This window comes from Micromys minutus (assembly GCF_963924665.1).
Source record: "Micromys minutus genome assembly, chromosome: 23".
Classification (NCBI taxonomy): domain Eukaryota; kingdom Metazoa; phylum Chordata; class Mammalia; order Rodentia; family Muridae; genus Micromys; species Micromys minutus.
In genome coordinates, this window is record NC_137958.1 from 44,098,496 (window position 1) to 44,170,584 (window position 72,089).

Consider the following 72,089-nt stretch of genomic DNA (forward strand, 5'->3'; position numbering starts at 1 on the left):
GAGCTGGTAAAAATTAAAAATTATAATTTTAAAAGTACTGCCAAATTACAGAAATATGGAGATGAATAAGACTCTGCTGTCTATTACAAACTTACAAAAGTAATGTCAACATTCTGCCTAGATGTTTTGTTTTGTTTTGTTTTTGATTTTGCAAATTATCCACCACCAAAAGGATTCAAGATTCTTATAGCAGTGGTTGATAAAATTGCAAAATGAATGAAATACAATGTGTACACACATATACTCAAACATATATACACACATACAACACATACACGTACATATACACCCATATATCCATGTAAACATATATATGCATATACACATATATATAAATTTAAATACATATATGCATACATATACAGACATCACGCATATATATGTACATATACACACATACCAAGGCATATACAAGCCACACCCACACACACTCACACACACACATACAAACCAATGATGCTAGTAGGAAGGAACACAGCATTCACAAAAGATAATTTCTTACTTACACTGTTGCTTAAATGCTTAAAAGACGTTATTAATAACAAAAGCCTCAAAATGTGAACAAAAACAGAATATTGCTCCTATTGGATTAGATATAGAGAAATATATATCTGTAAGTCCAAAAACTATATGAAAAATGAAAGAAAAGAACTAATAAAGAGAAATGCAAAGGGCAATAGTACTTAAAAATCTGTTGTACTTGAAGGGGCAGGGTATTGGGTAAAATAGTATCTTCTGGATGAGACAGGAATGTTGCACTCAAAAGCTCATTAGCTGTGGTTGGCAGCACAAGATCAACCCAGGTAATGTTTTAGCATAAAATGGCAAGGGGCTAATGAGTCCCAACCCCTAACTGAGTAACTATGATTATGTTGTATCTTGTATGAGGAGTATTGGCTCCTCATATGTACAGCATGCTCAAGTGGAACACAGCACTTTCCGAAGTATATTAATATGACCAATAAACAACTGTTTATAATTACTATAAACAAAAATATATAAAATTCTAAAAAGATATCTATATAGAAAAATGTGCACATTTTGACAGATTGTGTATTTATTAGTAAGGAGTAGTTGTAAAACATGAAATTAATTTTAAGTACATTGCACTCTACCATGCAAAACTAAAATCCTATCTAATAAAGATAATAGAGTCCTTTAAGGAGGAAACAAATAACTCACTGAAGGAAATACAGAAAAACACAGGCAAACAGGTGAATGAATTGCATAGATTGGTCCAAGACCTAAATGTAAAAGTAAAAACAATAAAGAAATTACAAATGGAGACAAACCTGGAAATTGAAAACCTAAGAAAGAGATCAGGACCTACATATGTGTCACCAACAGAATACAAGAGATGGAAGAGATTATCTCAGGTGTAGAAGATACCTTAGAAAAGATTGACACAACTATCAAAAAAATTTAAAACATAAAAATCTCCTAACCCAAATTATCCAGAAAATTCAGGAAACAATGAAAGGACCAAATCTAAGACTACTTGGAATAAAAGAGAATGAAGATTCCCAGCTCAAAGAACCTGAAAATGTCTTCAACAAAATCATAGATGAAAACTTCCCTAACTTAAAGAAAAAGATGGCAATAAAGGTGCAAGACTCCTATAGAACACCAAATGAATAAGACCAAAAAAAGAAAATCCTCTTATCACATAATCATCAAAACACTAAATGAATAGAACAAAGAAAGAATATTGAAAGCTGAACAAGAAAATGTCCAAGTAACATATAATAGTAGACCTATCCGAATTAAGCTAGACTTCTCAACAGAGATTATGAAAGCTAAAAGAGCCTGGTCAAAGGTTATGCAGATTCTAAGAGAAGACATTGCCAGTTCAGGCTACTATACCCACCTAAACTCTCAGTCAACATAGATGGATAAACCAAAATTTTCTAGGAGAAAACCTATACTGAAACTGTATCTATCTACCAATCCAGTTCTATAGAAGATCTTAGAAGGAAAACTCCAACACAAGGAAGTTACCTAAAACAAAGAAATGACAATATGTTAAGCATCTCACACAATAAAAAAAAAAGCCAAAATGAGAAAAATACAAGCATATAAAGCCACCCGCAAAAACAAATATAACAGGAACCAACATTAATCTGTTTTTAATATCTCTCAATATAAATGGACTCAACTCACCTATAAAAGACGTCAGCTAACAGACTTGATAAGCAAACGGTATTCACCATTTTGCTGCACACAAGAAACACACCTCAACAACAAAGATAAAATTTATCTTAGAGTAAAAAGATGGACAAAGCTCTTCCAAGCAAATGGTCCCAAGAAACAAGCTGGAGTTTTATCCTAATATGCAATAAAATAGACTTTCAACTGAAACTTATCAAGTGTGATGAGGAAGGACTGTTCATATTCATAAAAGAGAAAATCTAGCAACAAAAGTCTCAATTCTGCATATCTATGCCCCAAATTCAAGAGCACCCACATTCATTTAAAAAAAAACTGAACATATTCAAAACTAAAGCTCAAAACACATATTGAGCCCCACACAATAATAGTGGGAGAAATATAGATATGTGTATTTACAGATGGTATGATAGTAAACATAAGGCACCTCAAAATATTCTGCCAAAGAACTTCTCCAGCTGTTAAACAACTTCAGCAAAGTGGCTGTTTATAAAATTAACTCAAATAAATGAGTAAACTTCCTTTATACAACTGAGAAACAGGCTAAGAAAAAATTAGGGAAACAACTCGTTCACTATAGCCACAAATAATATAAAATATCATGGGGTACCACTAAGCAAAAAAGAAAAAAAAAGAAAGAAAGAAAAGATAAAGAAAGATCTGTATGACAATAAATTCAAGCCTCTCAAAAAATAAATTGAAGATCTCAGAAAATGGAGAGACCTCCCATACTCAATCCCTGGATTTACATTTAGTTGTGATAAGCTACATCAACAACTCCCAGCTAGAAACTGTTTTACATTACTGACCTTTTTGCTGATGAAAAAAAAAAAAAAAGCAAACTTTTATTTTATTTTGCGGCACACTGTTAATTAGAGGAACACAGTACATGGTCTCATTATCAGTTCTGAAATCAATCACGAAAAAGCAATAAAAGCTAAGTATACTTTTCAAAATAACTCAAATAAACTTGTACTCTGTCACCTCTTCTGTGCTCTCTGCAAACACCTCTCACAAACACATTTCATGGAGGACGGGTATCACTGTGGCTTATTTGAACTTCTTACCTTAATCTTTCTTTTATTTTTCTCTTTTGAGCCTTTCTAGAAAGTCTACTTACTTCTCCAGAATGTAAGCTAATAAGATGCAGGAAAGCTGTATTGTAAAAGGACTCATAGTGACACATACTAAAAGTCACAGCTATATTCTACTCCCTCTACAAACAAAGTATGAAACTGACATATTCTACATGCATTGACGGAGGAAGGAAAAAATGAGTTTACACATAACTAGAAAGCATTTGATTTAAACGATGAATGAGGTTTAGAAAGATAGCTTAGTAGCTTAAGCAGGAGAACACATGTTATTCACCATAGCAAGCTGTGAAACACAAGGCATAGTACCATGGGCTATATCCCTAGTTCTTGGGGGCGGGAGAAATAGGCGGACCAGCCAGCATAGCCTACTTGATAAATTACATGCCAATGAGATATACTAAAACAAAAATATGGTGTTTGGTTAAAAAATGAAAAAAATCGAAGGTTTTCCTCTGGCTTATACAGCCACAAAAATTGTACAAACTCAATGAATTAAGCCTCAGATCCTCAATACACAATAATCCAATTGTTACCTTTATACATCTAATTTTCCACTGCATTCTGTACGTTACTTAGATTTATGTGTTGTATCCACTCAGGATGCCAATTCTTGTGATTTTAATTTCCCAAAATAATTTAGATGAGACACAAAACAGACAAGTAAAGTCTATCAGCAGGCTTTATTTTCCACCATCATTAAGAGAGACTTGGTTTTGCTCTAGACAGCAATCAATGCAGAGACCAGCAGCCTCTCAAAAAGCAAACAATGAGACTAGAGTGTTGTACCCACATATGGGACATCTACATGCCACCTCCTCTCCAAAGCTAAGGAACCATCACAAAAGAGGGGTAAGAAAGTCTGTAAGGAAAAGTATTGTCAGAATACAGTGAAACAGTGTTGTCCAGATATGAGTAGACAGTCAGACACATGAACTCTCAGCTACTGTTAATGAATGTATGCACAGAACTTGCACAAATAAAAACCCATCACTAATAAGGAAGGACACAAAGCCACACCACTAGCTAAGAAAAATCTATTGGCAACTGATTGCTGATAAGAAAAGAAAATTTTTTGGTTTTGTTGTTGTTCTATTTGTTTTTGTTCTCGTTTTTTGTTTGTTTTTACTGACATGTATGACAGGTTGCCCTTTCTAAGTCTACCCCAGTCCCTGAACAATGACATAGAGGCTTATTTTTATTAATTAAGGCCCAGGCCTTAAGCTAGGCTAATTCCAATCTAGCTCCCAATCAGTCATCCATCTTATAGTACTCTAAGTGCCACCCCATGGCAGGTTACCTCTTGTCATTTTCATACACCTAACTTCTCTGTCTCATGGTGATGAATCTCCTGCCCCGCTTCTCTTTCCCAGAGTTCCTCTTTCTGCTTCACTAACAGGCCTTTTGATATTAGATCATTGGCCTTTTTTTAAAACCAATTAGTAGGTGCCTTAAGTGGGCCAAGGAATAACACAGTGACATTTTTCACACAGTGTATACATCTCTCCAACAGATATGGCGTGTGACAAGCTATCAGTGATCCAACTGACCTTGTATATATGTACATGCTGGTAGCCCTGAGTGGACTCAGTGGCTTAAAAAGAACGTAAAATTGGGACATAATAAATGGGAATGGTAGGAGAGGAACTGGAGCTAAGAAAATTGGGAGAGGAAGATCTCAGAAAAATATGTGTATTATGAAATTCTCACACATAAAATATTTTCTAAAAATATTCTATACAAAATAAAATGTTCACAACATAAAATAATCTCAAATTATTCTAAATCACAAAGAAGACAAATTACATTTTACTTTTCATAAAACTGTGATAATGAACTATGGCCAGAAAGACAACTGAGAAACAAAACATTCTTATGGAATAAGAGTAGATAAAGGCCCGAAGCAACTCTCAACCAACAGCATGGTTTGTTTTTGTTTTTAACAATAAGGTGTTTTTATTTCATTTAATATTTTGTTTATTTTCACTTTATATACATGGCTGTTTGGCCTGACTATATGTATGCATACCACAGGCCTGTTGGATGTCTCTATAGGTGAAGAGAAGAATTTAAAGCCATTGGATCTGAAGTTAGATTCTTTTGATATCAGGCCTGGTCCTAAAATGGAGTTTATGTCCTCCTCTCACTTGTAGAAAAAAATGCTTCATATAAAGAGCAAATTTCCAGAGTATAAGGTAAGCATGCTTCAGCAGGGGAGGAGGGGAGAGAGACACAGAGAGACAAACACAAACAGAAAGAGAACAAAGGTAAGGAAGAATTGTACCTTTGAGGTTTTCTTCCTCAGTAAAGCAGGCTGTCCTTTGCATATCTACAAGATGAACTCTTTAAGTAACATCATGGGGTGGAGAGTTACCAGGGAGGTGTAAATACATTTTCCCATTGAGAGAATTATTATTCCTCTCGTCTGCTTAGCATATCTTCAGAAGAATCCATTTACTCTGGGTAATAAGTCCCTTAACTCTAAACGAAGGAAAAAATATTGTTTAAACTTTTGGAGCAGATCAGAATATTGTCAAAGAGGTATAAAACTCCATTCTTTAGACAAAGAGAAAATAGCTTTCTCTTATTTTATTTATTGGATATATTTTATTCACATTTTAAATGTTATCCCCTTTCCTTGTTTTCCCTCCATGAACCCTCTATTTCATCTCAGATCCCCCTGCTTTTAGGATGGTACCCCCACCACCACCTCCTTTCACCTCCACACCCTGACATTCCACTTACACTGGGGTGTTGATCCTTGGCAGGATCAAGGGCTTCTTAAACTCAATGGGTTATTTTTTTTTAATCTGATGCCTTTTCCTGTGGTATTCTTTAGGAAGAGCAGTTTTAATGTGTCCCCTTCTAGGGTATCAGAGAAATTGCAAGTGGGGTCATAATTCAATCTAGAAAGTGGGGTCCATTTGCTCCAAGGCTACTAATCACTTCCTAGCTGCCTAACAGTACCAACCACATTCTACATAAACTAAAATCTGGTTTCACATTCTGTATACATGCATATAACTTGACAGTAATAACTGTGCCCATGAGTTGTCAAAGCCTGTCTACAGAATAAACTTGCCACTAGGAAAGTATAAAACTGTGAGACATACTTCTACTGACACTATAATAGTAAAATGAGAATTAGGTGATCTATAAGCCTCATTTGGAAATTTCCTGCTTATAATTTTTTGTACAAGAATCCCATTTGTTCTTTAGCTCCCTTGTCACAAGGAAACATTTTCTTGCAGTGGGGAGAGATCCATGCCTTCTAATGTATCCTCCAGTACCAAGGACAAAGGAGAATCTTGAGTCTCTAAAATACCTATCACTTCCTTCAAATTGGACAACCAGGGTCACCTTGAATTCTAGCTCCTTGCAGGATTATTGATGCTGTTGCTTATGATGTTGCTATTAGTTATGATATAATTCCTTATGATGTCACAGTTTGTCCTCATTATCAAAAGCTGAAATGGCTGAACCGTAGGATCAGATGTGAGCGATGATGCCTGGAACTTGAGCTGTGTACATTTTTGAGATCTAGGTTCACTCATTGGCTTCCCCGCCTTGAGAAAAATATGACATCAAAAGTTATATCCATGGAGAATCCTACACCATTTGCAAAGGAAGCAATGCTCCCTAGCAGGCTTACTTTGTTAGATCATAGCCAACACCTTCATTTTTAATGGGTTTATTCTGACTTATCGTCCACACCAAATATGTCTCCTTTTGTCAGAATTTAGTGCTGTCAATAAATTTATCTTGGCATCAAAACAACCATCTTGTCCTTCTGGATTTTCACCAAAGAGAATCACTTCCACCTAAGTAGCATCAATTTTCAGAAAGAGATTAGATGGCTTCCTAATTTGATTTGCAGCCTGTGTTTTCAAAGGTTGGAGGAGGCCCAGGTTTTTTGCCATCCACTGAGCTTGTTTGTCCCTTATCCACTCATTAGCCCAATCTGTTTCTTAAAGATAAATTCTGGATTTAAAGAGACCAGCTCTCCAAGCCAATACCTTTGGAGGAGGGATGCTGCCTACCAGCAGGAGGCCATTGTTAGATTCAGCAACCATTACTACACCATCTTCCACACCTGCATATGCAATTTACTTTGGTGTTGATTTATATTCAATCACCTGTTCAATGCATTTGTCTTAAAACTTTATGGCCTTTGTTAAGATGACATTTCCTTTCAAATCATCATTAAAGATACCCCTTTTCTTCTTACAGATAAAATATGATCCTTTAAAACAATTTCCTTTGCAACAGGGACTGACTTCAAATATAGGATCAAGCATTGTTCACGTGAGATTACTGGCCTGTGCTACTAGGGCCACCAGGGCATCATCTTAACATAGGGTAGGTGGCATCCTGGCTTTTTTATTACAAGTATTTCTTCTGAGTATATGTGAATCATTAATATACTTAATCCATGTTCTGGAGTGGCAAAATTTCTCTTCTTTTTAGACAGCTCTGTGGGACTGATAATGATGAAGAGAGAATTCGTGGGTTAACTTGATGTTCAGAGCAGGCTCTGTCTAAACTTGTCTCCACTCATTAACCAGAGCTTACTTCACATAGGCCATCTCTAAGCAAGAGTGAAAGGCTAGAAATAATACTTTTAGACAGGTATCGAAACGTAAGAGAATATACACAAGCAACTGAAGAACAAGATCAAGTGATGTCCAGATAAGATGAGGCTGTTATGTTTTTCTTTGTCTAGTATTAACATTTGAGATACCTTTGAATATGATTTTTATTCATATCATAGAATGACAACAGAATAAGATATGTTATGATAAATAAGTATAAAATAAGATGAATTATAGTGATAGCTTTTTTCTTTTGATAATTTCTCTTTTGGATTGTCTTTGTTATTAGTCATTGTGGTTTTATGTGCTGATTTTTTTTCACTGTAAGGCATGTGAATTTTATGATTTAGAAAAAAAAAAACTGGTGATGTTTAATAGGTGAAAATACGCTGGCATTATTAAAGCTAATTGCCCAAAGATTTACAAGTGGAGACACATTTAAAGGCACAATCATTATGGTAATTGCTGCAATGAAGACTGTGAACTTTTCAGTATATTGTTATGCAATGCCCTAGGGAAGTGTCATTTCTAACACATTATTTTTGTATGGCATCCCTTAGACATTTGCCAGTGAATGCTAAATTTACTATTAAGCATATATTTCTATGGTTACCTCTTATTCATTAAGTCAACCATCATCGATGAAAAATTATCATTCCAACATCGGAGATCTAAATCACAGTCTTGTTACATTATGGATATTTCATTTAAATATCAGTAGGTCTGAAAAGATTGAAAAGCATTTTAAGGAGAAAGTATGGACAAGTCACTTTAATATTTTGAAAAGTACAATTAGTTCATAAATATAAATGAAGGAACAGGCACTTTAATATCTTGAATAGAATTTCTTTAATCTTAATTCTACACTGAGAAACATGAATTGTAGCAAATATGTACACTCCATCACAAACTGTTTATATTCTTCCAATGACTGGAATTCAATATGCAATTCTTTCCGAGGTAGCTGCTATTTAAACAGCCTTCACAAGGGCTTACATCCCAAAAAGCTGTGGGTGGTGTCTATTGTAAAGTCTGCCTTTATTTTGGGACAATTTAAATTTTTATTTTCATTGATCCAAATGACCTTAAATTTTCTCCAAGCTTGACTAAATTTGAGACAGTCTCCTCCCTGACTCTGGGGCTCCAACCTAACTTTACTTAGGAGAATTTACTCTGGAAAACTTATAAATTTAAATTTCTTCTCTGCCCTATGAGATGTAAATCTCCTTAAAAGCCTCTTACTAGTTTTGCAGCCCAGAAGTAACTTTCTCAAGAATGTAGAAACAGTCCTTTCCAACAACCATCAGAGAAAGTAGAGCCCTGTGGCCTTATTTCTATAAAGAGTTAGATCTACACTCTACCCTTGCCTTGCTTAAAAGCTGTATTGTCCGAAAGTAACAGGAAGTTCACTTTTTCATTGGCACAAATTTGTCTCATGGTCATACATTTTCCTGATAGACCCAGCCAAGGGAGAGACAGATTGTTTCATATCAATCACAGTTGCCAGCATTAACTCTGAGATAATACTTAGCACATCACACAGTGTGTGTGTGTGTGTGTGTGTGTGTGTGTGTGTGTGCGTGTGTGTGTGTGTGTCTGGAGGGGGTGTCTGTTAGAAAACTGTTACAATGAAGAGATGGGGGAAAATCTGTTAAAGCTATATTGGGAGATGAGTTCTGAGTAGGGAGTAAAGACTAAAGAGTAAAAGTTTAAAAAGGTGTTTCATTATCGAAGGTGGTCATCATGTGTAGCATGAATGGGTCCTGAAGAAAGAAAATCATGGCCAGCCTTGAAGAGAGAGAGAATACCCCCAGAGAACAAGGAGGTTACAGTTTTTCTTGGTTGACCAACTTCATTTCACATGACATTGCCTAATCAAAAGTAACTCCACAGGCAGGCACTAAGTGAGGACATAGTTCAAAGTTGCCTTGTCCTGAGGATCTAAAGGGCTAAGGGTAGGCAAAACTGTGTTCACCACAGGCACTTGTCAATTCTTTGTCCTAAAGAGACAGACTGCAGTGGTGTTGTCCTGATTTCTAGAGAAGAAAGGCAAATAGAATTTCTGTGATCTAACAAGAGTGACCATAAAGGGTCTAAAGGGTAACAGCCTTGTCCAAGAGATTCAAAACATCCTGAGAAGTAAGGAAACCAACAGAAACACAAAATGATAAGACAATTGCTGGAGGTTCGGCAGCTGCTGCTGCTTCTGCCCAAACGAAGTGGTCAGACATGTGGTTCAAGGTATCGCTATCATAGTGCTAGGCCTTCAGTGCTTTCTAAGTTCTGTGTGAATTGTACCCTTTCTGATGAGGCCATTTAGGTGTTGGACTGTGGTTCTGAAATGACTTCATTATCTTCATGTCCTCTACAGTTCCAGTTGATCCTGATGAATTTTAGGACAGTGTCCCTTCTGCTCTTAGAAGAAAAGAAATCCAATGATCTTCACATCATGGCAGCCATAATATACATACATACATACATATATATATATATGTATATATATATATATATATATATATATATATATCATATAATAATATAATCATGGGTCCACCCAGGCACAGAGTCATCCTCCGTCTTAAGAATGGAGTAAGAAAACTACTTGCAAAGTGGAGACATTCAGAGAACAGAGTGCTTTATACAACCTGGGGTGATTTAGAGCAGGACACTATTTTTTCTAAGTAGAATATAATCACACTACTCTTATGTGATAGGTTTATGGGAAAAGCAGAAAATTCCAAATTATAAAACTTATATCTTATTTCTCATTATGTTGTATAATAATGTTATTAAAGCCTGGATATCAACCACCCATAAAAGGTTAATTTCATAGATAACAGATTATTGAGTTCCTGTAAAGAATACCATTACTGCTAATAAAGGCAGTGGCCATGATACAGATGGAGCCCTGTTGTCCAAACTCTTCTCTTCTCTTCTCTCAACTGCAGAGTGGACTCAAGAGAATTAATTTGAGTTGTTTAATCACATGCTTATTTGGATTTTGTTTTTGTCTCATTATTGAGATCTTACCCCAACCTTCTATTGGCTCTCTGGTCTTTATGAACTCCATCAAGAGAAATCAGAGATGCGTGAAGTATAGCACAGAACACAGCTGATGTTTGTTATATAATGTGAGTAATCATGCAGGAGAGAGTCAACAGCACTTGAAAGGACCATTGTGGAAGAGAATATTCATCGGGTGAGAATTGAGACTGACCAGAGAGATCACTGTTTCCACTACTTTTATATGTGGGTTTCATAGTATTGCTTAAAGTTTTTAATGACAGTTTACAGAAATGTATTTTCCTGTCCATGTGATGAACAGGGCCATTGGGTCTGACCCTTAAAGGAAATGACAGTGTTATATATACCCTTGTTCTTAACCAGAAAAGCTCAGCTACATGGCAATCTTATGTCCTTTGGGAAGTATAGAATGTCAAGTCTCTGCACACTGCCAGAGACATTTATCAGTTCTCAGTGTTTTGACTAGTAATCTTAGTTTCAGTCTTAGCTGCTTACTTGGGACAGGCTTATTACCAATGACTTCCTTGCTGTCAATTTCTGGCTAAGGGGAGTCTGGGCTCTGTAACATGGCTGGTCTTTTATTTTTGTTTGTGAGCCCAGCCTTTAATGGCTGAGCCATCTCTCCAGCCCAACCTGGCTGATCTTGATCACATGGAAATGCTATCTCAGCATCCTATACTGACCTAAATACATAAGATCTATGTATAAAACAACAAATAATAAAATGTCCTATGGGTTTACCTAGACAAGCTGTCAAGGCCTTTGCTCGGGGGAAATTCCCTCCTTTCTAGTAATTCAAGCTGACATAAAACTAGCCAGCTCAAGAAAAAGAGTACTTTTGTTGAGATATGATCTCTCTCTGTTGCCCTGGTTGTACCAAAACTACTTATGTAGATCAGGCTGATCTCAAATTCACAGAGATAAGCCTGCCTCTGTCTTCCAAAAGCTGGGACTAAAGGCCTGTGTCACTATTCCTGGCTAAGAATATATTTTACTTGATTTTACATGTGTCTGTGAGTATGTATAACATACATGTGAATGTATGAACTGTATGATTGCTCTGTCCCACGGGTTCTTTTCTCATAATTTGTATTGGGTATGCGAATGATCTCACTCCAAATTATTAGTTCATTCAAATGGTGGTTATTTCTTTAGTGCATTCTGTGCCACATCCAACAGGATATGATTTATGATTTATGATGGAGAAAGGGGCTGGATATTTCTTACCTGCCCTATTCTGTGGCAGCAAACTGGTGAGCCCAAAATGAACAAAGACTCACAATAGAGAAGCAAGCAGCTGAGATGTCAAACTTGTGTTTTCTTCCTTTAGCATTTTATTGGCTAGAGACCCAAATAACTACACTCAGACAGAATGATAACTATGACCATAAAAGAATGGAATAGAGATGTAAGTGGGGGGAGAAGGCAATTACACCTCATACTACAGAAAGAGATAAAGAAGCAAGTAAACTTAGAGGAAGAGAAAATAATTCTCCTGAGTGGCTGTCATTGCTGCAGCTGGTGACTGGAACACTAACTGCGGTGATAGTAGTGCAGACTGTTGGTCCCATCATATGGGGCAGAAATCCATCACTCTATTTCCAATTTCCAAAGTGCTCTCCTGTGGAGAGAGGACAAAGGCTAAGTGCCAGGCCTGCACAGATTGTTTCTCTCTGTGAACAAGGGCCCTGCACTGTGAAAAGCTTCATGAAGGCTATTGTACCCTTCCCCCTCAATAAATCACCAAATCTCTTGATCAGGTTGTTAATTTTACAGAGCCAGTTACAAAACAATACACATGGCTGACCCAGTGCATATGGAATATACACAAAGCACAATGGGCCTCTTCTCCATGCATGTGGGTATGAGCACAGTGATGTGACAGTGACTACAGCATGTGCAGTGAATACACATGAAAAATCTAGAATGGTGAGTGTCAGCCAGGTTCCCATGCCAGCCCTTATAATGACTATGTGCTCAGCAAGGGGAGATATTTATTTGTTCCAGTGCTATTAACAACGTTAAAATTAGGCTATCTTGTCGTGTAATTTTTTAATGAATACAAGTGCAAATATGAAGGTTGGTAACAGTTAACAAATGACAAAAAGTGAGAAAAATCCGCTAATGTTAAGATGATATCAGATTTTATGAATCTAAGTTGGTTTGTTGAAATGTTCCTACCACCTAAAGCTCAACACAATGTGCAAGTTTTTTTTTTTTTTTTTTTAATCTCTATGTCAATTAAATTCTTTTGACCTTCGTTTAGATCCAGGGAAAGGTAGACTTAATGGCTCTGCTTTATATAATTTTGTTATCTACACTGCAGACAGTGTTAGCAAGTAAATTATTCATTTAATACTCCCATACATTCTCTCTGCTAACCACTTTTATTAATTGTCTTTTTATCCTATCATTTTACTATCTTAGTTTTCAATTAGTTTTAAACTCAAGAGAGAATGAGGGTAGTATTTAACAATCCCTTTTGAGATACTTCAGGTTTTCCTAAACTATCCAAATTCTCAGTATACTGCCAGAGAAAAGAGCAGAAGAGTAACAGTAAGTCCCAGATGGTTTTCAATTGTTCTTTCAAGTGTGATTATTCTTGTGTCCTGTAGTTTGTACTGGCTTTAGATCAGATATGGCTGATCTTTTTGATCTTCCTGACACAATATGTTAAGTATTGGAATTTTATGTGTGCTCCACAACACAGACACAATAAAAGAAATCCAGTTTTAAATAATGGGTTGGTAGACTGTCCACTGGGCAGTGATCTTGTTGTCGCAGATGATGACATTGGTTTTGTAGGAAAGCACACTGAGAAAAAAAAGAACCAACACCCACAGTGTGTCCTCTGACTTCCACAAGGACACTGTGAGGGGTTGTTCAGACACACACACACACACACACACACACACACAAACATACACATGTACATACACATACACACTAATGCACACATACAAACACACATACACACAGTGCACACACACACACATACATACACACACACACATACAGACTCACATATGCACACAAACACACACACACATGCACATGCGAAAATATGCATGTAAATCCGAAAGAAAAAAAAATAATTTAGAATAGTTACAGATAGTTGAATTGGCATAGCTGGTCAGTACTTAGAACACTTGAATAAACAATTAAAAATAGTTGAAAATAATGAATTTTGTAATTTCCTGACTAACTCATGTATCCTGAGACTGTGGGAAAAAAATTCTCCTATAACAACTAATTTAAAATACAAAGTTCTGAATAAACAAAAACGAGCAAGGGCATGTATCTTAACATTATTACTTTTAAGGGTACCTCCTAATATATTGAAAAATAATGCTACAAAAAGAATATCAAAAGGTGACTGAAAAAAATCACTTAATATTCCTTATCTCATTAAATAGTATTCTACTATCTCTTACTCTTCATTTGCATATTATTAAATAGAGCTCAATATAGTATGCGCATGAGACACTTCTTCCTTCCTTCTCAGTTATGAACTCCTGGGGAAGTGAAATTACAGGTGACCCTTTAAAGCAACATAAGAATTGCTTTACTTCTCTAACCTTGAGCAATCTATCACTCATGTCTCCAGTGTAGCCATCAAATTTAGTAACTGGAACATAATTTAACAATTATCCTCTTTTAAAAGCCATGGTCTGAAGTCTGAAAACAAATGAGAAATCCAGAGTCAGGAATTGAACATGTTTATGAATTCAACAATATAACACAGAAACCTAAGAATAGGCACATATTGAACCCCCCCCCCCAAAAAAAAAAAACACTTCATGAGACTCAACCAGGCAGAGAAGACCCCTAGGGAGAGAGCCAGGAATTACTTCACTTTTTCTCTTGTTGGGTTTCACTGGAGTCCTTGGGGTCACAAAAATATTGAGAAATTAACCTTCCATGCCATAAAGGGAAGAAGAATCAAAGGTATCTGAAGACAAAACCAGAGAACCACTTTCATCAGAGACCTGAAAGAGAGAGAGGGAACGTGGGAACCTGTCTTTGGCACTGACATCGAGGCTCAGACCTGTTACTACCTAGACCTTCTCAGCTGTACAACAGACAGCACACCAAACATAAATAAGAGCATTGGTGGTTTTGAAAGTCCATCCTGCAAGCTTGCTCTTGCATAGCACTCAGCAATTTTGCATGCTATTTGGTAGAGGACATTGGCCTCTCACAGAGACACATTCTCAAGTGATCGAAACAGGATAAGATCTTTATTCTTTACACTCAAGTGGAGACTTGTAACAAACATGTAAGCAAATATGTACCATTTAAACAAGACCATAGCAGCAACACCCAGTGAGAGATGACTGGAAATGTTAAAGCTTTGACTAAAGCTCCTCTCCTGTAACTCTAGCACAGATGTCATCAGCAAGGGCAGATGTAGCAGTCTTGCTTCCCAAAGTAGAATTGTGAGCAGTTTATATTTCAAGGTAATGCTGCTTACAAGAACAATATATTTGAGATCATTTTGTACAAATGGCCCTTAGGGTATAAAGAAGATGTTTAATTGCTAAATATTAATAGATGTTGTCATGCTAAATAAACTGGAGGATTATGTCAATAGCGATATAATTCCCTGCTCTGTGGAGTGTATCTTATAAGAACATATACAAGTCACAAAGAAAGAAGAACTATTTCTAGTAGCCCAGCTAAAAATTGCTGTGTTCTGACAGAGAACAAGGGCAAGTAAATCAGGGAATTGTGTTGCTCTGAGATCTGCTTTGAACAAAACTGGGGTTCCATATACTTATGGAAATAATAACAGGTATAAAAACCTTGCTTTTTGAGTGGTATTTGAGATTCACAATAAATAGTTAGAATGGACTGAAGTTAAAATAAGATAATAAGAGAGTTCAATAATTGTCTAAAAGAAGACATTAAAGCCAGACAGAAGAGGGTCACTCCAGCCTGGGAAGCAGGCTGAGTAAGTGCAGATCTTTTCATCTTCCCATTCCCCCAGATCTATTCCTTTCTTACCCCTAGTTCTGCAGTATACCACCTGCTGCAAGATCCCTACCTCCTCTCGACCCATGTGCAGTAGATCTGGGAGATCTTCTCCTACCTAACCTTTTTCCCCACACTCATTGCTTTATCACAGCCACTAACTCCATCAGGCACTACATAAGAACTTCTCCTGCTAGTTAAGCTCACTGCAAATCCTCAACTTACCTTCGGCTCCTCAAAAACTAATCGCTCGGTCTTATACCCAGCCAGCTCTAGAGCAGACTACCTGTTACAGACAGCCTCCATTTTCTGTCCTTCTATCAACCTCAGTAGATCAGGTGGACCACATAGACCTTTCCTTGAAACATCTTTATCCCCACTCATTGCTTTATCCAAGGCACCAATTCAAGAAGGAATTCCCTGGGAACACAAGGGCTACTGAAGCCATCAGAGCATGTGGGAAAACTGCAGATCATTACCTATTCTTCCATTCTTCCTTGTCCATTCCCTCAGTTGACTTCACCCCCACCTGCTGTACCCTCTTCTTCACTCTCTGCTCTCATTCCCAAAGGACAGAATCAATCTGCATTCTTCCCTTTTTTGGATTCCCAGGTCTATACCCATCCCTAAGTGTCAGCTTCCATATATCTAGAAAGACATTTTATGTGTAATTTTCAGATGCCCAGAGGAATTTCATACAAGGAAATGCACAGCCACCACTGTCTTTTAAGAATCTGAGAGTAAAATAGGAGCTAATGGGAAAAAAGCATCAACAAATACAAGTACAGATATCAGCACCTAGTATCCCAGTCTCTACAAACACAGATGCCTAGCCACCAGCATAAAAACACATTCAATGACAACCAGGACAACATGTTTCTACCGGAACAAACAACCCTACCAGAGCAGGTTCTTAGTGCTCCAATATAGCAGACTCCCAACAGAAAAATAAAGATCTCAAAATAGGTTTATGAACATCCTAGAAGTCATTAGGTGACTTAAATAAAGCCTTTGTGGAAATACAAACATAGAAAAAAATAAATAAAATAGTTCAATACAAAATTAGTAGAAGTAGAGTAAATAAAAAAGCCATTCTAAGGAAAAACTGGACATTAAACATTCAGGAAGTCAAACAGGAATATCAGCCATAAGTCTTACCAACAGAATACAAGAGATGCAGTAGAGACTCTGAAGCATTAAAACACAGCAGAAGATTTGTATACTTTGGTGAAAGAAAAGTTTGAATAGAAGCCTGGCATAAAAATACCAGACCTGCTGTGCAAAGACCACATATAAGACCAATAAGAATAGAAGAAGAAAAATAATCCCAGCTTGGAGGGCCAGCACATACTTTCAACAGAATCATGGAAGAAAATCTCTGTAACCTAAAGAAGCAGCTGCCTGTCAAGGTGAGCGAAGGATACAGGAAGAAATGACCATAAATATATGAGAAGCCTTTAGAACACCCAATAAATGGGACCAGAAAAAAACATTCTTTTATCATATAATAACCAATACACTTAATATACAAATCAAAGAAAGAATATTAAAAGCATCAAAAGGAAAGGGCCAAATAACTTATAAAAGCAGAGCTATCAGAGTTAAACCAGATTTCTCAATACACATTAAAAGCCAGAAGAGCCTGGTAAGAGGTCACGGAGATCTAAGAGAACAAATATGCCAGCTAAGGCTACTATACCTAGCATAATTCTAGATCAACATAGATGGAGACACATGGACATATGCTAACAGTATCTATGACACAATCTACCCTTACAAAGGATTCCAAAGCAAACCCCCCAACATAAGGAGGGCACCTACAGTAAAGAAAGGGAACAATAATAGTCATCTCTCAACAGGATTAAAAAAACAAAACCACATGCAAATAATTCCACATACAAAAAATAAAACCCAAACAAACAAAAACAGGAACTATTACCTGTTTTTAATATTGCTAAATATTAATGGACTCAACTCACCTATAAAAAGACATAAACCAAGAGACTAGAGTCACAAACATGATCCAGCATTACGCTGTATTCAAGAAACATACTTTAATAACAAAGACAGAGACTACCTCAGAGAAAAGGGCTAGAAAATAGTCTGTCCAGCAAACAGTCCCAAGGAACAAGATGGAGTTGCCATGACAATATCCAATAAAATAGATTTTCACACAAAATATATCAAGCAATATGAGAAAGGACACTTTATATTCGTACAAGGAACCCCCCCCACCCTTAAGAAAGTCTCAATTTTGAATGTCTGTGCTCCAAAAGAAACAGTACCCATACTAATTAAAGTAACTTTCCTAAAGCTTAAAGCACACATTAAAATTAGCACAATGATACTAGGAGACTTCAACACCCCACTTTCACTAATGGGCAGGTCATTGAAACAAAAACTAAACAAAAACACAGTGAAACTAATAAAAGTTATGAACCAAATGAATTTAACAGGTATCTACAGAAAACTTTACCCTAAAACAAAGAATACACCTTCTTCTCAGCACCTTTTGGTACCTTCTTGAAAACTGATCATGTCATTCGGCACAAAACAAACCTCAATAGATACAGAAAGATTGAAATAACCTTGTGCATCTTCTTAGAGTGCAATGGCCTAAGGCTGCTCTTCAATAACAACAAAACCCAGAATGCTCACATACACATGGAAATTGAACGACTCTCTACTCAATAACTTGTTTAGGGAAAAAAGAAAGAAATTAAAGACTTCCTGGAATGATGATACAACATACCCAAACATATGGGACACAAAGAAAGGACTGCTAAGAGAAAAATTTATAGCACTAAATGCCCTGGTTTTAAAAAAAAAAAAAAAAAAATGGAGAAATTTTACATGAGCAACTAACAGCACACCCAAGAACTCTATAAAGAAAAGACACAAACATGCTCTGTAGGGGACAGAGAGGAGAAGAGGGGACTATGATCAGGTATTGAGTGGATAAAAAGGACTGAAGCCATGAGGGCCAGCAGAAAGAATGGAAAAAGCAACCTCTGGAGATAAGAAGTATGAGGAGATCTTCCAGAGGGTAGAGAGAGATTCTTAGGACTCAAAGGGAGAGAACTTAGAAGAAATGTCCTAGAGTGTAGAGAGGGAACTTATAGAGCCCACCTTCATCAGAAAGACATAGCATCAAGTGAGAGATTTGGTTGCCTTCCCACAGTCAAAAACTCTGACCCATATTGTTCCCGTCTGAAAGAACTAATGGGACAAAAATGGAGAAAAGGCTGAGGAAAAGAGTCCAGCAGTAGGCCCAAAGTGGGATCCAGCACAAGCGGAAGCCCCAAGGCCTGACACTATTACCGAGGCTATGCAGCACTCACAATAAAGGGCCTATCATCACTGTCTCAGGAAATGCTGAACAAGCAGCTGAAAGCGTCAGATGCAGATATTTACACCCAACAATGGACAGAAGCTGCTGATCCTTGTTGTTGAATTTTGGAAAAGCTAGAAGTTGAGGAAGAGGGCAACTCAGTAGTAGGACCAGCAATTTCAATTAATCTGGACGCCTGAGATCTCTCATAACCTGGACCACCAACCAAGCTGCATATATACACCCAGCTGATATGAGGTTTCCATCATATATACAGCAGGAGATTGCTGGGTCTGAGTTTTGTCTGAGAAGAGTTACCTAACCCTCAAGAGACTATAGGTGATGTCTACAGGCAGGTGAGGACTTGCACTTGTTAGGTCAAGGAGATGCATGATTGGACAATAGAGAGCTTGGCAAGGACAAAGTTTTTATAATGCAGGAGTGAAGAGGGTGGAGGGAGAATTAAGATGGAGCCTGAGCAGGATCTAGATCCAGGGGTCTTAATTGGCCCTCGGTAGATATGAATATTTTAAGGGTTTCTATAGGTTAACCTTTGTTATATAGGTGGGCGGATTATATCTTTGTCAACTAGTTGTTAGTTTATTGTGTGGATGAATTGTGAATTGAGAATTTAACACATAAATTTGATTGATAAATTATAACCTCTTAGAGCTTTGATTTTACTGGGCTGCAGGGAATGGGAGCAGAGTTCCGGCTGACAGAGAGACAGCTAGGAGAGGGTGACTGGAGAGGTAAGCGGTTAGTTTGGCATGGTGCCGAGCTAGAACAGCTTGCAGAAAACTATGCATATGCCAGGTATGGTAAGAGCCCACAAAGGCTATGGTGTGTGAAAGGGGTGTGGTAGAGAAGCAGCAAGGGTGCGGCTCTGGGGTCTGTGGCTCACTGACTATGACACTGTTTGGAATAAGAACACTCAGGAACTGGTGGCTGCCACTTTTTTTATTTTTACCACAACAAAACACAAATCAATTCTCTAAACGTCTGTAACAGGAAAATGTTACCTATTTATAAATTTTCAGTGTAATACTAGAAGACTTATTTAGAGCAATAAGACTAATGAAGGAGATCAAGGTAATAAAATTGGAAAGTAAGATGTAAAAGTACACTCCCACATTCTTGGAAGATTATATGTCACTATAAGTGATCATAGAAATTCCACAAGTATGGTATTTAGCTGATAAACACTTTCATTAAACTATCTGGATACGAAATTAACTCACAAAAAATCAGTATCCCTCCTATACACAAATGACAAATGAACTGAGAAAGAAATTAAGGAAATAACTTTCTCAATAGCCTCAATTGGTATAAAATATCTTGGTTAACTCTAATCTTGCAAGTGAAAGACTTGTATGATAAAAATATGTTCAAACATTGAAGAAAAATTAAAGAAATGTCAGTCAAAATATGAAAAGATCTATCATGTTCATGAACAGTTTGATTAATATAGTAAAGATGGCTACTTTGCCAAAAACAATCTATAAATTCAACACAATCTCCACCAAGATTCTAACATAATTTTGCATAGATCTTTATAAGTGCAAATTTTCACCTCCATATGGAAAAAACATAAGTGCCAGGTACCTAAAATAATCCCTAAAGAAAGGATTTCATTTAATGAAATATCTGCCATCTTTTGTTCACTACCACACTGTTGATAACAGCTGAAACTCAAATACCTATCATCACATAAATGAAAATAGAAAAGACATATGAGTAAATGTAATGTTATTCAATTGTTGTTGTTGTTTCATAATTGACAGAATTATTAAACCTAGAGGACATTGAGACTGAAAGAAGCTATTGATAAATGAACAGTTCCTTTTTCCTATTTCTGAGATGCATTTGATGCAGTTGTAAATTTTGAAGTTAGTTGCCAGCAGCTGGGGCATAGAAATGAGGAGTTGTTATTCTACCTAAGGAAAACATTAATGTGGAAAAAGGCTAAATTTTAGCGATTTCTCTGAAGGGCACAATGTCAGTATTATTATGACTTAAAACTAATAAGATGGTAGATCACACATTCTTACTTGAGTAAAACAAATAGTGGGAAGCAGATTTTAAATTGATGTAAGATATAGAGTTTTATATCTGTGCTTGGTTATTCTGTATGATGCATGTAGTGGCAATTCCTGGTTGTCAACTTGACTGTATCTGGAATGAGCCACAATCCAGGATTGGTAGGCTCATCTTTGATCTTGATCTTGAGGCATAAAGGTAATGGATCATAGGACACTAAGGTAAGGAGATCTCTCAGCTCAAGGTCATCTGGAACAAAGTAAGTCCCAGATCCAGGTGTGGTGGTATATACCTTTAATCTGAGACACACCTACTGTTGGAGACTTACATAAGGACATTGGAAGAAGGAAAGCTCTCTCTCTTTGCCTGCTTGCCTTGTGGGACTGAGCATTGGCTAAATCCTTGCACTTCCATTCATAGTTGCTGCCAACCATTGCTGGGGATTTGGACAACAGACTGTAAGTCACGAACAAATACCTTATTATATAAAGATTACCCATAAGTTCTGTGACTCTAGAGAACCTTGACTAATACAACACATTAATGTGATCTTACACATCGTCCCTCAAATTATTGTCCATGAGTTACTTTTATGTTATGTTTTCCCAACCTGATACTCTCTATTCCAAACTCCTCAAGTAATCATGTAGCTTTATCTCTACAAGAGATAAATAAATAGGTGGGAAGATCTTGTAGCTAATTATCCCTACAAGAAGAAGGATAATTGATACATTGATTCTAAAGATTCATATGACATCTGAATGATACTTGACACTTGGAACAAATCGCTGACAGTTTCTTTTGCTATTTGCCAAAAGCTACCCCAATCACTCTTTTGCATTTACTTCAAACTTCTTTCAGAATTCATCCTGGTCTTTGGACCAGCTGTTCTTATTGTGAACTTCAAAAAGTTTTTCTAATCACAAGCCTCCCATGGCTGTGTTTTTAAGTTCTGAAAACAACCTGGGATAAATTTAGAAATCAAGAACAAGGCACATATGAGGCTCTAGGTTTAACAGCTTGTGCCTTTTAATGGCATCTGTCATCATGCCTTTGAAAAACTATTTCTCACCACAATTCCCCATGGTACAGTTGTGAAATAGTGGCCCTTTTATCTTCTTCACCCAAGCGTTTCATGTGAGCAAGATCACAGAATGAAAGTGGGAATATTATCTTTGATAGAGAGTTGGAGTCTTCGTGAATTGAAAGGGAAAAAAAAACTAAATGTACCTACCATCATATGTGCATGTAAATTAAACAGGACATTTTTTGTCTCCTTCAAGAACATGAACTCAGTATTAGCTGATCAGCACATTAAACACTTTGCTTTCTACGAGTATTGAATACACAGAGCAGAGAAGGGCAAAGTGGTGGGCAAAAGGTAATAAAGCATTGACAATAATGTTTTATAAGACAATGACTAGTATGTCTCATTTTCACACGGATTAGAAATAGCACTTAATGTCAAGGTTATTTTGGGGGATCTAAAACATAAAATTTGTGAGAACACATCTTTGTGGTTTGCTTCTCAAAAAAAAAAAAAAATGGCAGCAAAGATTACTGAGGAAAATGATTGAATAAATTATCACCTTTATTTCTTAGTCACCACCCATTTCCAGGACAGAATTTTGGGTCTTTAGTGATTACTAAATTAAATAAGACAATGAAGGTCTGCTTTTAATAGATATTTGTAGTTAAACAATGGGCTTCACTGGGGCCCTTCTTTTCAACAGGTGCCTCTCCATTTTAATGTCTTTCTTTTAATTGGATATTTTATACATTTAGATTTCAAATGTTATTCCCTTTCCCAATTTTACCTCTGGAAACATCCATCCCATCCTCTCTCCTTCACCTGCTACTATGAGGGTGCTACTCCACCCACCCATCCACCCACTCCTGCCTTTCTGCCTTGACATTTCCCTACCCTGAGGCATGAAAGCTACCCAGGACCAAAGGCTTCTCCTCCCATTGATGTACAACAAGGCCATCCTATCTTCGTATGAGTCAGTACGCTTTAGTAGGGTTGTTTGAACATAATTAGAGTTATTTGCTAGAGCAAATGCAACGTATAAGTGAGTACTATGCAGTTGAAGAAAACAAAACCACTGTCCCTCCTGAAAATAACTGTCAATAATTTTTCAGAGTAGAATAAAGACTTGGATGCTTCTGCTTCAAGGAGGAAAAGATGTAGGTGATCAGAATTTCAAAATTGTGTGTGTGTGTGTGTGTGTGAGAGAGAGAGAGAGAGAGAGAGAGAGAGAGAGAGAGAGAGAGAGAGAGAGAGAGAGAGAGAGAGAGAGAATAAATTAGACGCACATGAACATCACGTTTTCTCAATAACTGAACCAGTTGTACATCTCTTAATTGATCACTGTCCATTGTTAAAAAATAAGCCTCTTTTATAAATAGATGTCTGTGGATTTAAAAATACTTATAAGACAGTAGGAAAACATATCCATTTAGCCAAACAAAAGCACTTAGAGCCTATAATTTCACAGACCTGTTCTTGACCAAGGTCAAAGTACTAGGTACCAGTTCCTTCTTGTGTCGTGAACCTCAAATCCACTCAGAGAGAAGGTGGTTATCACTGTGATACCCACGGCATCCCTGTACCAATGGGCATGTTTTATTTTCAAGTTATTGTAATCCCCAAGGTTCACCAATGTGTAAAACTGTTGGTGACTTTTATTTCAGAGCAACCTGAACAGCATCTCCTGGCACTAAGAAAACTACCCACAAAGAAGGAATCATCTACTTGAGTCACAAGTTGTTTTCTTTATGCCCTGTAGTTAAAGAGTGTGGTACCTTCAACAGTAGGTTCCTGCCATCTAGTTTTGGTGGACACCTATAGCAACCTCAGTAGCCTGCAATGTGTTGGTCAGTTTCTGGTACCTTCCCGATCAATATCTCATGGGGGAATTATCCCATACCAACACAAAGTTTTCTATTTATTTATTTAGAAGTGTTACCATTTAATTAACCTCCAAAGTGGCTTTAAGGTGCCTCTAACACCCTTAATCTCTACAGCTCTTCTGCTGAAGAATCTCATGATGACCGGTTGCTTGGGGAGCTTACCCTTTCCCAGAACTTGCAGTAGCCTGATAGAACAACATCAATGATTGGAGCAGCTCCAGTCTTGCTTTTTTTGCTGCATTAACCCATGTCTGCTCGCTGACCAATGTCCATAATTTACCCAGGTTGACAGTTGGGCAGAAGTTCTGGTTCCTCTTCAAGTGATAATGCTTCATACCAATGTTCCCGAAGTAACCTGGGTGATTCTTATCAACATGCATCCTGTGGTGATGCAGGTCTTCAGCATCCCATGGTCTCCCGGGAGCTTGTGGGGCTTATCAATGTGACAGTGGTGATGGCTCACATGGCCCCGGAGGTTCTGGGTCTTCCTCAGTCTACATAGCATGGTAGAGACAGAAAAGAAATCAAGAGTTTCCATTAATAAGTGTCTCTGTTCACTTATGCAAAATACCTCCATTCTAACATTTTTCTTCTTATTATATTTTAATGAGGGTACAAGATAATATGTTTCTTTATGGCCTACACAAATAAAAAAACACGTTGAGCTTGACTTTCTCAATATAATTACTCAACAATATAATATTTCCCAGTTTCACTCTTTCCTGCAAATTTCCCTCTTCTTACAGCTGAATACCATCCATTGTGTATACAGACCATAATTTCCAGTTTGTAATGATGGACTTGCTGTTGTAGTCTATTGATTTGTGATATAAATATTATAATACTGCTTTATGATGCTTTATAAAGATTATTAACCAAGATTATCATTAACATATTTTCTATCTCCATTAAATCATAATCTATTATTATATTAGATTGTATTTCTATATACTATTTCAAGTATATCATATATTGTTTAAGTTTTATATATCACACTGAAGTATTGATATAATCCTTTAAATTTCTCTGTAACATAATTTATTCTGTAAGACTTAACATTATTTGAGATTTTTTAAAAAAGAACTAAAATAGCTCTCTTTAGTGGGTGTGGTGGTATAGAGCTGCAAACCTGCAGGAAGAAAGCTGGGGCAGGGGCATTCAAAGTTCAAAGGTATGTGGGACCTTGTCAAAAATAAAATAACTTTACCAGACAACTACCAGAGCATAAAACTTCACATTTAACATCTCATTTAACACTCCAAATTACACACCCCAAATTCATTAAGTGGTAGCAAAGCCATTTTACTGTTTTATTTAACCTTTTTATTAATATTTTTGTGATTGTTATACCATTCACTCCAGTCTCACTCATCTTCCCATTCCCAAGAGCCTGACCTCTTCCTTTGCAACTTTCCCCTCAAAAGTAAAAAACAAATCTTTCTCTGGAAGCTATAGTGTGTAAGGGTGTGTTCCACCATATAGTCTCTTTTGTCCAAACTTTTTTGTTTGCAAATGTTTGTTACAATGAATCATTGGTCTGGTTCCCAGCCTGTGATTTATCCTCATAAGGACTGCTCTAAGACATCCTGTTATTCTGATGTGTCATGGGGATCCTGCAGCTTTGGATCTGTAGGACCCCTTACATGTTCCAGGATATCATCAATGGAGTAGACGGAGCAGGCCAGCACAAAGACGTGGAACTGGCTTTGGTAGTAACTGATTTGGCCATCTTGCCAACCCTCCCACACCCACATCAGGGTGAGCTCTCCAGTCCTGCCCAGTTGGGTCATTCAGTGCCAAAACTGGCAAGAGGGAGAAGCAGTTCTGCTCTAATGCCTTTGGGGCCAGCCCTCCCGTGATGCACAGGCAAGGTGCATGACCAGTTCTGATAGCAGCCCTGAGTAGGGATATCTGCCTGGCCTTCAGTGGTGAGAGACCACCCGTTCCACCTCCCCTTCTGCTCCTGCTGCAGGGATATGGACCCAGACATGGTCTTTGATCCAGCACAGGCCAGAACCTCATCATGGCCTTGGTTGGCATTGCTGGTTACTCACATCAGGCTGTCTGCCCCTCGCTACCCTCGTTTCCAGCTCTGCCTCTCTTCATCATGTACATAGCATTCTGTTTCTCTTTCTCTTCCATTTCTCTGTCACTTAATTGCTCATCTTAGCAACACGTGGGCTCTCTGGGTTTTGGGGGTCATCTCAGGGGTAAATGGGCTCAATCCCTGCTTTGGGGAAATAGCACTGTGTAGAGGTCATCTGGGTCTGCCAGTGGGCTCCTGATTGGTGGTTGATTCAGGATTGTACCCTTCCCAGGCCCGGTGATGAGGAAAGAGGTTTGGATAGGGAGTAGACTGTTTTCTAAACATCCACTTTGTTGGAAAAGTGAAATGAGTAAGTAATAAAATCCTTGTTTTGATTAAGATTACTATTTAATCTAATTATCTATTTGGAGATTATTTTGGGATCTAACATATTTTTATGTCTTTCCCATTATGATTTTTTTTAAAAGAATGTATTCCATTTAGGTTTGAAATATTTTTCTCATATCAATAAGAATTACACAATTGTTCCAAAAACAAGTGAATACCCTAAATTGATTTTCTAGTTCACAAAAATGCCTTAGGTTTATCTGAACTAAAATCCTTTGAAGTAATAAAAGAAATTTCTGTGTAATCTGACAGTATAATTCCCAGCTTTCTTTTGATATGCCATTACCCCCAAGGAGGCTTTGGGTACAAACTTGTATTTTCTGTCCCTTAGGATACCTGCTCTATTACCAACATTACTCGGGATTTATGATTCTCTCCGATGGGCACAGCTCCCTGGAGGATTCCATAATGATGTTCCTCCAATACACAGCTTTGCAGAGGCCCCTGTGCATAGGCTTCCCCTTCCTTAGCCACTGCTTCAGTATACCAGCCCATGATTAGTTTAACCACAATTCCAAACATATACCAGCAGGCCCAGCTCAACATGAACAAAGCCTTAAAAAACGACAATATATCATTTTAAATGTAATGGCAATTGTGCAGTTAAAATGAAATGATATTTCTCCGCTAATAAGGAGGAATAATTACATGTGAAAAGTCAAAAGTGAGATGATTTGGATGTCAAATTGTGAATAAATTAGAATCCATTAGTCACTTGGGCGATGTCTAGTTTCCAGATGTAGAAGTGTAAGTTCACCTCTCACACTGGATATCCATGCAGCATTTTATTAAACTCCACGTGAACCATCAGGCATTTAAAGTGTTTTCTTTTTAAATTATTTTCATTTTATTGGATATTCTCTATATTTACATCTCAAATGTTTTCCCCCATTCCTCCCTCTCCCATCCCCCTCCCAGTCTCCATACTTCCATAAGGTACTCACTCTCCCAACCACCCAGTCTGACCTTGCTGTTCCTAGGAGCTTTCACTGGACCAAAGGCCTCTCCTCCCACTGATGTCAGAGAATGCCATCCTCTGCTGCATATGCACCTGGAGCCAGGGGTCTCTCTATGTGTACTCATTGGTTGGTGTTTTATTCCCTGGGATTTCTGGAGGGTGTGGTTGGTTGAAGATGTTGTCTTCCCATGGGGTTGTAGAACCTTTCAGCTCCTTCAGTCCTTTTTCTAGCTCCTTCATTAGGGTCCCCAAGCTGAGTCTCACTGTTAGCTGTGAGCATGCACATCTGTATCAGTATGGCTCTGGCAGAGCCTCTGAGGAGGCATCCCCAAGAACCAATTCACAGATCTTATGAAGCTCAAAAGGAAGAAAAGCTAGAATGTGGATGCCTCAGTCTTTCTTAGAAGAAGAACAAAACACAAATTTTTTTTCTACAGGAACACTTTTTAAGCAAAAGTTTGCAATACATTTTTAATGACACATCATGTGAGTTACATATTTTCACTTTTTACTAGGATATTCAGAAATACAACATAAAAAATATTAGTCACACATCACCATCTGTGACCTTGAGATTTATACTGATCATCATTAGATAAATTAGTCTTCCGATTGCTGTAAACTGCAGATAAATTAGATCTCAAGAACCATTTTATTTTCAACATAATTTGATCTCAAAAGGGTATTCTTAATGAGAGCCGAGTAACGATTCTTAAGAAGATTCCAATTAATTTACCATATGAGCTGGAGGGAAATAAACCAAAGCACTAAAAGGAAGCAAAGTTACTTTTTTAAAGGAAATTTAGAATTAATACTCCAAAACATGTCATAGTGAAAACAACTGTATTTATAAATCTTTTCACCAGAAAATGTAATAGAAAACATCAAGTTGCTAACTAGTAAGTTTGACCATGAGATATTTTCAATAATAAAGCATATAGAAAAATGGTTATACACTTAATAATTATTCTATACAAATAGACAAAACCATATTAAAATAATTTTTCTGAAGTAAGAATTAAAAATTAATAAATGTTTATCTCTATGGCTTGCTATGCAAATCTAAGTCAAATCATAAGTTCAAAGAAGCTCAAAATCAAAGTAAATTGTTCAGTGACTGTCTCTACAGGATAGAAAATATAAATATAGTTGAATGTAAAATGCTCTCTACCCATTAATGTGTTGGAACACATCATGCTCAGCCAAAGCTGTTCTTCTGGGTAGCTAAAGGACCTTTGAGAAATGGGCCCTGACTAGAATAGGGGGAGCACTGTAGACTGTTCTTTGGTTGTAATAGCTCAGCCCACCCACTCTAGGTCATCCACTCCTCCCTTGATGGCTGCTAGAATATGCCTTGGCATTTTCACCTCTACCAGTTTGGACTGAGATGTTCCTGCTGCCATGACTTCGCTGCCACAAAAGACTAAATCTTCTGAAATCATGAACCCAAATATATTCATCCTCACGGCTAGAGAGATGGCACATTGGGTGAAGTGTTTACCACCAAACACCAATAATCTGTATAATATTCTGCATAGAATACCATATTTCATATCCGTGGAACCCATATGGTGAAATAAGTTTTTGTTTTTGTTTTGGTTTTTTTCCCCTGTAATCATAGTACTCCTAGGGCAAGATAGGAGGTAGAGACAAGAAAATGTCTGGAGTCTTCCTCGCCAGCTACTAAAAGATATACAATGGCAGATAAGAATCCCCATCTCAAATAAGGCAGAAGTGAGGATTGATATGTAAGGTGATATTGACATACATACTCAACATTGTCACATGTAAACACACCCTAGGTAGATAATAAATAAGATCTCAGTGTGCTTCTGAGTGACATTATGGTAGAGCAATTTCAGCAACAAAAAGTAAGTAACACACTATGACATCTTTTTAATTGATTAGACATCAGTGATCAACTTCCTACTGTAAGATTTTACTGTTATTTGACTCAAAGCCTCTGTATTCTGTGCAAGATATTAATGAGTCCGTTTTTCCTTAAAAACATTTGTTTTGTTTCCATGATGGTTTTTCTAATAATGTTGAATGCTGAACTAAGAAATATGCCCATCTTGGTATGATTTCTTTTCGAACTCATCTCTCAGTGCTACAGATTTCTTATTAAAATGTTCCCATGAATTTCTTGGTAGGATAGCATATGGGATGCTTTGTTTAAATGAATGCTAAAAGAAGGAAGAGAGGGGATACAGCCCCACTGCCAACTGATGCTCCTACCAGTCGGCTGAGGACAGACTTCTCCTGTGAACAGACTCTGACTATCTAGTGGCAGGTACCACTACTGCCAGCCTTGGGGCCTCACATGCCATGGCCATTATGGTGATTGTTGTTAGCTCTCTCTCCCACCGAAGAACATGAGGGATGACTGCAGGGGATTCAGAAAGGGATGGATATGACTGTGAAAAAGCAGCTTAGAGGAGAGGGAACATGAAAATATATAGAAAAATTATGGCCTGGAGTTAAAGAGATGGAAAATAAGAGAACAGGATGCTCTTCCAGAGGCCCCTAGTAGTACACTCTAGTCTCAGTATTCATAGGGCAACTCACAGTCATCTAGAACTCCAGTTGCATGGGATGCGGTATTGGCTTCTGGTCTTCACAAGCACCAGGCTTTCATATGGTACATAAAGATGCATGTGGGAAATCACCAGTGAGATATCCAGCAAGAGAATGACTCCCCTTTCCTTCCAATTGACAGAGCTGAGCTAAACGGAGTCACTGGATGGATGTTGCTGTGAAAACAAGGTTTTGTTTTCACACATGAAGATTCTAAATTGCTAATACAAGTAAAGATATAAGAAAAGAAGTAAACTACAAAGAAATTTATCTTATAGGTATAGGCTTAATTTTTTTTCTATATGATATATATGCAATGAATTAAAACCACAATAAGATGATTATATCTCACAACCAATTTAGTTCTGGTGCAAAAATTCAAAGAGTATGTGATTTATGTAAACAAGATAAAATAGATTTAAAGACAACATTGGTCATATCAATACATGCAGAACAATCATGAAATATACTTCAGCATTTCTTCATGACAAAAACTGGAAGAAATTTAGACTTAGAAAGAAGAACTGAAGATAATGAAGTTTATGTATGAGGAACAGATAGCTAACAATATGCTAAGTGGTAAAAGACTGAAATCATTTCCTCTAAACCAGTGTAATGAGCCAAGGAAGCCCTTTCTTTTTACTCTCAATGTAGCACTTGACGTTATACTATGACAATAATACAAGATAAATACTCAGAAACAGCACAAAAAAAATCTGAATTGTCTACTGATTTGCTGAGGACAACATCATGTTTAAACATCTGACAACTCATTAAAAATGAAAGACACAACACAATTTGAACGAGATAAAGGAGGGTATTTATGAGACTTTAGAGAGAAGAAAGGGAATAGAGAAACGGTTTAAGTACATTAGAATCTCAAAAATAAAAGAAAAATAGAAAAAATAGCTATTTTGAATAAAATTGCAAACTTTTTGAGGAAAAAAAAAACAGGAAAAATATCTAATTCAGTATCTTAAAAATAAAGTATCTAGGAATAAACCTAACCAAGGAATGAAAAGTCCTCTATAATATATAATATAAAAATATAATTGATGTAGTCAGTAGATAATGGAAAGACTTCCTGTAGGCTGACTGACAGAATCGATGTTCTGAAAACTGCCATATCACCAAATGTCATTTCAGAGTATGATGTGATATTCATCTAAGTTCCAATGGCATTCTTCACGAAACTAGAACAAATCCTATAATTCATGTGTAAATATAAGTTACCAAAATAACCATGATGTTGTAGATATCCTATAAAACGGTCTTCAAATTATACTGCAGAACCATGGTGACACAGAGTTGGTCTGGAACAGAAGCAGGTATGAATACTGTGGAGTGGGGGTGGGGCAGGGGAAGGAGAGCTCACTCATTGGAAGGCACTGGAAAAACCTGCCTATCTATTTGCAGAGAATGATATCAAGTTCAAATATGTACAGCAACAGTTCTCAACCTATGGGTGGCAACCCCCTTTGGGGGGGTCACATGACTATTCCATAGGGGTCACCTCTTGTTTACTCACATTGTGATTCAAAGCAGTAACAAAATCACTGTTGTGGAGGAGCAACAAAAACAATTGTATGGTGTGGAGGTCACTGGAGGTCACTGTCACATGAGGAAGTGTATTCAATGGTCAGAGCAGTAGGAAGGTTGAGAAACACTGATCTACAGAGGCATTAATTCTGAATCAAATATCTTTATTAAAGACAAGAAATACTGAAATCAATAAAAGAAAACACACTTAAAATACTTCAAGATACCACCCCAGGCAATGATGGCCTTAATAGGACACAAATAGCAAAGGAAACAATCCTGAGGTTTAACAACTGGAATTGTATAAAATTAAGGTGTTTCTGTACTGCCAATAAACCTGTAAATAGAGCAAACAGCCCACAGGGAAACATAATATGTTTGCCAGCCGTACTTCATCAACCACTTGTTAATGCTTGAAAGGAATCAGTAATAAATATTCTCACCACAATCAGAATGGTTAGTGTCCAAAAAGAAAAAATAAAGGAAGGAAGGAAGAAAGGAAGGAAGGAAGGAAGAAAAAGAAAGAAAGAAAGCCAATCACGACCCACACCAAGCACTGGCAATGACTTAGAAAAGGCATCAACATTATTTACTTCTGTGGGGTTCAGCAGGTATAACCACAATGAAACTATGGCTTCTCAATCCGTTAAAAATAGACCTAACATGTGACCCACCATTTCCACTGCTGTGAAAATATGTAAAGGGATCTATATATCCTGCCACAGAGATTCTTGCACATGTGTACTTCAGCTCCCAGCACAATATCAAAGAAGATGCAATTAGCTTGTGTTCCTATCAAAAGATGAATGGCTAATGACAAATGTCATACCCATACAAAGTGAAACTATGTTCAGCAATAAAGAAAAGCTAAATATGGAATTGACTGGAAAAATGGATGGGCCTGGGAGGTAGAACCTACCACTGGGTGCTGCATCCAATACTGTGCCACAGACAGGCATTTTTTTTTTTTTTTTTTTTTTTTTTTTGACTCTGCTATGTGTTTGGTTAAGTAGAACACACCTCTTACCACTCCATTAGTAAAATCAGTTTTACTATTAAGGGCTCAGTTGTTGCTAAATATACTAAAGAAGTGCTTTTCAGAAAGGAAAAACAATAATGTTTCTATCACCAAAGCATCCACCTCCTTTGAAGCATGCTTGTTTCTGCATGATTTTCTACCGGAGACCTCTGTGTCACTTACGGACTGTGCACTCAGGCTATTGTGGGACTGTCACACAGACTCTCCTTCATTCCATAATTGTCCAGTTCTTCAGGCTTATAATATGATGGGCATTCTGTTTCTGAGACCACAGTTTATCTATTCTGGTTTATTTCCTTTACAAATGATTTTCAGATTCCTGTATGAAAGGAACAGGAAATTTAATTTTCTATTGCTTAAAAAGCATACAAGTTCTTTTTGCTGCTTTGATGTGCATCCGAGTCAGAGTGAATAAAGGACTTTTAGTTTGCAAAATATACTTATCCTTTCAATGTTGAAAATATTATCTTATATTCTTTTTTCCATATTTTCATTGACTGATCTGATGTCATTCTTATACTCCATCCTTTATATCTAATTACTCTTTGACATACATTCGTGTTTTAATTATCTCCTATGTACTTCCTTAGTGAAGGAAGGTGTGCTGACCTAAGGCTGAAGGAATGTCTTAATACAATGGAGAGAGATTGATAGCTAGAATGCTGCTATATGTCACGTGGCAGTCTAACCAAGGGACAAGCACTGAAGGATCACGTGGGAGGTACCCTGGAGAAGACACAGCAGCGAGGGCTGTGGGAAGCAAAACTATAGATTCAATAAATTTGATGTCAACCTGGAATTATAATTCAAACATTTAACTTCCACGATCAGGAAGCTGAGGAAAGTCAATCATAACTTGGAGGTGTCTGGATTACATGGCAAGGCATCCTCTCTTAAAAAAAAAAAAAAGAAACAGAAAAAAAAACAAAACAAAAAAAACCCCAAAAAACAAACAAACAAACAAAAAAGCAGTTAGACCTCTTATGTCAGACCAAAGGACAAAGTGCTGCCTGGGGTCTTTGCAGTTAGACCAGGTAAGACCACCAGAGACAAATCCAGTTTTGCTGTGTTTCGATGCAGAAAATGACATTAATTTTATGACAAATTTCACCCTGGAACCTTAATTGTGTGCTTGCAGCCCATTTGGAAACTGCATCGTTCTATTTTCCTTTAGTATAACAAGTACCTATTGATTGAGAGTCTTTTGAAGAATAAAAAGTCCCACAGCCCATAGCTCACCATGTTCAAAGGCAAGCTGTGAGCACCAGCTTGACTCTAGTGAGAGCTTCCATGAGACAACTTCACAGTGGCAGAAACACGTGCAAAGGAATGAGGTCAGCTTGATCTTTCCCATTTTGCCTCTTTGGTTTATTTTTTTTAATAGCAGCCCTGTCCTGAGAACAAACTCTGGACCCCATGAAAACCATATCAACTAACACTAAACTACCGCAGCTGTGGCCTATGACCTACTTCCAGGGTTCACATCTTAAAGGTCCTACCATTTGTCTCCACGGTCACTACAACATCTGTGTTTCCAGGGAATCACTCCTAGTCAGGTTACCAACATCCAAAGTGTAACAGAAACTTCGCTCAGTATAGGCTGTTGGGTTTGGCGGCTGATACTGAAGATCAAGTTGACAACACCTAGAATTTGACCAGTCTCCAGGTTTGCCCATGTGAGGCTGTCCAGTTTCAGTTAGTTTCCAGCTATCCCTGTGGAGGAGTAACTGGGTTAAGCTAACAGAGACAGAACGATCTACCCTAACCACGAGGGAGATAAGAACAAGAAAGGTAGTTGAGTACCAACAATGTCCTCTCGTACTTAAATTTGGATGCACAGTGACCAACCTCCCCCCAACCCCCCTACTGTCTCACCATCCCCATGATGTATTTTCATAAGCCTTTAAACCTTTATCTCCTAAAGGGAAAATTAATGCAAACAGTGTGTTTAGCTTTATTTTGCTGGCTTAGCATATTTATGGGTCTTCAGTGATGGAAATCCATGCTCTTCCTTCTTGGAGATTATTTTTTTAATTGAACAACTTTACTTTAAAAAACAAAGATAAATGTACAGATTTTAAGCATTTTTACATAATAGTATATGAATACATTTTTGTCAGTACTTGATTTTTTTTAAAGGTTTGATAGTGTGCATTAAGACCTTACTAGTTACAATGAGCATAAAGTACATGTAAAACAAGATGTAACCTGGAATTAGTCAAAGTTTTCTTGGTGTGTAAAAATTAGGCACAATGGTTTTTCATTTTCTTTTTTCTTGAATTTCTTGGAGACTATTGTTCCTTGTTTTACTTTGAGACAGGATTTTATTCCACAGCCCTGGATAGCCAGGAGTTCCCAGCCTCCCAGCCTCAGTTGGCTCAATGGTGTGAAATCAGATAAATAGAACAACTTGTTGATTGTTTATTGTTATTTTTCCCTTTGCCTCCTCTTTCTTTTACTTCATGGATATTCTCATTCCCATTCCATTTTTATATCTTACAGGAAGTCTTACTAGTCAGATTTAGAATTTCTTGAATTTTTTTTTATACTTCATTTTTTAGTCCCTTTAATGTAATATTTTCTTCTTTTTCTTTTCCTTATTAGGCTAGTTATGTTCTTCATTCTATTCGTTTCTTTTGTATCCATTTTCAATTTCTAACATGCCTTTTACTTTTTGAACTCAGTTTAAAGTGGCCTTTAACATGTATGTATCTCCTCTAATGTCCTCAATGCCAACATGATCTTGTTCTACCATCTCCTCTATTTGCTTTTTCTGTCTGATCCATCCTTTGAATTGTCAGGGCACTTATATTAACGAGGGAAGCATCACAGGCATGACTGGAAGTTCAGTAGGTCGTGCATTTTTAGAAATGCAGTCAGATTAATTGCTTGGCTAAAATATGTCCCCCGTTTCTCGATCTGTTCATGGGAAGAGTTATGCCATAAATGTGGACAGAAATGGTTGTCTCTATATTCCAAATGGTGCACTCTGACTAAAGTCTTCAATACAGCAAATGTGCTTCCCTGTTAGGCACTTACACTAGGAGAGGACAGGATAAAATAAATCACTTTCCTTTTCTTAACCAACTCCCTAGGAACATCTACTTGTCCATCTTTTATACGACTGCCTGCTGCCTCACACGTCTAAATGTGTGCTAGTAAAAGCTCTTCGAGGTTTTTCTCAGTCTGAAATTCACCGACCTCTCCTACAAAAAGAAGTAAACCCAAAAAAGATCTTTATACTAATTTATGTTTTAACATGTATTTGCTTTTTACAAATTATTTAAGAATTTTTCACATGTGATCTAGCCTTCTTCCTTAACTTGTCCTCTTTTACTTTCTGTCTTACTGCTCAATCTCTCTCTCTCTCTCTCTCTCTCTCTCTCTCTCTCTCTCTCTCTCTCTCTCTCTCTCTCTCTCTCTCTCTCTCTCTCTTCATCTATCTATCTATTCATTTCTCTCCACCATTTTTCCTATCCATTTCTATTCCCTTTCTAACTCTCATGAGAAAAGATCAAACACCTTTCCAGGAAGATAGCTATTAAACATGACAAAAGAAAATACTGAGATAAAATCAAAGCCACCACCATATCCAAGTTGGGCAAAAGGAATCAACAAAAAATGTAAAGGAGCTCCAAGAGAAGGCACAAGAATCAGAGGCTCACTTGTTTAGACATTCTGGAGTCCCGCTATAGTGCTAGACTAAAGGCTGTGCTGTATAAGCAGAGGACCTTGTACAGACCTGTGCAGGTCCTGTTCCTGCTGCTTTAAAGTCTATGAGTTTGAATGAGCTTTTCTCAGTAACTTTGAGGGTCTTCTCTCTACTCAACTTCCTCTGAATCCTCTTCTCTACAGTTCCCTGAGCTCTGAGGGACTTTATGGAGATGTCTCATTTAGAGCTGCACATTCGAAGGTCATTCTCTTAGTATAATGCCTCTTTGTGGGTCTCTGTATTTTTTCACCTCTGTTGCAGGAGGATGGCTCCGTGATAATAGGAGAGAGCTATGGGTATAGCTGAGTATCATTCAAAGTCATGTTATTGTTACATCTTTGTGTATTTTTTCTCAGTAGTATTTTATTTTACTGTAGTTCTAGCTCTGAGGTATTTATATTCTTCTTCTGGGTAGCCCAAGCAGTGTCATTTATGAGTTTGATCTCTCGGAATGGAGATTAAGTAAAATCTAGCATCAGTTGGTTACTTCCACAAGGCTTTTGCTATCAATGTCATAGCATGTTTTAAATGTAGGACAGATTATTAGTCAAAAGTTTTGTGCTTAGAGCTGGCCTACTACCATCAGGACTCACAGCCTACCCACAGGACAAATAGGGGATCAGGAACTGAAAAAAAGATCATTCAGAGACTACATCACCAGGGAATCCACCCCATAGGAAGCCACCAAACCGAAGCACTATTGCTGTTGCCAAGAAGTACTTACTGGCAGGAATCAGATATGGATGCCTTCTTAGAGGTTCTGCCAGAGTCATACAGATATAGTTGAGGATGCTTGCAGCTAACCATAAGACTGAACATGGGGTCATCAATGAAGGAACTGAAAGGGTTGGCAACCTCATGGGAAGAACAACATTATCAATCAAACAAACCCTGCATAACACCCAGGGACCAAAACACCAATCATTGAGCATACATGAAGAGACCCATGGCTCCAGGTGCATATGTAGCAGAGGATGGCATTGTCTGGCATCAATGGGAGAAGACACCTTTTGTACAGTGAAGGTGCATTTTCCCACTGTAGGGGAATGCCAAGGCACAGAGTTGGACAGGGTGGTTGAGAGAGGGAGTTCCTTCATGGAAACAAGTGGAGGGGGTTGGGGAATGGGAGTGAGAGGAAAGGGGATACTATTTGAAAATGTAAATACAGAGAATATCCAATAAAAGCTTTTTAAAAAAGTTTTGTGTTTGACTTGGTGTTTACTTTTCTCTTTTGTTAGCTTTTCTATGCCATAGACATTAGAACATTGATTGGGGTTAAAGTTCTACAGAGTCATCAACTCATCCTCTCTGTGCTTGATAAATTATGAGTGTTGTCTCCAGCCTTGGGGCTTTGCTGTCAGTTTGTGGAGAGCAACCTGTTGTCTTGGCAACAGCCTGGGTTGTTTGGGTATTCCCATAGAATGTTCTTGGTCACAATTTAATTGGATATAACTCAGTCAGAACTATAAACAATATGGTATACACATAGACACACACACACACACACACACACACACACACACACACACACAAACAGATCCACACATATACAACATGCACAAAACTAGGCACAGTGATCAATCAATTGAATTGAAGACCTGGTCATAAACTCACATACCTATGGATATACAAGTTTGATTAAAAAGAAAACAGAAATATGCAATGAAATAAGGAATGTATCTTTGGCAAATGGTGCTCATTAAACTGGAAGTCTACAGGTAGAAGAATGTAAATGGATCAATATTTATTGCCTTTCTCAAAGCCCAAGTTCAAGTGGATCAACTGTGCCTGAGCTCCATCCACTGTTTGTCTGAGGTTATCTTTATTTGTGTCAGTCAGCTGCTGTATAGAGCCTCCCAGAGAACAGTTCTTTTAGGCTCTTGGCTGCAAGCATAACAGAGTATCATTAATAATGTCAGGAATTAGTGTTTGCCCATGGGATGGCTTGCAAACTGGGCAGGTTTTATTTGGCCTTTCCTTCAGTCTCTGCTCCATTCCTGCCCTTCTTGTAGAGAGGACAAATTCTAAGTCAAAAGTTTGGTGGGTGGGTTAGTGTACTTATTCTGCCACTTGGATTTCTGCCTGGCTACAGGGAGAGGGTCTTTTCAGGTTCCATATTCCTACAGTCAGGATTCTGGGTTTAGGTTACCTCCATTGACTTCTGGGAACCTAACCTATCCGGATCTCTGGGACTTCCTAGAGACTCCACCCCCTCTCACACACTGTCATATAGACCGCTGCAGACTTCCCTTCTTTCTTCTTGCCCTCTGGCCCTCTCTCTTGTTTCTCCCTGCAAGTGAACCTGCCTCCCCATTCCCTCCTCCTCTCTCCTACCAACTTCTCTCCCTCCCTTTGCCTCCTATGACTATTTTGTTTCTCTTTCTAAGTGTGATTCAAGCATCCTTGCTTGGGTATTTGTGGTAGGTCAACCATGTCCCAGTAGGCTGCTAAATATCTATATATACAGTAGCATCATTTTATTTTACATGTTTGGAAAAATGAATTGTGACTTTTCTTTGACTATTTTAATGCTAATTATATGTAGCCAAACTGCAATGAAAACCAAGTTAGATAATAATGACATATTTATATTTATTGTGGACTATAAGCTTATATGTGTTTAAGCACATTTTATGGGGAAAATATAAAGTACAACTAATATGCTATATTGCCTAAGGAAGTGAATAATGTTTACTTAAATTGATAACAGAATAAATTTTTAGGGTTCAAAAGAGGGTGGAAAATATAACAATTGTAGGTAAGATTTTGTCAATTTACCATATTATTTTTCTTTATTGTTATTTATTTGTTTATTTATTTATGGCTTCTTTGATATTAATCTTTCACCATTTATATTCCAGTAGAGAAGTATTAATTCAGCAACAATCTGCACTGTTCTTTCTATTATATTTCAACTATGTTTCAGCACTACTCCAGTGCCTAACATTGGAAGCTTGGCAAAACAAGAAAAATGCACAAGGAAAACACATTTTATTATTATTTTGAAGTATCTTTTGAAAATACCCGTGTCCGTTGTCCTGACTTTGCTTGCATCCTGCTGATTTTGTTTCCAGTTACTCTTTTGCATATGTCAAATCTGGGATCCTTAATCCAATCCCCTACCCTGAGGGCTTCTTGTGCTTTGTGATTTGATTTGGTGTTCTAGAGTCTGACCTCTATCTCGTAATAATCCATCTTAATATAGTGATTCAAGAAGGATCTGGAAGGACAAAAGAGTACCTTTGTTGTAGTCTTTCTTGCAGATACAATTTATGTGCACATATTTCTGATCATAGCATAGCTATTTACTGTCATCCTGGACACACATGTGACAACCAGATCATAGATATTCCACAGAATTTATGTGCTTATATTTCATGTTGGTAATTTTGGTGTCAAGCCTGTTGGAAAGCTAAGAACTTCTTTGGGAGAAAAAGAAATGAGACTATAAATGTCAATTATTAAAAGAAAGGTCCTTCTTCATTCACCTCAGCTTCACGTGAGCAGACAATATAAAAGCATCCACACAATATAAAAGCAGACTGCTACAGTGATATGCAGAACCAGTTATGGTGCTTATCAGCATACTTCATGCAATCCCCTTTTACTAATTATCAGTGAACTATTTAAAATACCTTAGACAATATAGGCAAAATAGATGCTCTGAAATCACAGATTATGGTTACATAAATGAACATATTCTCCAATAACTGTAATGATTCTAGTGCTAGGATTATGTTTATATTAGGGCACAAAACGAAATGTCTTGTTCATTATATTAGGGCACAAAACGAAATGTAAGGTTCAGGGGGAAACATGACAAGCCAACAGCAAAGACTGAATGCATCTGAGAACATGGCAGCAACCTCAACAATTCCATCTCATTTTACAAACAGGGTACATCTCATCTCTCCCAGAGACATTTCATGAGAAGAGGAAAGTACTTAGGGTTGGAACTAAAAGCCAACCCACTTCAGAAAGAAAGGTATTGCTTTGTATTAATTTTCATGGTGTTTTATGCCCTAGGGAGATGGCATGGTAAATAAAGACTTGTCTCACAAAATGAAGACCTGAGATCAGATCCTGTCAGTCATATGAAAAGTCAACCATGACAACAGAAGTCTGTAATCCCAGCCTGGGCAATCAGATCCCAGAGAATCCTCAAAGCTGATTGGTCAGGTAATTAAGCAAAATTGATGAAATTCATATTCTGTGAGTTCCTGCCCCCACAAAACAATTTACAGAGAGATGGAGGAAAGCATAAGCCATCAAGGCCAGCAAGGTCAGGCCTGTATACAGGCACATATGAACACAGACACACACACACACACACACACACACACACACACACACACAAACACTCACCCACACACATACCAATACAAACATAAAGACATACAGTTATGCACATACATACATACACAGAAACAAATACACAAACAGACACACACATGCAAATATACACAGAGACACAAGACACATACACAAACACACACATACACATAATATGCAGGTACAATACACAGATGCAGATATTTTTGCTTGGAATAGAATAGAAAGAAAGTTAAGTCATCTAGTAACATTGTATAAATTGCTTTTGGCATTTTATTTGCTTTTAACCATGGATTCAATGGTACGTCTCTGAATTGCAATTAATAAGACAGTGCAAAGTTTGATTTAGATTTCAGATAATTGTAAAAGTATGGCATTATATTTAGTACACACAAGATGTAAGGAAACAGAACATATTCAAAGACATAGTGAATTGAGTGCATGAGTTGTTTAAAAATTGAAGTTTTTGAAAAAATAAAATAAACCAAACCAAAACAGGTACAGTGCAAGAAAACATTCCTTTCTCTCTGTTCCTCTAGACCTAAGCCTTCAGTCTTGTGTTGATTCCTACAACAAACTAAAAGCTGCAGCTTCTCTCTCAACCCCACCTCTGTCCACATCTCCTATAGATTCCACAGATTCCCTTTTGAACTTGCCTTCCCAGCTTGTCTATATATTCCAGGCTCTAACACCAGCAGGCTTTGCCTGTCATTACATCAGCTGAGCAAGCCAGTACAACACACAGCCAATACTCTACAAAAATCCATAAAAGAAATAGAAACCAAGAAACAAGACACTCCCCCAACCAAGACAAAACTGAAAGTCAGCACCTAGACCTATAATCACCCCAAACTCAAATGCCTATATGCCTATATGCCTACATGGTCAATAACTTCCATCCGGGAATGCTGGAGCCAAGCTGTACTATCACAGCATGTTCTAAATAGTCTAACACATGGAACACTGGAAAAATGACTTCAAAAACAACTCTGTGATGATGATGGAGGTCTGGGAATAGGGGAAGCTTGAAACTTTGAAGAACAACCCTAATTCTTAATTATTTGTGGGATGTGGTTATTCTTTTGTATTTGATTTGGCAATGATTTTACAATACTTTTTTTCCTACCTGCTTTTGGATCAATGAAAGACTGGAGCAAGAGAGAGGAAAGTGAATGAGTGAGCTAGTGTGAGAGCATATATGAGCATGTGTGTGTGTGTGTGTGTGTGTGTGTGTGTGTGTGTGTGTGAGAGAGAGAGAGAGAGAGAGAGAGAGAGAGAGAGAGAGAGAAAGCATGAGAAAGGCATGTGAAAGTGAGTAAAGAGAGAATGTGAGGTGTGTATGGAGTGTGTGTGAGATGTGTGTGAGGTGTTGAAGAAAGAGTGCTTGAGATGGTGAAAGGGAGTTTCACAGATGTGTATGAGTATGGGTGTTGGAGAAAAGAAAAGCACAACATAGAAAAGCTCAGGAGAACACAGAGTGTGTGCTGCCTCCAGCTTCAGGTAGGAGAGCTAGAGAGAGAAAGAAAAGGGGACGGGGAGGGGGAGAGGGGAAAGGGGAGGGGGCAGGAAGACAGGGAGAAGACAGTAACATTAAGTCTTGAAGAATTGCTTGTCAGCTTGTACCTGAAAGTATTTGTGTTTACTTAGTATGTGCCTTCCAGATATCTCTGCTTCCAGTTGAAAGCTCAGATCCTGTGTCGAGGATGGACCAGGACACAGTTTCTAAACAGGAAGCCCTTAAAGAGAACTCTTAAAGGGTGATAAGGATGCTGAAATTAGTTCTCCACAATTCATGGCTTCTGAATGGGTGCAGGATGCGGGGAGGAAGACTCAGTTTTCTTCAAGGGAGCAGGCCACTGAGTGCTTGACCATGGTCCAGAGAATATGGAGATAACACAAAATAAGCTTTTTTCATATTATTTTAGTACGGAAGGATCCATAACAGCTTTAAAAATTGTGGACATGTACTTTAGTAAACCTGTCTCTGAGAAGAGCATTTTCTTTCCAATGGAAATAGCACTCACGTGGAGAAATGGCTTCAGGTTGTATAGGAGAAGTGGTAGTACGCCATCTCCAAAATGAGGCCCTTTTGACTCTATTTTACGGTAAAATTCTTTCATAGACATGTCCTTCTGAAAGCTGATAGTAAAGACCTGACTCCCCATAACAGAGTAAGATGTACGATGAAACCTTATGTCCCACCTTATTTTCAGATTGTAGACTAGGTTGCCAGCAAATATTAGGAAATATCTTTAAATCAAACTGTGGTCCAGCTGATCACACGCTGCAGGCCCAGGAGCTATAGGAGGGAGCAAACACACTTTATGTGCAGGACTCTATCCTGGGTTGGTTGAGAACTTAGTTTTCTAAAATCGAATGTGGATAATTTGTATTCATTTTCCAGTTTTTGCTAGAATTATCCTAAAAAGCGAGAACCTTTTTGTTGTCTAATTCTTAGTTTACTTTTATATTAATCGAGCCTTAATCTCTCTAGATATCATTTTACTAGTATTATTCATGTAGTGCTTTTCCAGGTCTAAACAAGGACATGCTTTGCCATGTCCCCACTGTCTATAAAGCTTTTCATTGTTTCACGTAAAATTTAGTTCTTTCGATTTTCCTTCACATTAAATACACATACAAATTGTATTTTAGTTCATTAATATCATGCAGAAAATATGCTGTGGATATAAGAACTCTTTTCATTCCATCAGAAGGAGCACACCATCAAACAGATCTCTAGTGGTGTTCAACTTGATCTTTGGACTGTATAGATTTTATTCTTCATTTCTGTGATGCATTCTCCAGAAGTGAGTCATGACATACAGCTCGCAGAGCAGAGTGGTATACATTAAAACTGTGCTTATTGGTGGGGGGATAGCAATCGAGTCATGACTTTAAGAAAACTTAGCTTTTAAACTATGGAAAATCCACAGTATTTAGTACACAAAGGAAGAGTCCTGCCTCAGTGTGGGATCTAGGAGTCCATTTCATCAGATCCTTGTAAGGAATCTTTCTTGTCATTGTGTCAATTACTCACACTCAGATTTGGCCACTTTTGGACTACCTGAAGTTCCCTTGGATCTTGTCTAGCATTATCTTTTTGCAGGTTGCCCCTTGAACTTCAGTCTCCTTGTGCCTAACCCTTAAATTCCAGCTGAAGTGCCACCCACAGAAAGGAACAACACTTCCCAGTTTTCTGCCTCTGGTGTGCACTGTAAATCATTCCCCCGGCTACTTCCAAAAAGTCATTGGACTTACTTTTTCCCTCTCAGGTTCACTATCTCTCAGTTCCTTGTGTTGGATACCTCCAGGGTTAGTGTTTCATACATTATTGTTCTCATAAAGGTAAGTAATTATTGTCACTGTCAAAGTATCTTTTACAAAAGCAGAAACTTTGGCTCATTTAATTTTTTTAAAAAAATTGTTGCCCTAACAGAGATCAGAGAGCCAGGATGATTTGGCTATTCCTGTCCCTGACCTTCTGCCCACTGTACTCAGACTTAGGAATGGACAGCTGAATTTCAATCTAGACATTTTTCTCTAGCCGTGTTTACAAGGAGAATGATGACCAGTGTGCACATCTGAGCTTATTGTGTATTCAATGAGTATCAGTGTTTCTGTGTCTCAGCCAGGGCCACATCCTGTATCCCACTTGACATTGGTGCTGCCTTCCCTGGCTATTTAAATATGGCCATTACTCTTCAGTCTCAAAGTCTAGTATCTCATTACATCTTCAAACTGTTTTCTAATAAATCTGGGTGGCTCACACCTCTCATGAGCCCTGGGCCCTTATCTTCTGCATTTCGTCAGATGGAACAGCTTCACATATTTCGTATGATGATTTTACTAGTGCCATCGATTTTCTTGTAATCTTCCCTACTATGCCATTACCGTATTCAATACATATGAAATTAAATTTTTAATATAACTATAGTGACTCTTTATACTCTTCTGTATTCTTTATTACCCGTCTATTTCAGGCTCTGCTATATTATTAGTAGGCATTCAACCATTTTTATGTATCTTTAAAATCAGCCTTAAAGTATTATCTTGTTTTCCCAATATAAAAACTTGACTACAAGTTTTTGCTCTCATAAATCTTCTGTCTTCAGCAATTATACAAAATTGGATATATAACATTTGTTCTTTCCCAGAAGTAGGTTATTTTTTAATATTATGCCAAAATGCCTTTTTTTTCTTTTTTTATTTTTTAAACTTTATTTTAAAAGACAAAGATAAAAGAAAAATAATTTTAAACATTTTTGCATAAATGTATACAAATACAATTGTGTCAGTGCTTGGCTTTTTTTTCTTTTCTTTTTTTTAAGGTCTGATACTCTGCATTAAGGTCTTACTAGTTACAATGAGCAAAAAGTACATGTAAAACAGGATGTAACCCGGAATTAGTCAATGTTCTCTTGGTGTGTAAGGATTGAGCATGACATTTTTTATAAGTAGGTTATTTTAAATAACAGTTGTACTACAAGTATTTTCATAGAGTTTTCTTGGAGGTGTAAACAATTTAAGAGTTTACCACAGAAATTTAAGTTGAAATACTAAGAGAGAACACAAAGGAAAGGCTGTCTTCAAGGCTAAAAGGGCACTCAAATGTTCAAAGCTTCTTAGACTTCATATTTCTTTTTTCCCTAGAGACTGAAAACAGTAGTTTCCAAATGGTAACAACAGAATTTCCCTAAAATGGCCACATGCTCCACAGACAAGAGAGCAGACTAAAATAGGTTATTTTCAAATTATTACAGCAACTACAATGTCACTTTCCTTAAGGCCAGTTAAAGAAACTGGAGTTTTAGTCATCACATGATTACACAAAACGATCAAATCAGACCCGACACCAGCATGTAGAAAACCCAGCCTAGGAGAAGAAGTGGGTCTGGAAAACATGCATGATCTTATTGTAGCAAGCCTTTAGCATTTCCTAATTATTATGGAATTAGAACAAAGAGAATATCCATGTTGTATTTCTTCTAAGACTGCTCTGTCCTGTCTGTATTGGAATAAATGATGCCGTTCATCTCAGCGCTTGCAACAAGTATATGTGTGCAAGCTTCACATAAATAACACAATGCACACAGTAAGTTTCTGTTTCACACGAGTAATTTGAACTATCAAGGTATTAAAGGTGGAAATCTTACTCTTATGCAGTTTTTACTGTTGGATATTCAGCGTCATGTTCACAGGATGTGTATTGTAATTATGAATGGTCATGTTTTCTTGGTATCTTTTTAATGTTTACATTATCTAGATTTAATATCGATATTATGATGTAATTATGTATGCTTTGGTTTATATCTGTCAGTAAATGTATTATATAAGTAACAAACACACATTCTAATTTGAGAATTATTTTCTTATAGCCAGCTCTTCTCCATAGTTAAGCTTCATGTTGATCTGTTTCCTGTCAGTTGTGATATTGGCCATGGGCATGTGTGGATAGAGTGTCATTTGTAGCCACCATAATGTCTGTGATAAGAGCATGACTTAAACAGGTTAATATTTTGCCCATTAATTGCAGTAATCACAAACAACTCCATTTCAATACATTGTATATGTGAATCAGATTAACTAGCAGAGCACTTTGTTTCTTTCATTGACTACTCTAATAGGCAACTAAAAAATAATAATTTAATCAAACTTTCTAATACTCTAGATAATAGTACCCCCATTTTGTCTCCACAAGGTACATTCTCACCATGTAAAAAACATTTATAAACATTTGGGCCCACATAAGTAGTCATAATTTGAATATATCATAATCTCTTTATTAAAATTTTCTGTAATATCTCTTCTTATGCATTCTATTACTAACTAGACACTTAAAGAAGAAAAATGACAGAATAAAGGAAGGAAAAGAAACTTTAGGTTAGGATTCAGCTCCTCATATTTAGAAATTGAGTCTATTTAGGGTTTCATTTTGATTTCTTCTTTCACAATACAGAATTTGTTTTCCAGTGAATGAAGAACATTCCCTAGCCGATATTTGAAAATAATGAAATCCTCAAAGCTTCTGCATATACATGTGAGATTGACCAAACTAACATTTCAGTATATAATTTCAGATGATTTTTATGGTAATATAGAAGTGTATGCACTCACTGATACACAGATACTAGCCCCAAAAGCTCTGAATACCAAAGAAACAATTCACAGACCCGATAAAACTCAAAAAGAAGGAAGGCCAGAATGTGGATGCCTCAGTCTTTCTTAGAAGGAAGAACAAAACACTCATGGGAGAAAATGCAGGTACAAATAGAGGAGCAGGAATTGAAGTAAAGATCACCCAGAGACTGCATTACCTGGGGATCTATTCCATATGCAGCCAGCAAACACAAACACTATTGCTGATGCCAAGAATTGCTTACTGGCAGGAGCCTGATATGGATGCCTCCTCAGAGGCTCTACCAGAGCCTTACTGATACAGATGAGGATGCCTGCATCTAACCATTGGACTGAACACTGAGACCCAAATGAAGTAAGTAGAGAAAAGTCTGTAGGATATGAAAGGGTCTGCAACCTCAAGGGACTATAACACCAACCAATGAATACTTATGGAGAAAAGCATGGCCCCAGTTACATATGTAGCAGAGAATGGCATTGTCTGGCACCAATAGAAAGAAGGAGAGGCCTTTGGTCCAGTGAAGGCTGATTTTCCCAGCGTAGGGAAATGCCAAGGTGCTGAGGTGAGAAAGGGTGGTTGGGAAAGCGAGCACCATCATGGAAGCAAGGGGATGGGGGAAGGGGCTAACATTTAAAATGTAAATACAGAGAATATCCCTTAAAATGAATAAAACAAGAAGGAGACAATGCTGTCCTCTCATGTTCCAGAAGTCATCCAGTTACCAACTTGTTTACACTGACCACCTGTTGTACCAAACCGAGGTATCTCTGGTGTGAGGAGATCTCTGGTATGAGGTTTTTCTTATAAACCTCTACTCTCTAAGAGTATCAGATGGCTCTGGGGGAGTGGGAGACAGGTCTAATAAGTGGTGTCCTAGCATGCCCTGGCTCAGGCCTAGGGAAATCAATTAACTGTAGAGCAGTGATTAACAGCACCATGGGCACCGTTCCAAGCATCAATAATTTCCATTTTCACCACGGCAGGAATATCATAAAAGAAATACAATTTGTTATCTTGCAGTTAAAATTAGTGTTTTTGCCACCTCTTGGCAGCTACAAAGACATTGTAAATCGTTGAGGCCAGAGCTTATGCTGGATAGGTGAGTATTACACTTTTGATTTTCATCGAGGACGTATTATTTTAACATTTGTGCTAAAAATACAGTGTTTGCTTCTCTTCAAGTGGAATCAGAAAAGGCTCTGTTTGTTAGAAGAATCCGTGTGGCTTGACTCTATGAACAGAAATGTCCGGAGCAGTTACTTACCCTCTTTCTTTTTCAGGTTACTTTATTGCCAGGTGCACACATCCAACACACAAGGTATTAAAGTATCTCTTTAAAAACCGAAAAGGAATTAAGAAGCAAAGGAAGACAGAGGGACATAGGCAAGCTACCTTATTTGAAAGTGAATACTACAGTAACACAGAAACCTTTTCCTACATATCCCAGCATAACCTAGAGAGCAAATGGATTACCTCACTCACCACGACACCAGTCTACAAAAGATGTTTAAGGCCATGAAGCTATTCTGATCAGAGAGAGCACAGATGTGATCATCCATCACCTCCAATCTGCCTGGAGATCCACCTTGGCTGTCCTAAGTCTAGGTGGCATGCCTCTGGCTTCTCTTCAGCACTGACATGTAATTAGTACCACTGCCTCATGTTTCATATCTAAGTACTCAGGCTTTGAAGAGCTTCAAAGAATTTTATAATCTCAATCTAACCAACACTAATGCTATCAAATAGTTCTAAACAACTTTCCAGGCACAGACTCTAATAGACAGTCAACCCCAACCGCTTCTGATTTTTGCCTCCCAAGAAGAAATATATTGAAAAATAAAAAGCATGTGCTTTATGTTATATTATTGGCCAAAAAACCCCACAGTCTTAATTAAATTTATTTCAATGTTCTGTCTTATAGAATATAGACTATTATTAAAATCATAATAATGTCATTAATATAATACATTGATTTTTATCAACATTTATTGGGATTTTTTTTCTTTCTGTGAATGTATTTTCTTTTATTAAAAATAAATTATTTTCATACAGTACAATTATTTCCAAATATTCTGGGCATGTTTTCCCAAAGTCCACTTCCTCACAAATTCTCTCCACATCTTTAACTCTCCACATTTACTGTCTCTATATTACAAGACAAATAGGCATCTAAAAGATAGTAAGTTAAAATAAACAAGAACAACCCAACGCAAACAGAACAATAGACACGAGTGAATGAATAGAAGAAACAGGGTGAAAATCAGTACAAGAAAAATATAGACACAGAGAGAGGCATTCACAAGTGCAGAAATACCATAAAGAAACAGAAATAGCACCCATGATATAAATGTAAAAGATCTGTAAGATAAAAATAAAATGTCTTGCCAAAGCATTTTGAGACAAAGAATCTCCAACAATGTTACTGAGTTCACTCTGTGTGACATCAATTGCTGGGCTTGGGGCTGCCCTTAAGAGTGGTTTACATGCCTAGTGAGCTACCGTTTGAGAAAAAAAAAATTCCTTTGCAAGAGTTTTTAAATAGGAGATAAATTTAGGGTTAGAGATGTGGATTGGTATTCATCACTTTTCTGAACACCAGAATCTATTTCCTACAGACCTATGCAGACCTTGTGCATGCTGCTACCTTTTCTTTGACTTCATAGGTATGTCCATATTCCTGCTGTGCTTGGAAGGCCTTGTGTGCTTGCTAGGCTCGATCTCTCTTACTCTTCCCATCTTCTGCAGGGTTTCATGAACTCTGAGAGAGTTATTTGATGGAGACACTGCATCTAGGACTGGATGTTTCAGAGTCTCTCATTCTGTACATTGTCCAAATGTGGGCTTCTTTTTTTATTTTTATTTTTATTTTTATTTTTTTTTTTTGCTGTACTGCAGTAGGAAGTTTCTCTTATGAAGGCTAATCTATAAGCATAGAAGATTGTCATTAGAAATCACTTTATTGCTTCTCAATTACCTGAGCAGAACAGTAGTATTTGTTATTTTCTAGAAATGTGGGCTATCTAGCTTCAAAATTTTGCCCAGCCAAACAGTGTTGGGGATGGATTTCATGTTACAGACTGAGTTTTAAATCAAGTCATATATGGGTTGGTTAGTCTCACAAACTTTGTACCACTACTGAACCAGCATATCTTGAAGAAAGGTCACTACTGTAGATCACAGGGTTTTGTCATGCTTTGAATATGCTTGGCCCAGGGACTGGTACTACTTGGAGCATGGCATTGATGTAGTAGGTGTATCATTGTCAGTGTGGGCAATAAGATCCTCATCTTAGCTGCCTGAAAATCAGTATTCTGCTAGCAGCATTCAGATGAAGATGTAGAACTCTCAGTTCCTCCCACACCATGCCTGCCTGGATGCTGCCATGCTCCCACCTTGACAATAATGGTCTGAAATTCTAAACCTGTTAGCCATTCCCAATTAAAAGTTGTGCTTTATACGACTTGCCTTGGTTTTGGTCTCTGTTCACAGCAGTAAAACTCTATGATAGGTTTATAGGTGGGTTGTTGTTTACAATGTTCCTTTGATAATCCGCAGAGCAGAGCACTTTCCAATATGATGAATACTAGTCAGTAAGGGTGAAGGTTCTAGCAACTTGCCAGTTACACTTCTCTATGTCCAATGAGTTGTATAGGTGTTGTATTTCGCAATAAGGTCTTACTATTAGTTAGTGGAGAGCAACCAGCAGTGTTGGTAATAGCCTAGATTGCTTTAGTGTTACCATGGAACCTTTAATAACATGATTAGATGTGACTCATTCCTAGAAATATAGGTTTCATCTGGTGAACAGAGACAACCAGTTATGGTTCTTTCTGTCTCCCCAATTATTTGGTAATTTTAACTCTATAGCCTTCATATATGTGTGTGTGTGTGTGTGTATACATACATGCATACATACATACATACATACATACATACACACACACACACGCACACACACATTATATATATATATGGAATCTTCCACAGTAATGCTTCTGTATGGTCCATCAAATGGTCCATCATTTCAGCTGTCCCTCCTTGTATTCCCTCACTTACCCTCTGCTCTTTTAGTTTAACCCTCACATTCCAACTCACAAATGATAATTATTCCAGTTCTTCTTCCTAGAAAGATCAATCCCTACCCTTCCCAAGTTGCAACTAACCTTTAGTTCATACAGATTGCATCCTGCTTATCAAAGATTAAACAGCTAACATTGTGTATGTTGAAACCCCCACAGCCTATCGTCCAACACAGTACAAAACATAAAATCATTCAGGTAATGTCCCCTGGTTTCCTTTGAACATGCCCAGCCTTCTGCTTATCCATTTTCAAATCTGTTTTGTATGTAAATATATCAGACAGGTCTATTCTCTATTTCAACATATTATTTCATCATAACGATGTTAGGCCATGGGATTTGTACAGTATGTAATTTGATGTATTGTCCTTTTTTACTTCCTAATTTTCAAGAAAATCCAGGAAGGCATAAGTGGCTAGACACCTTGTGTGGATTTTGGAAGTCTCCTTTTAGAAAGCATTTAAATTCTCCTTGAATTGACAGGTATATGAAGGAAGTGTCTCTCAATATCATTGTAATACTTACATTAAATTCATAGGCCCTCCAGTGTCTTAAATTTTTATTAATAGATGAATACTGTGGAAATAATCACTCTGATAAAAAGACTTCATACACAATTATAGTAGTCATTATAGTGTGATATTGTCTGAAGGCCTTTCACCCGGGCCAATGGAGCAGAATAGACAGTAACATAGATTTCTGAACCTGTCTAACTTTTTTGGGGGATCAAAATTCAATACAAATGGAAAAAAGCAGACTTTTGAAAAAATAATGCAGGTACATTTAAATATCCATGGATGAATGAATAAATGCAACCTCCTCTAAATTTTATACATTATATAAATATTATGTCAAAATTAATATGGACATACACACACACACACACACACACACACACACACATAATTTAAAACATTAAAATTTTAAAGAAAAAAATTCATAAAAAAGTTAAGACTTCAATTCTAGGCATAGTTTAAACATAACACCAAAAACATTTAACCCATTATTGATAGATTTTTACTTATTGATATGAGAAGTCAGAGAGAATAAAGTCGCTTTCTTGGCAAAACATGCCTTCCATAATTTTATACACACATCTACATTTCCTAATGATTTCTTTCCTGTCTCTCCAGGCTTTAACCAAATGTCATAATTTCTTGTCAGTATGTAATATTTAATTATTTTCTGCTATTTAAAGTAATTTGTGAATTAAAAATTATTACTCATTGAAAGCACAAAATTATTTAATTAACGTTTAATTTTTATCTAAACATGGAGTGGGGTTTTTGTGCAGAAATTGCTTTTAATGGTATCCCAGGATCAGGTCTACCTAGGACAAGGCAGAATAATGTCTTTGGTAAACTTGTAACAAAGATAATCACAGAGTTAGGGTGAGAAGATACAAACCATGGTGACCCAGTGTGTTGGAAAGAATAAACAGCCAGTAGGGGCAGAGATTACTCGCCTAAAAGAACTGGGGCAAGCTGTGAAACCATATTTATCTATTTGAATATATGTCCAGTTAAGATAGTCCTCTGTCCATTCACCCCCTCAACAGTCCCTGTAAACACATTGCTCTTCAGTTGTCGCTGTGCAAGAGATCATCCTATGCAGAAATATACTCTTTTACAATTTGAAAGGTCCATCTTTTTTGCTATCAATAGAGTTATGGGCTATTCTATGTCTTGTTTCTCTTTTAATTGAATGTATGAAATGTAATCTTTTCTTTATGTCTTTATATGTGTTACATTTTCATAAAAATTTCCAATGTTTTTGCTGTAAAGCTACTATGAATAGAGTTGAACAAGTCTCTTTGTGTGGTGTTGGAGATCTTTTATTTATATGCTCACTCGGGAGTGGGTTAGCTGGGTCTTGAGGATGATCTTTTCCCAGTTTTCTAAGAAACTGCTAGACTAATTTCCAAGTGGTTGGAAAGTTTATACTCCCACCAGAAATGAAGAAGTATCCCCCTTGCTCCACATTGTGGCCAGCATGTGCTCTCTCTTGAGTTTTTTATCTTAGCCATTATGATATGTAAAAGATAGAACCTCAAAGTTGTTTTGATGTACTTTTTCCTGATCACTAAAGACTTAATTCCCTCAAGTGCTTCTCCACTAACTAGGATTCCTCTGTAAAAAAAATTTTGGTTAGCTTTGTACCCCATTTTTAAATTTGTTATTTGGGTTGTCGTTGTCTATCTTGAGTTGCTTGTAAATTTTGGATATTAACCCTCTGTCAGATGTAGTGTTGGCGAAGGTCCTTTACAAATCTATAGGCTGCTATTTTGTTTTATTCATAATAGCCAGAAGAAAGAAACAACCTAGATGTAGACCTAGAACTTGAGCCAGTCCTGGGTAGTAGGCGGTAAGTACCAACAACTCAGATTCCATGAGCCAGGTTAGGAGCAGAAGCAAACCCATTTATGGCTATAGCAGAGAGTACCTTTATACCCTCTACACAAGCCCCCTAAGCCCAAAACTGCTCTTCCAACAGAGCTTGCACCAGCCAATTAGCTGTCCCAGTCATATGATTTGTCTTTGTTCTTCTCTGGGTGTAAGACAGGTTCTGGTATTAGTGAATGCAGAAGCACTCGCTGAGCCTACTGCTCATGCCTGGGCCATCATTGGTGGGGGGGCATGGAGTAGTAACTCCTGCTACTCCTCAACTGAAGAATGGACAAAGAAAATGGAGTACATATACACAATGTAATACTATTTAGCTATTAAAAACAAAGAAAACATGAATGTTGCAGGAAAATTGATGGAAGTAGAGAATATCATCCTTAGTGAGGTAACACAGTCCCAAAATGACATGTATGGTATAAACCCACATATTCGTGGATATTAGCCATAAAATACAGGTACCATGCTATATTCCACAGTCCCAAAAAAGCTAAACAAGAAGAAAGGCACATGTTAGGATGCTGGAATCTCACTTAGAAAGGGGAATAATATAGTAATAAGAGACAGATGGAGGGAGAAAACTAGAAGGGAGAGAAGATGGGAAGGAGAATAGAGTGGGGGGCATTCAGAATGAGGTGTAGAAAAGGATAGAAGAGATAGACAGTTGGCCTTGAAAATGCATGGAAATCTGCTACCAGCAGGGCTGAGAAAGCAGAAGGCTTCTCCAGGACAAGACAGAGACCTGGGGTAAGGAAAACATCCAAGAATCAATGGAGGTGACCTTCTCTGTAACTAAGAACATTGAGGATATAGAGCCTAAAGAGTTTCAACCTAAAATTAATGCTGTCTGAAAATAATGTAGGCACAAAAATGGAGCAGAGACTGATGGAAAGGCCAACCAATAACTGCCCCAACTTGAGACCCATCCCATGGACAAGCACTAATCCCTGACACCATTAATGACTTTGTTACACTTGCAGACAGGAACATGTTGTTCTCTAAGAGGCTCCACCTAGCAGCTGACTCCAAAAGATACAGACACCCACAACTGGTGGATGGAGGATGGAGACTCTTATTAAAGACTAGGGAAAAAAGATTGTGGGCCTGAAGGGGTCAGGAACTCCACAGGAAGACCAACAAATTTCAACTAACCTAGACCCTTGTGATCTCAGAGACTGAATCATCAACCAAAGAACACATAGAGGCTGGACCTAGGCCTCCTTGAACATATGCAGAAGACATGCCACTTGGTCTTCATGTGTGTCCCAAACAACTGGAGTGAGGGCTATTCCCCAAACAATTGCCTTTATATGGAATATGTTCTTCCAACTGGGCTGCCTTGTCTGGCCTCAGTGGAAAAGGAAGAGCCTAGACTCAGAGACTTGAAGTGTCAGGGTAAGAAGATACTCAGAAGGGCCACACCCAGTCAGATTAGAAAGGAAAGGGGGTGGTGGTGGAAGGATTATGGGAGGGGATGACTGGTAGGGGACAGTGAGCAGGATGTAAAGTATTTTGCCTATCTCCCTCTTTCTTCATATATCCTAAAGCTCTGTCTTCTGTTACACGTGTCCTGATCACATGTATCAAATGGCACTCCTAAGGCCGTCCAGTCTGAATAAATTTTTCTAATTTTTATAACACCCTTTGTTGTTATGTGTGTATATACAATATTGTGTAGTGAATAAGGATGTGTTAGTTCACAGGTCTTATACTCATGTGGTAATCTGGTGCTTTTTCATTATAATGTTATTGTCATGGGACAAGGTCTCTCATTAGACTAGAAACTAACTATTTCTGCTATGTGAGTTCCTAGGACTCATGGAACTTAATGTTGAAGCAGCAGCTATGGACAGGCATGTTGGGCTTTCTACATTTTAGAATGTAATTCTAATGCTCATTCCTGTACAGCAAGTGTCCGTGCTCATCAAATCTTCCTTTCTCTAGCCTCATTCTCCATATATTATGCACAATGAACTACTCTTATTATGATTATTTGCCATAGGTTTAATTTCTGGCTATCTGTTATAAAAAAGCTATACACATGTATGGGAAAGTGATACCTAGTACATATTGAGTGTTACATTTTTATTATTTGATGTATGTTTATTATATATGTATTACTACACGCAGTATATGCATGTGATAATTGAGACTGTTATATTGCTAAATTGAGTTTTAGTTCATTTTGAGAAAATGGGTTTCAAAATGACATTCTATAGATGTATAACAATATACTTTGCTTTCAACTGTCCCTAGTTCCTTTTCTTCCTTCTTATTTTTTGTTTCTTTCCTTCCAACAAATAAGATTCATCTCTGTATTCATAACATCTGTATTACACTGCCTTCTTTTTAATCATCTCTCTACTTCTGTAACGTCTCCCGGAGGTCTTATTGCTTTTTTATAGTTTCAGGAACCACATATCAGCACACACTCACATGCACCACATATGAAATTGTTCTCACATTTGTCTTTCTGAATATGGCTTATTTTTCTTGGTGTGACAATATTCACTTTTATTCTACCTGGAAAGTCACAATTTCTTTTTTTGTGTGACTGAGCAAGATCCCACTGTGCATATATAGAGTAGTTTCCGTAGTTCATCAGGGACTGGTGGGCATGTATGTTGATTCCATCTGTCAGTTGTGTGCCTAATGCACTCATAAATGAGATGGAAATGTATGAAAGAGACATGAAGTTATTTATCTCGTAGATTGACTTATATGCCTTCAGGTTCATACTCACACATGGTGCAACTGAGGCATACGCTAATTCTACTTTTAGATTTTTTTATGTCTTCTTTACTGCATTCCATACTGGCTGCAGCCGGTCACATCCTGACCACCAGTAAGTAATTACTTTTCTTTTCACACACTACAGCAGCTATTATTGTCCTTTGTTTTCTTGGCAACAGTCATTCTAACTGGACTTATAGACAATGTCAAAGCAGTTTTAATTTACATTTCTCTAAATACTGAGGACTTTGGAAGCTTTTCCAAATATTTACGGATCAATTGTATTTTCTCTGAGAATTCATTTCAGTGTGGGATATTTCCTGTTTGGGAGATGTGGCTTGAAGCATTTACTTCTTTTTATATTCTAAGCATCAATCTTCTGTTGGAGGTACAGTTGACAAATTTTGATTTTTCAATTGTATAGGCTGACTCGACTCTGGAGATAATTTATTTTGATGCTGTCTATTAGGATAGGATATCAGTTTTTAAATTTTCAGATTGTTTTGTGTCTTAGTAGAAAACAATATAGTACTGGTATATTATAAAGGCACGTAGATCTGTGGTAGAAAATAGAATATTTAGATATAAACTCACACAGATTGTGCTGCCTTAGTTTCTGCCAAGGTGTCAGAAAATACACATTAGAAAACAAAATTTCAAATAGCCATAAGCTGTAACTGATCTGCTGTTCTCAATTTTATGGCTCACAACTCCAGCTGTTTCCTGGAGGCTACACTTGCTCCAGAGACCCCAGGGCATGCTGTTACTAGGGACCCCAAGGTAGCGTTGGCACCCAAAGTTCTAGTGGTCATGCAGGACACAAAACTCTCAGCAGAGATACTGTACTGGGCCTGAAAACACACTGGGCACCACAACCCCACTCAGGCCAGAAGAACAAAAGGAGAAAGAAACCAAAGGGATAAACATCAAAAACATCATCTAACAAAGATTAAACTCAAAATAAGCTCTGAAACCCATAGTGATCCCCAAGCCCATGACTGCTGGCAAGTATAAGAGATACCTCCAGAGTCCTGCTACTGTAGTCTATTCCCTGGTACACACATGGCACTCTGAAATGGTAGTGCTTATAATTACTAGTTAGCCAGATGGTTTTGTGGGGGAAGAAAACGATGTGTGGTTGGTCCCACACTCTTAACAGCTAATCAAAACCTGCTCCATCAATCACCTGAGCAAACAACCCTCATAAAAAAGTTGTAAGTTATAGGAATTTAAGAAATAATTTAAAGTTTTCTGGTCAACAACTCTACCTATGTCCCTGCTAGCCTGTTCATGCTGGGGACAACCAGATGGCTAAAGGCCAAATACGAATACAGTCCACAATAACCAGGACACTGCAGCACCACCAGAGCCCTGCTACCCCACTACTTCAAGCAATGGATAGCCTGATACAGCTGAAGAATAGAAAAATGACCCTAAATAAAACTTATAAGGACAATAGAGGCAGTTTTAAATCCCTTAAAAAATACAAGAAAATAAAATCAAAGAGGTAAAAGATGAATAAAACTCAAAAGTAGAAATAGGAGCAATAAAGAAGAGATAAACTGAGGGAATCCAGGACATGGAAAACCTAGGGAAGAGAACAGAAACTACAGGCACAAGCCTCACCAGCAGAATACAGGAAGTGGAAGAGAGAATCTTAGACACAGAAGATATAACTGAAGAAATCGATATATTGGTCAATGAAAATGTTAAAATAAAAAGTTCCTGACATACAACATGCAAAAGATCTAGGATGTTATAAAAACTCCAAACTTGAGAAAAATAGTAATAGTCTAAGAAGTTTTCCAGCTCCAGGATCCAGAAAATATTTTTAACATTATCATCAAAAAACCTTCTCCAATCTAAAGAAAGAGTTGCCTATAAACTTACAAGAAGCTTACAGAAAAACAAGTAGATTAGATCAGAAAATTAAATTCTTCTTTCATATATCAATTAAACACTAAATGTATAGGACAAATTAAAGCTAATAAAAGCTGCAAAAGAAAGGGCAAAGTATCATATAAAGACAGACCTAGTAGAGCTAGTCCCAAAATATCAACAGAGACTCTCAAAGTTAGAAGTGCCTGGGCAGATGGCTTGCAAACTCTAGAAGAAACAAGAAAAAAATCCTCTAAACCAATGAGGTTAAATACACCCAGGAAAACACAGGAAATAAATAATTACACACAAACAAATAGAAAAGAAGAAAAACACAGACACTACTGGCATTAAAATAACAATAATTAACAATCATTGGTCATTAATAGCATTCAACATCAAGGGACTCAGTTCCTCAGTAAAAAGTTAGGCTAACAGAATGGATGTGAAAATTAGAGCCAACATTCTACTACATACAAGAAACACACTTTAGCAACAAAGACAGAGCAAAGGATTGGAAAGTCTTTCAGAAGCATAAAAATCCAATGAGCCAGCTGGAGAAGCCATTTTAATATCTATAAAATTATTCAAAAAAGACAGAGAAGCTATTTAACTCATCAAAGGAAAAATCCACCAAGAAAACATCTCAATTCTGAATACAAGACCCAAATGCATGAATACCTACATTCATTAAAGAAATATTAATAAAGCTTAAACCACACATTAATTTCGGAAGACTTGAACAGCAATATCACAGTTGACAGGCCAGCCTGACAGACACACAACAGATAAATATTTGAACTAATGCATATCATGACTTAAGTGGACATAACAGATATGTTAAGAACATTTCATTAAAACACAAACAACTGTAAATTGTTCTCAGCACCAGATGGAAACTTCTTCAAAATTGAACATATACTCAATCACAAAGCAGTCTCAGCAGAAAAAAAAAAGAAAAGAATAATCCAAACAAATAAACCCCTGTATCTTCTAAGACCACGATGGATTAAAGCTGTACTTTAATAACAACAGATACAACAAAAGCCTACAAACTCCTGGAAATTGAACAACATTCTATTCAATGACTATGAAGTCAAGGAAAAAGTAAAGAATTAAAGACTTTCAGCAAAGCTCTAGGGGGGGAGAAAAGGCAACAGGTAAGCACACTGAACTGGAGGAGAAGACAGGAAATAAAATCAGGACTCAAATCAATCAACTAGAAACATAGAAAGAAATACAAAGAATCAACAAAAAGGAGACAGTTTTTTGAAAAAAATCAACAGGATAGACAAACCATTAGCCAAGCTAAGAAAAAAAGATCAAGTATCCAAATAAATTCAGATATGAAAAGGAAGACATAAAAAGAGACAACAAGGATATTCAAAGAATATTTGATCATATTTCAAAACTTCATACTCTACTAAATTGGAAAATATAAATAAAACAAATGATTTTCCAACCAAAAAGTCAATAGCCAGATGGGTTTAGTGCAGAATTATACCAGAAGTTCAAAAAGAACTAATATCAATACTGCCTAAACATTTCCACAAAATAGAAACAGAAGGAACATTGCCAATCGCATTTTATGAAACCACAGTCACCCTGATAACTAAACCACACAAAGACTCAACAAAGAAAAAAATCCCAACCCATTTCTCTTATAAACACTCAGGCAAAAATTATTCAGTGAAATACTCATAAACTAAACCCAGGAACACATTGAAGACATCATCCATAAAAGTCAAGCAGTTTAAACCCAGGGATTCTGGGATGGTTCAATATACAAAAATCCATCAATGTAAAAATTACATGATTATCTCATTAGACACTAAAAACATTTGATTAAACCCAACATCCATTTATGTTAAAGGTATTAGATGGATATAAGTCACATACCTAAACATAACAAAAGCAATATACAGCAAGCCAATAGCCAACATCAAATTATATGGAGAAAAAAAAAAGAATTTCCAATAAAATCAGGAACAAGACAAGGCTGCCTACTCTCCCTATCTATTCAATAATGGACCTGAAGTTCTAGCTATGGCAATACAACAACTAAAAGAGTTTAGGGGGATTCAAACTGAAAAGGAAGAGGTAAAATTATTGCTACCTGAGAATGATAGGATAGCACACATAAGTGACCTTAAAAATTCTACCAGAGAATTTCTACAGCTAATAAACACCTGAAACAATGTACCAGAATATAAAATTAGTATAGAAAATAAGTTTCCTCCTTTATTCAAATGATAAATGGTCCAAAAAATGAAATTAGGAAAATAATACCCTTTTGCAATAGCCACAAAAATGCAGTATCTTGGTGTAACTCCAGCCAAGCAAGTAAATGACCTATATCACAAGAACTTCAAGTTGGTTGAAGAAATTTCGGCATATACCAAAAGATATTCCACCATCCCACAGAAAGTTTTACACATCATTTTTTGGAGTGTCTTGTGTATCTGAAGCAACAAAATTTTACAACAAAGTCTTTAATGTACTTTCATGAGAACATATCCTACATTCTTCCCCATTTATACGTTTGTTATTTTATTCAACTTGCTACCAACCAAAAAGCTCAAGTGGGTTGGACATAGGCTTCCCAGCACAGATGTAGCAGTTGTGTAGCTTGGTATTTATGTGTGTGCTGAACTGGAAAGGACCTATGGCAGAAGCTGCTGCCGGTCACGGATATGTTCTTTCAGCTGGACTTGCCTGATCTAAGTGGAAGGAGAAGGGCTTATTCCTGCAGAAACTTGATGTGTTGGGGTGGCCTCAGCCATCTTGGGGGAGAAGCAGTGGTTGGGAACAGAAAAAAGAAGGGTCTGGGACAGTGAACAGTGATTGGAAGTGAAGTGAATAAATAAATAAATAAAAGGGGGAAAAGGCTTGGAGAGATCAAAGATAGAGGTTTCATAACTAAAAAGAATGAAGGCCATATATAGAAAGCTGAGAGCCAACATCAAATTAAATAGAGAAACACTTAAAGCAATTCCACCAAAAGCAGAACCAAGATAAGGTTATCCAATCTCTTTGTATCTAGTCAATATAGGACTTGAAGTTTTAGCTATAGCAATAAAACTAAAGGAGATCAAGACAATGCAAACTGGAGAGCAAGATGTCAAAGTTTTGCTATCTGTAGATGAGGAATACACATATGCAACTTCAAAAATTTGACCAGTGAATGCCTTCAGCAAAGTAGCTGGAAACAAAACTGACTAAAAAAATTATTAGCCCTTATATATGCACATTAGAAGTGGGCTGAGAAAGAAATTAGGGGGACAAAACCCTTCACAATAGCCACAAATAATATTAAATATTGTAGCTCTAAGCAAGTAAATGACCTGCATGACAGGAGCATTCAGACTCTGAAGAAAGAAATTAAAGAAGCGCTGGAGGATCTGATTGTTTGATATCGTCTTCCTTTGGGGTCACAAAGTTCCATAACTCCTCTACTGGGGTCCCTGTGCACAGTCCAGTGGTTGACTGTGAACACTCACCTCTGTTTTTGTCAGGCTCTGGCAGAGTGTTTCAGGAGAAAGATATATCAGGCTCCTGTCATCAAGAACTTCTTGGCATCAACAATAATAGTCTCTGGGTTTGGTGTCCGTATATGGGATGGATCTCCAGGTAGAGTAGTCTCTGGATGGCCTCTGCTTCAGTCTCTGCTCCAGACTTTGTTCCTGTATTTTCTTTAGACAGGAGCAATTTTGAGTTAAAAATTTGGAGATGAGTGAGTGACACCAACCTTAAACCTGATGACTTGCCTAACCTCTGGATGGTCTCTAGAGATTCTCCCTCTCAGTTGTTGGGTATTTAAGCTAATGTCATCCTAGTTGGGTCCTGGGAGCCTCTTGCTTTCCTGGCATTTGATTCTTTCTGGTGGCTACCCTGAGTTTCCCATCCCCTATTGCTACATACCTCTGTTCAATTTCCTGGCATCAATGGGTTGAGAGGTCCACTGAAGGCTTGATGCCCCAGTGTTGGGAATGCTAGAGTGGTGAGGTGGGTGTGGGTGAGTCGGTGGGGGAGGGTTTCAGTAAATGTAAAAACATTCTGTTGCTCTCTGCTAGCAGTCTCAGTCTGTGGAAGCTGCTCCAGAGAGGAGCAGGCACCTAGAAGCCATCACAGGACCTGCAAGCTGTCCTCTCTACATGGTTCCCTTGCCAGGAAGTTCACTAATCCTGCCCTAGCTGCTTCTGTCCCAGATTGTCCACGACCACCAAAGCATGTTGTTTTCACTCACTTTCTTTTGGCGTGTTGTTGCCAAGCCTTGCACACACACATCTCAATTTCATGGCAGACTTTGTGTGTCCTGCCACCACACCCTCTTTAATCTCAGTTAAGTCTCCACATCAAAGAACACACACCAAATTACTCTGATACAATTGGCATAATATAATTTTTCAACTAGATAAGTCAAATAATACTGTACAATTCAATCCCTTATACAATATTTATAACAACCTTATCCATGTAGAGATGCTCCAAGAGAAACATTTATGTCTGCTTCCATGTTGCCTCCTCTTGAATCTCCTGCTTCTTCTCCTCCTCCTCTCTCCTTCCTAGACTTTTCCTTGCCTACCCTTCCTTCTCATCCAATGATAGTCTTGGCCTGCCTTGTTGTATAATTACATCATCTTACAGGGGAGCACCCTCATTGATGCAGGGAGGGGCATGGGATGAAGGGATGCAGAGGGGAAATCTGAATAGGTGATAACATTTGAAATGTAAATAAATGAAATATGAAACATTAAAAAGAGAGAAAAAAGAAATTGAAGAAGCTATTATAAGATGAAAAGAACTCCCATGTTTATCAATAAGTAGCTTTTGGCTATTTTATGAATGCAGTCTCCAAATTCAATTTAATTCCTATCAATATCTCAACAGATCTCAAAAGATCACTAATTATTTTCATATTGAAAACAAACAAACACAGGAAACCCATGATATCTAAAATAATCTTGTATAGTAAAATAATTCTGAATATATTGCCGTTTCTGATTTCTACAGAGAAGTAGTAATGAAAAACAAACCAGCAAATAAATAAATAAATGAAAAACCCAATGAGTTATTATCATAAAACCAAATGAAATCTAATTAAATACCCAAAATAAATCCAAACTCTCATGGATATTTGTTTTGTGACAAAATTACCAAAGTTACACAATTAAAAAGAGAAGACATCCTCAAGAAATGGTGCTGATCATATTAATATCTGCCTATAGAGGATGTATAGATTTATATCTATCATTATCCTACATAAAACTCCAGTCAAGTGCATCAAAGGTCTTCACATAAAACCATATATACTAAATCTGATAGAAGAGAAAGTGAGAAATAAGCCAACCATAAAATCCTTGAACTACAATGTATTCTGCCTAGAAAACATGCTGGAGTAAAGATGGAGCAGAAACTGAAGGAGTGGATGTCAAATGACTAGCTCAGCTAGAGACCCATTGCATGAGAGGGAGCCCTCCCCTGACATGCTTAATGATACTTCGCTGCACTTAGAGACCGGAGCCTAGTATAACTGTCCTGAGAGGAACTTCACCCAGCAACTGAAGAAAATAGATAAAGAGACCCACAGCCAAATATTGGGTGTAGCTTTGCAAAATCCTGTGGAAGATGGGGATGGGTGGGTAATATTTTCGGAGCAAAAGTAGTTAAAGACCCTAAAGCAAAACGTACAGAATCAATTTACCCGAGTCTATAGGGGCTGACAAAACTAAGCCGTCAACCAGGAGCAGGCATTGGGCTGACCTAGCGCTTTTCATAGATGTTTCTGTTGTGTAGTGTGATCTTCGAGTGGGGCTCGGAACAGAGGGTGTCTCTGATGTTCGCCTGCCTGTGAATCCCTTTCCATAACTAGGGTGACTCGTGTACCCTCAACAGGAGCAGAGGGCCCTCCTCTCACTGCAGCTTTATATGCCACGGCTGGTTGAGATCCATGAGAGGCCTCCCCGTTGTCTGAAGAGAGATGGAGGAGTAGTGGACGGGGCAGGGAAATAAAAATAGGGGAGAAAACATGTAAGGACAGGAGAGAGGAGAAACTATGATTGGGATGTAAAGTCAATCAATTAATTAAAAAATAACGAATGACAAGAAACACATATCTCTTCAATTAAGTAGTGTTGTGAAACATGGCTAACCACACGTGGATTAAAACTGGATCCCTACCTTTCATTTCACAGTGTTTAACTGAAACTGGAATTTGATGTTAATGAAAGACTGATGTTGAAACTATTTCAGTAAAATATGGATAAAAATATCTGCATAGGCAAGGTCTTTCTCTTCAACTTATTTTTATTTTAAACCCTTATCAATAATTTTGATTCACATATCCAAATGGCTGATTTTTCTTTAATATTTCACCTTAAAGATATTACAGTACGTTATTGAAAAGAATAGGTACGTGTGTGTGTGTGTGTGTGTGTGTGTGTGTGCGCGCGTGTGTGTGTGTGTGTGTAAAATCTGAGTCATTAGTGAATATAACTCTGCAAAGCTTCACAGAACTCACACCACAGTGACCACAGTGTTTTGATAGCTTGGATAAACCATGAAGTGTGTGATTTAGAACTTTGTGTGATTTAGCACTTTGTATGATTACTGTGATTCACACATATTTGAATTCATGCTGATGCTCTCTATGCTAAATTCAGTTAAATGCCAAGATTCAGAATTTGGGCTCATCCACAACATTTTCCCTTTTCTCTTGACCTGCTTGTTGTGATTGGATACTAGCAGCAGCTTCTGTGCACATTTGCTGATAACAAGAGATGGTTAGTCTTCTGTTTTCCACTTTGTCTTGCTTTAAATCCTCCATGATAATCAGCTTACCTGTGGTTGGCTCTAGCACTATGAGCTGATCTTAACCCCTGGAGTTTAGTCCTTCCATCATGGATATGAAGTCTAATGACTAGGCTCACAGTGGTGTTGTGCAAGCAGACCATACATGCCTCTTTCTGGCTCTGTAATGGCAACTAGCTCATGTCCCTCGGTTGTTTTGTTTTGTTTTTAAAAATTAAGCATGGTCATTGAAAATCTGTAATCTTTCCTTACAGATGGTTCGCTGGGGATGGGGACTGATTCTTAATACTTATACATATTTTTTTTTCTTAAGTTTTGATCCAACTTGCCAGTTGTACTTAGGATGACACTGTACTCCCTCTTTTAATACTCAGGTATCAATATAATGAACTTATATTCTGTTGATATCTAACCACATATTAAATGTATTTCCCTAAAATCTATTTCTGTACCTAAGCACATCTTACCAAACTTCACAGTGCCTGCTGTTTGCTCTAAGCATTGTAGACATTTTGCACTGTTTGTCCAGTGAAACTGCTAGCTAGCAACAGTGTCCAACTCACAGAGTGGCAATGTGCCTGTGTCTGGTAATTGAGGTCAATCAGAGGGTAAAATATTAAGCAGCGTGAAAGGCACTCCAGAGAGGCTTCCCGGGATCTGCTATAGAACATTCCAATCTTGATACCCGGATTTTATAGCATCCTCATGAGTGTTTCCTCCTGCTATGGCTTATGCTCATTTCCCAGTACACATCCAGTGATTACAAGAATATAACCGGCTGTAATAAAACTGACCATTTATGACCAGTTTTCCTATCATGATTATGCATGAATAGCAATGTGTACCCGTGGATTATAGGCAAGTACATCCTCACTTGTGGTACTAGCTTCAGAGCTATATCCCTAAAAATACTGGTTACTGTGAAGCAGATAGTGTAGAGAAAGCCTATTTTCACATTTTTAAAATCTGTTTCACCTTGTGCTTGTTTTTCCTGTGCTGTTTTCATTGTTAACTCTTTAAAATGCCACATAAATGGATGCTTATAAAACATTCAAATGAAATGTTATTTATCAGAAAGTGATGACCTCAATTTTTCTAATGTTTCATTCTCCGATGTGATATAACTTCTGCCAATAAACTTAATTAATTGTGATGTTAAAGTAATGCCATATAAAATATAGAGAAATAAATATATTAGTATAGATATAGTTTTACTCATAGATAATATCCATGGGTTTCAATGTATAATATATTTATATACATGTGTGTATGTCTATGTTCATGTATGTATAGAAATACTGAATAAAACCAAAGTATTTTCTCTGCCTATGTTAACAGTCACTTAATATATAAGACAACAATCAAGACAAAATAGGGGTGTAACCACACCCCAAAGAAATAACTAAACACCTGCTAAGTATCCTGTAGCTAAATAAACAGTTTATCACCATATACTCACCAATGGTTGTCTTCTTCCAGATGCCTCAATTGAGAACCTTTCCTCCACCAGACACATTCTCCCCTGAGGATGTCCTGTTCCTTCATACATGGTTCCAAAAACACCACTAAAAGTGTGTGGTCTGAACCTTCTTAAAGCAAAACTCGAAAGATATCCTCACTTAAACTATTTTCTTTAATTCTTTTACATCAAAAAAAACGGAATAGCACATTTAGAAAGAGCTCTGGGAATTCCTATCTCTTCTAGTCTTACCTTATAACAGAATCCATATATTGACCTGTCCAGAAAATACTAATTCGTAGTTCTTTGGAGATCTTTAAGGGGACTTCATAACATAGGCCCTTACCTGTGACACCATTAGTCATTAGGACTCACTACTAATCTCTGGCCATTTTTCTCTCCCAGAGTTGGCTAAGTCAAGACCAGTAAATATGCATCATGCTTTTCTAAGGTGATTCTCATAGTAAAACCACCAATGGGGATCTCAGGACTGAATATCACATAACACAAATGAAAATTTAATTTTGTATGGTAGTACACCTTTGCTGTAGGACCTAGTCCAATGTCAACTTGTAATATATAGAGAGTTCTCAAAACAGAATAAAATTACTTTAAGGTTTTGTATAATTTATAACAAGACCAATGACAAAGAAAAATGTATATTCTACAACACCACAGTTAATTTATAAAATGGATTGTTTCATAGGTATTAACAATTTCTAGCTTGCTCCTTTTATAATAATAGTAAAAAGTTCATTGATATAAAACACACAATAAAATACACAGTTGATAGTTCAGTGAACTTTGGCAAATTTAATACTGATGTACAGTGTTAGAATCAATACCCAACATTTCCATTGTTCTGATTTACATCTCTCTACAGCATGTATGAAATGGCTATATGATATAGTCTGCACATATATATTTTTATTAATGTCTTATTGATGAATGCATTTTGATCTATCTTTCCATTGTGGTAAAATATCAATAAGCATTTGCATATAACTCTATGTACACTTTCAAGTATTTTATCAGGGTAGAAATCAAGAAACATATGTAAGTGCATTTGTATATATTATGTTGTAGTAATATTTAAAAAAGCATTAAAGCATATTGCTTTGCATTACGGGTCATGTTTCCTTAACCGTAAAGAAATAAATCAGAGGTGAGCCATATAGTTACCAAACATGGCCTATTTCTGCAGGATGTAAGCCCTGGGATTGTTTCCAAATAGCACTGGCTACCTCCTCTCAGTTTCGTGGGTCTGTCTCCTCAAAACTCAGGCCACACCTCTTCCTGAATCTGAAATTATCCCAGATAATTTCTAAATAACTCTTCCTACTATAAAACTCCTACCCTCTCTTCCCTGCCTTAGCTAATAGGTTATATTAAAGGGCAAAGCCTCCATGATGTACACAAATCAATTGTATACCATTTGTGTGTGTGTGTGTGTGTGTGTGTGTGTGTTAGAATTCTGGGTTTTGTTCCAGTGTGAGAAATCTCTTGATTTGGTCATTGACAGAGACTTAGTAGTGAATGGTTGATTCAACAAGCAGAAAATGACAGCCCATACTGTTTTCTGCAATTTCTAAACATATCTTAAACATTTTAAAGGACATAGAAAAATTTCTAATTTAAATAAGAACTTCATATCCAAGCATAAGAAACCAAAGTAAATACTAAGAGTCTGCATAAAAAGTCAAGCATTCTGTCTCAGACTTGTTATCCTAATGCTGAAGGGGTGGACACTGCTGACTGTTATCAGCCACAATAGCCCATTAAGCAAGCTACAAGCCGATGAGAAACATTGTCTCAATAGAGAAAGTGCATATCTCCTGAGGCTTGACACCTCAAGTTGACCCTTGGCATCCACATGCATGACCATGCATAACAATTCACTGGCACAATACATGCACACACACACATATGTACACACACACACACACACACACACATAAGTTATAAATTCAAGATTCTGCAAAAATGTCTATAAACACCAAGAAATGTTTTATTCTGAACTTAATTCAATGTATGAGAAAAAAAACCTTTGCTTAGCAGAATAATATTAAGGTTGTCAAAAAAAAAAAAAAAAGAGAAGTAAAAAGTTCCACTAAAAATTAACCAGCGTCATAATAGACTACAAGCTACCAAATAGAGTCTGTTGGTTATCAAAGAAGAAGAGTAGGCACCAACCCAGCTACAGCTTCTTCCATTCACAAAGAGGATTTGTCTACAAGATGTTCTAGTGCAATAATAGCTCAGAGCTCATGGGACTAAGTAACAATTGTATGATTTGACTTAAAGCTCACCTCATGAGATGGAATCCATCTCTGACACTTCTTGGGTAGCCACAAACATAAAAGAGATAACACAGGAACCTATGAAAAAATAAGTAGTACTCTGCTATGAAAAAAAAAAAAAAAATGTAGCCCTAAAGGACTCCTGCGCCATTCTGATATAGATCCCGTTCTTGCTCAGCCACCGTGGGTGGAAGCTCAAGCTTCCATATGTAGTAGAGTAGAAGAAATAGAATCCCACGAATAAAGAGACCCATAGCAAGGCAGCATGCATAGAGTGAGGAACCTCGGGACACTTAGTCCAAAATAGGATGTCTTCATCAATTTCCTCCCCGTAGGGTTCAAGGACATTTTCAGAAGACGAGGCAAAAAGAGAGTAAAAGAAATCAGGTCCAACACTCATATGAACTCATGGAGACTGTGACGTCACACACATGGATCTAAAGTACTTAAGTGAGATCACAGTGCAGAGAGGAACTGTGAGAACAAGTCTCTTTCTTAACCCAGAAACTGTCCCTACTGTGTCTCTACATTCCCCTTCAGTGTAGCCAAGTTCTCAGGATTATACGACTACTCTCATCTGCTCTAACTTCCCCATGATCACTGTTGCCTTCTGCAGCCCTAGCTGGGGTCGAACACCAGATACAGTGCTTAGTACTTGAGGACCGGAAGAAAAGGAAACGTGTTAACTACTTTCAAATGAAAAGTTTTCTCCAATGAAGCATCACTGGGAATACAAATGATATCTAAGGACAGGCCAGATGCGTCAGCAGTAAATGGCTAACACAAAATGAACTCAATGACATTTTTGAAGTTTTTGTCTGAAAGTGTTTTGGTTCGGGCATTTTTTCCTTACAGATCTTTTGCATATATAATATAGCTTCCAGTTTGTATTTTTATAGGATACTTGCATGTGTATACATGTGTGTGCCTCTGTTCCCATGTGTGCTTCTTGTAATTTTTGTCTTTGTCTTTTATTTTCTGTTTTGTCTTATTCTGGATTGCTTTTGTTTTGTCCTATTTTATTTCATTTTTTTTATTTTAATGCTTGATCGCATTTATGGAAAGGCAGGAAAGGGTATGGACCTGGATGGGAGGTGAGTAAGAGATGGGGTTGGATTACCGTAATCAGAACATATCGTGTGAAAAAAAAAATAAAAACAGCAAAATGAAAGAAATAAATTTCCTACTTAAATATTGTTGCATCAAGAAAAAAATCAGTTATAAATTCATATGATATTAAGTGTATTGCTATATATCAATAATCTTACTATAATTAATGGAAGTAAAAATTTCTAAGTTTATTTTTTTATTTTATGGTTATCCAAATAGAAAATAAGGCAAATAAGGTTGTCTCTGTACTTTCAGAGATACATCATAAAAGTGGGTTTTAAATACTAAATGTTTTATTTATCCTTCTCTCATATATTTTATCCCTCCTGCCATCTCCCTTCCCTCCTTCTCCCCAGGCCCCTGCACTATTTGCACCTCATCCCACATCTCATTTGTCCCCCTTCAGAAAGGGGCAGGCCTTTCAAGAATAGCAAACATATCAAATCAAACCACAATAAGATGAGTGAGGCATAATCCCTCATATTGAAGCTGGGCAAGGCAAAGTGGAGAAAGGGAAAGGGCCCCAAGAGCAGGCAAAAGAGTGAGAGACACCCAATTCCCACTGTTAGGAGTCCCACAACAACACTGAGCTGGAGTCACAACATATATTCAGAGGAACTAGGTTAGATCTGTACTGACCTCTCTCCCTCCATCTTCCCCTACTGATCCTGCCTGTTCTCAATTCCATTCACCCAAACCCCATCCACCTGCAAAATCTATTTTTTCCCCTCTGTGGGAAGATTCATCAGCCCCTTTCTTGAGCCCTCCTTATATCCCTTCTGAGTCTGTGGATTGTGCCATTATTGTCTTTTACTTCACAACTAATAGGCACTAATAAGTGGGTAGGTGATATTTTTCTCATTCTGGGTCTGAGTTACATCATTCTGGATGATTTTTTCCTAGTTCCATCCTGCAAATATGATGTTATTACTTTCTTTAGCAATGGGGTAGTACTCCTTTGTGTAAACACATCATATTTTCTTTATCAATTAGAAATACTCCTCTACTGCTGGTGGGAGTACAAACTTGTACAACCACTATAAAAATTAATATGGCAGTCCTAAGAAAATTGGGAATTGATATACCTCAAGACACCACTATACCACTCCTTGGCGTATATCCAAAAGTAGTTCTTCTGACCACATGGGCACTTGTTCAATTCTGTTTACAGAATTTTATTCATAATAGCCAGAAACTGGAAACAACTTAGATGTCCATCAACTGAAGAGTGGATAACGAACCCTTTTATATGTGATGAGCTTTACCCAAGGTTGTTCAGTACTTTACTTACTTCCTGGTCTAGAGAGCCTTAAAAGTCAGAATTCCTACAGAACACCTTAGAAATTGTAATCATAATTACTATTAATTTTCTAATTAGGTACACATATATTTTAATACTATATGGTGCTACTATTTTTAAATAGGCTTTATCTTCTTTAATGTTTAAATTTTTATGTGAATCCATGATAACTATGTTTCAGAACAAAGCACTAAAGTCCATCATATGGACTATAAAATGTATTGAAGTAGAAAAGAGACAATTACAGTTTCAAATTAGATCTTTCCACTTGGAATTATTATTTGAAGAGTTATAGAAAAGTGCTTTAAAAACTTGATTTCATGCATTTTAAACATTCAAATGAGAGGGGTAGGACACTTAAATCAGAAAGGGGTACCTTAGGAGAGACATCCTGATCCAAAAATAATTATTTTGCCCCTGGGACTAAGAATAATCTCACTAAACTTACAGAAATTACTCAGACAGATTTAAAATGCCACTGACTATAAAGAAAGCAACATATGAGAAATTAACTTTTGATTTTATCATATCACCTTAATTGATTAAAAGACAGCTCTATTAATAAGTGAAAAACATATGTTCTCTTGTAATGAATGTTTCCTAAGTTAGATGATAATTTTGAGACTTTTGGATCATTAAGGTAATTTAAAATAAAGTAACAAATAGACAGATGGAGTAGCAAGTAAGCGGATGAAACATTTAAAAATACAAACAGTTAACTAACAAATTTGTAATTATTTTAGTAGTCGTCTAGGGGTCAGGTGTCAGCATTGATAAATGAGGCTGCGTTATATGGTAAGGTGGTTGGGGTGAGGTGACTGGGAGTTACCAGTACTGCCTCACATGAGGAATGGTTCTCATTTCTTCAACACACAGCTTCTAGAGTGAAGAGAGTCAAAGCCAGTGGGAGCAGCAAAAATGGAGAAGGAGCCTGGAGAAGAGCATCCAGATAATGGTTTAGGTCAGTCAAGAAGGTCAAGGCGACAGCTTTGTTTCATGGGCATCTCAACTTGAGAAGGAAAAAAAAAATGCCTCTGAAGCAACTTAGCCCTGAGTCCTTGGGAGGGGGAGGATGAAACTCCTATGGAGGACTCATAGCTGTTGCCATGTGATGTATGTGTTACTGATTTCAGAATCAAGGTTTGCTGTTATCA

General features: G+C 37.3%; 1 pseudogene across 1 annotated transcript; it reads right to left on the bottom strand.

The window, feature by feature from the left end:
* Positions 1 to 24,186: 24,186 nt before the first annotated feature.
* LOC308435771 (large ribosomal subunit protein uL15-like) lies at positions 24,187 to 24,639 on the bottom strand (annotated as a pseudogene). The gene has a single exon. The product of its transcript is annotated as a large ribosomal subunit protein uL15-like (transcript).
* Between the last annotated feature and the right edge of the window lie 47,450 nt (positions 24,640 to 72,089).